Raw genomic sequence first — 61,097 nt, forward strand, 5'->3', positions numbered from 1 at the left:
GGGGTGATACTTCACAGATGGCTTAAAATAAATCCCCTGAAAATAATCTCTGGAAGAGATGACACGTGTGTGTGTGTGTGTGTGTGTGTGTGTGTTGGTGTAGTAGTAGGAGGAGGGTTGGCTTAATGATGAGAATCATTATTTCTTAAATTGGATGACACTTTCCATTCCTGCAAAGAGAGCCTGGGGTCCAGCCATGCTAATTCATAATCAAAGTAATTTGCTGAGAGTAGTGGAAGGAATGAGTTAGCAATAGATGGCAAATCGCATTAATGAGTACTAGGAGAAAAATAAGCAAAAAAAATTTTTTTTTTTGAGATGGAGTCCCACTGTGTCGCCCAGGCTGGAGTGCAGTGGCGCAGTCTCGGCTCACTGCAACCTCCGACTCCCAGGTTCAAGCAATTCTCTTGCCTCGGCCTCCCGAGTAGCTGGGATTACAGGCGATCGCCACCATGCCTGGCTAGTTTTTTGTTTGTTTGTTTGTTTTTAATTAATAGAGACAGTGTTTCACTACGTTGGCCAGGCTGGTCTGGAACTCCTGACCTCAGGTGATCTGCCTGCCTCGGCCTCCCAAAGTGCTGGGATTACAGGCGTGAGCCACCGTGCCCGGCCAGTAAGCAAATTTTAATATGGTTGGAACATGTTCTTGAGTTGTATGAAGGGAGACAGGTAAATTGAGAGTAATGTTACGATTGTTTCATTTGTTGGAAATAATGAAAAACTTGCACGGGTTGAATTGTGGGACAATGGGTGGTATATGTCAGGAATCAGAATTATCATTTACATGGAAGTTTCTGTTTTACTTCAGAGAGAGAATGTCGGCTACCTTTCCCATGTTAGCTTCTATACCTTTTCTTGAGATGACCATAAAAAGGTAATATTGTCTTTTACTGAGATTGTTTTAAGTAGCGAAGTGTGCTGATTAAATGTCTGTTCTTGCTAAATTATTAGAATCAATAAAGGACTATATTTCTAGATAGCTTTGGTTAGTCAGTGATTTGTTTAAATTTAGTGTGGATAAGAATCACCTGAGGGGTTTTTAAACCCAGTTTTCTGGGTCCTGACCTTAGTGTTTCTGGCTTATTAGGTGTAAATATGAAAAGTTGATTTTTATCAAGTTCCTAGATGCTGGAGATCTAGGAACCACACTTATAGTGCTCTTATATGTCTTTTAATGTACACTGATATGGGAAAAAAATGATATATCTTGTTACCACATATTTTTAAATGTGATCATGACCAGGGAATCTTGAGAGAAAGTTGTCTTATGTAATAATGTAAATCAATGTAGAATGCTATATTTTTTTTCTTGCAAGGTTGTTACTAGTAGGCATGACTGTTAGTAGCCAGTGTGTTCAAATGCATGAGAGGACATAAACACTTAATTTCCTGGGAATATAGAGATATATCACTTACAGTAATACATTTCTAACATAAATTTAAATTACCTACCTCATAGGAGGAGACAAGCTTATTTGATAATTTTCCTAGCAGTGTATCAACTATACCCATTCAAATCTAAATTAAATTTGAGTAAATTCAGTTCATATAAATTCCCTTTGGATAAAAGAAAACAAGAATTCCAGAAAACAGTAGTTTTAAAAAAATAACATTTTAAGAGCAGTTATAATCTCAGTGAATATAGTATGGTAATTTCTGTCTAATAGCTACCCTTTTGGAGGAAGGAAAGGTAATCCTGTTTGCGCTTAATGTTAATTACTGAACTCTTCATAACTTGTTTTATTAATTGTTTATTTGATTTTAAGCATCTACTTCTGGTGGATTTACGTGTGTTGGGTTTGGGAAATTTCAACATACAGGTTGGCATTCCAGTGGCTATAGCTGTTTTTTGAAATTTAGTACTGTTTTCCAGTGATGATTCTCTTTGGGAATAGACTGTTCTCTTTTACTTTAAAACAGTAAAATTAGCCACTTTAGTTGAGACTCCTTCAGGTTTGGAAGTGGTGAAGAATATGGACATATTCAGGTCAAATCAGAGTCATTTTCTGTGATACAGCAACTGAGCAAGAAACCCAGACTTCAAACAAGCAGATTTCTTTGGGTTGGACTGAACAAAATAAGAAGAAATTACAGAGGATTTAAAAATATATATGGCCTAGGAATTATTGAAATTATTTTGGAGGGTGGCAACAAATTTGGGACATTGTACTTTCTGTTGTAATGTCAGTTGTACAACGTGTAACTCCAGTGAGCGTGGCTGGACACCGTGGCTTCACATTTTAGGTAGACTGGGTGTTTTATCTACTGAGTGGATTACAGCCATAGGCAATGATGTCAGGTAGCAACAAAAACAAAAAAAAACATCTCTTAGAAATTGTTAAAGTCACAATGATGATACCTTCTTTAAAAGCTTTGACCTACTGAAATAATGCTTTTCATTTGTCTAAGATGAGTACGTAGCAGAATTTGAAAATATGGTTCCAAAAGGCTAAATAGACTGACTTTTTGGATATTTTTCCCCTTTAAGGAGAAAGAAACATTAATGGTTTATCAGATGCCTTGACTATACTTTTTACTGCTTTGTCTTCAAGGCCTAGCATAATAATTAGCATCTAGTATGTGTTTGATGGATAGTCAATTTTTATTTCATTGGTATGTTGTTACCACAGTCATTGGTGGAGTTAGGACATGAATGAAGAAAGTATAACAAACTTGCCCTTTAGTAGAGTACAGGCAAAGTATGGCTGTCAGTTTCCCCTTGATTTTTTTTCTCCATTCTTTGTTAGGGTTTAGATCAAGAACAAGGGCATTTCATTGTACCACATAGCTGAGAGTAGGGAACTGGGACATACTGTCTTGCTTTAAATTAAAGTTGTCTCTTTCATCAAGTAGAGAGGTTGCTACGACATTGCCAGATGTCTGGTTGGGGGGTTATTAAAAATAGAAAAGGTGATTCCTTAAGATTGTATTTTATTGGATGCCTCCACCTGCTTCAGGCTAGCTCACTGGAGAATAAATATTCCGGGTTAAAAAAAGAAGCATGTGTTCACATGAACTTGTCCTTTGAGCAAACCTGTTGGAAATCAAGAGGAGATTGCTGTTGGAGAGGATAAGAGGGTGTACTTGTTAGTGTGTTAAGATTAGTTGACAACATAAAAATAAATGAAAATGCATCTATTGTATTTGGGTTGGCAACATATATTGGTTATTTACTCTGTTGAATCCTGTAGTGTGCATAAACACGATCTATGGCTCAAAGTAAACAAAAAGTCTTGGAAAATTGTTTTGAAAATGTACAAATCATGAACAGATCATTGAACAAGAAAATAAGCAGAAAGTAAATTTGTGAAATATTTCAAACTCATTTACATTCAGAAACATCTTTTTAAGATCACTGTGATACATTTGACTGTCAATTCTGAAGAGTCGAATAAAGGAGATGCCAGCTAAGGGGCAAGGAAACAGCTTTCATTCATGGGCTAAATTGCAACTTAAAAAAGATGGACCAGGATTATTTCCTTTAGAAACTTAACTGTACAAAAGATACTGTTCACTCCATTAGATAACTGACCTGGAGTTACTCTTCCGACTGAGTGCTTTGTCATCTTAACTGTATTCACATACTTTCAACTGCTCCCCTTGCTTCTAACCTCAGATTGTTTAATTCATCTATCTGGCAGAGCTGATGTGGGGAAAAAAGACAAATCTCATCAGATTTTCTTGATAAATAAGCAGTTGTCATGTTTCAAGACTTTTGGAAATGAGCAATAATCAAGGAAGAGGACAAAGATTGCATACGTTTATAATATTTAGAACATCTTTTGCCACAGTAAACACTGGAAACCGCCCACTTGTGGGCACCAAACATTTGGATTAGTATATTTTGTGGCATTCCCTCACTAATCCTCTCATCCTTAAAAATTTTCAGAAATTTTTTGCAGCAAGAAACGCTGATTACAATGTATGATTTGGGGTAGATTTGTGAACCATTTTTTGGTTGAAATGTATAAGCAGGAGTGAGTAGTCTGAGTGACTACCCCAGCATTGAGAAAATTGTAGTTTACAGATCTTTTTGGGACTTCTGGAGAACTTTTATTTCTAGACTGCAGTGGAAGTCTAAACCCCCTTGGAGATGTCTGCTTTGAAGGGTCTTTGACCAGAGTCCGCTGTAGAGCCGTGGTCCAGATCTACTCTGTCTGCCTGCTCCTTACAGCATCAGAACAACTCGAACTCCAGATTCTTGGCTTGGCAGGTACATAAAGAATTATCTTTTGAATTGAAAAACATTTCAGATATATAAAACTTGAAATATATTGGCTAGTCTGTACAAACTCAAGTTGACAAGCCAACCCTGCAGGAATATATGGATAGAAGGGGAAGGATAACATTTGTTGAATTCAGCTAGGTGCCTCATCAGCTGGAAAACCCTGGAAGAAAGAAATATCTTGCCTGAACTTCATCAGCCGAGAATATTTTTTTTCTTGCTGTGGAGAGTCTGCTTGCCTTTGGAAGGTTTACCAGTAAAAGCCCTGCACATGATATACTTGCGTGCACATGCAGTAAGGACGTCATTCCCCAACTCCTGCTAGCATTGTGAAAGAGCTCCAAATACTCAAATTATATAAACTTTTTTTCCTGGACATATTTACCTTATGAGTTTGTTTAAATATGTGGGAAAATTCTGTTTGGATAATAGTATTGAAATGAAAATATAAGACACACATTGAATGATAAATGTGTATGAATTGTTCATTGTGCCTTAGGTAAGCCAGACAATGAAATTAAATGCGTAATAGTTGTATTTTTTTGCATAATCTTGGAATGTAACTAGTTAAAAGCAAACACTTAGATTTTGAACATGAATCTATTAAGCTTGTTAATGTAGTTGCTGTGGCTAAATAGCTCGTTTCCTAGGGAGGCTTCTAAAAATGTATTTGGTAGAATTTTATTCTAGAACAGTTGTTAGAAAGGAATTCTCAGGTCACATTTTAAAGATAAATACAATTCTGTATTCACTTTTTGAGTGCATAAGGGTAATAGAAAATGACATGGGAAGTGTTAATTAGAAAAGCATTTTGTTTATGTGCATTTGAGGATACAGTGTATGAAGTTTCTAAATAATTGTTTAATGACATTTTCTCGGTGTATAGATACTGCTAACAGTTAGTTTGCTCAAGTATATAGAAACATTTTAAGAAATGATTGTAGAGATACAATTGTTAGAGTACCTCTGAGTGATGTACATTAAAATTCCTTTTATTTTGGTTTATTGCTATGGATGTTTTTCTGGGTGAACTTAATGTATACAACTTCTAACTAAGAAGTTTTATTGATGCTGCTCTATGTATGAAAGCCATGGATGTAGATGTTATTTTGTCAGTGGTCTTTCTGTTAAAATTTGCATGGTATAAGATTTTCTTTTGTGATGGAATTGAAGAAAAGGCCAGCCTTTAGAACACTTATATTTTAAGGGTTGGGTGGGTTTTGTATTACTTTGTTTATATAACCAACAGGATTGTATTACTGAAACTTAACCAGCATAGAGATGGCTGACATTTTGCATTTTGGGGAACATTAAATTGTTATACAGTGATGTCATTGGTTACTGATAGGAGTGTCTAGACTCTTAGATGGCTTTGTTAGTATTAGGCAAATATTAGATGTGGATTTAGGAGATAAGAGGGTGGAATGTTGGAGCCCTGTGTGCATATGAGCATATGTTGCGGGGCCTCCAGACTTAAATCCACGTGAAGGTGGTGGTGGTCTTATATATATGTTAACATTACATTGTAGACAGGTAGACTACTTTCCTTTTGCTAGTGGGAGTGTTAAATCACCTCTTGGAACATTAATTCGTTGCTGGTGGATATGCTAAATATTTTTAACATCTAATTTTCTAAGTGTATAGACGTCATTTTTAATTCATATGGGATAGAACCAGTTTTGCTTGCAAAAAGCAAAGTGTTCATTGGATCATTGGGCTTAAGTTTTAGGTTGTGGTAGATGTAATAGGAATTATATCTTATAATTTCTAGTATAATATTATATATCTCAATATACATGTATATGTGACAGTGTTTTTCTGACAGATGCAACATGGTGGAAATGTCATAAGTGTTGGTCTGCCTCTGTTTATAGTTTTCAGATGTGTATGTGCAGTTTCTTATATAACAGAAAAATTGCCACGAGTCAAATAGCATAGGTTGGAAAAGTTCTCATTTGCCAAAAAAATGTGACTTTCATCAGTAGTGAGTTGTTTTTGATTTAAAATGTTTCTATCTGTAGAGACATTTTATAAGTTTTTGTGGGGATACCAGCAATGGGATGTGAAACCTGAGTTCATTAGATCATGAGGTGATCAATGGAACACTTATGTGTGTACAATATACATGGTTACATGTTTTTTAAAGCATAGAGGCTATTATATCTGCATGTTTCTAAATACGTATGCACACAGGTAAACACACATGAATCTCTATATGTATACATACACATACACATACACATATAGTGAAAGCTTTTGTTCCCTCCCTCACATAGGCAGATCACTTAATGTGTGTAAATAATTGAGCAGCTGAAGGGGAATTTTGTTACATGTGTATAAAACGGTCAAAATATATAATTGTTTTGCTTTAATTGTTTAGTCTTTGATTTGTAGGAATTACTGACACATGTATTTGTGTGTATGTGGGTCTATATATACACATACATATCACTGTATAAACAACATTTTTTGTCATGGGGTAGAAATATTCTTAAGTTGCCAGAGCTATTGTGTGGCTGCTAAATATGTAGTAGACAAATGTTACCTTTTGCTTTTTAGCATCTGCATACAGATTACTAATAGGCATATATTGTGACCAGTAAACCACTAGACAAGGGCAAAACACTTCAGTTTGATCAGTAGAATTGCTATGCCATGTTTGTGTGGGATTTATTTGATTGATGCAGAATATATAATTATATTGTATATAGAAGATAAAACAACATTTTTGGATATTCAAGTTCTGCCATATTTTTGGAAATATATTTTTATTCAAAAGTAGAATCATTGTTTGCCAATAGAGTTAGCATCTTTGTGTGCTTGTGAGGTTTGATTTTGAGGGTTTTCTTGGTTTTGTTTTGGGTTCTGCAGTTTTAAAAAATGAGATTGTCTAAAAAAATTTTGATATACATTTTTATATTATTTTTTCTTATTCCAACCTAATTGGTGGCTTGTCCCTTCCTGTGTTTATTGGACTATTAGGTGCCTGGATAGAGCTGGAGACCATTTGACTGCTGTGTCAATAATAGATAAGCGTCTTGAGTAACATCTGAATTTCCTAGTTATATAGAAACACCCACCATGCACATATATGAACATACAGAATACATGAATGTTAAAATATGGTGAAAACAATCTTTTGCCAATAGAAGTGTTAACCTTTATGTTTTTTTTAAATTGGTGTGTATGTGGAGGTTTATTCGATTGTTAGTTGTGTCCATGTTTAATATGTGCAGAATTTATAGATGTACAGAAATTTGTTATATTTGGTGGATATATTTTACTTAAAACTATAGGGCAGAAGTTGTTTATGTTTGTTGAAGTGAAATGGCATACCAAGCCTGTATGGTAGAGTGGGATGTTTAGATTGCTGTGTGTACAGTCAGGTTATATCTTTAAAATACCTATTCTTTCCATGTTAATATATAGACATTGCTGATATATATTAAAAAATCAGAGGTCTTTTTATGAAAATAGGCATTAGCTTCCTGATTCGCGTGGAGAGGTGTGCTGGGTACTTTGTCATTTCATTTCATCTCTGTGATGAGCATTTGTCACGTCAGCCCTCCCGTCTGCGGGTTTTGCCTCCGCAAGCACATGCAGCTGGAAAGTACAGCATTGGCAGAATCTGAACCCCGAGGAAACAGAGCACCTCCTTGTCATAACCATGGGTTCTGAAGAGCTGAGGGAGTTGAGTATGCGCTGATTTTGGTATGGGGGCACGGTACAGGTACAAATCCTCAATGGATATTGCTAGACAACTGTAAAATCCTCTTTAGTTTTTTTTGTTTTATAGACAGTGTGGATGAGCATATATTGCAGGCATTGCTTTTTTAAACTATGCTTAACCCTGCAAATGATTTTAAGAGCTCTGTGTGGGTGGCTCTTTTGGGTTTACTATTAAATAGCTGTGTTTATCATATTGTTCTATAACATTTCAACTTTGTAAATATATAGTTGGTTGATAAAGAGGATAGAGACGTTTTTCTTTTGATGACAGATTGTTCTTTCCCCTTTGTGTAGTCTTCATTGTGTTGCTGGGATTGTTACTTGCACATATTTAAGCTTATATATTAAATGTATATATGCTGTCATGTTAGAGAGGGAGACTGGTTCCCTCCACCACATTTTTATTTAAAAGTAAAAATTAATTTTTATTAAATTGTTTGGGTCAGTTTCATGTAAAAATAACCGCTGTATTGAAAGGTATCTCTTGACGGGGTGCGGAGGCTCATGCCTGTAATCCCAGCACTTTGGGAGGCCGAGGAGGGTGGAACACCAGGTCAGGAGTTCGAAACCAGCCTGGCCAATATGGTGAAGCCCCATGTCTACTAAAAATACAAAAATTAGCTGGGCGTGGTGGTACACACCTGTAATCCCAGCTACTCGGGAGGCTGAGGCAGAGGAATAGCTTGAACCCAGGAGGCAGATGTTGCAGTGAGCCAAGATCGTGCCACTGCAAACTCCAGCCTGGGCGACAGAGCGAGACTCCATCTCAAAAAAAAAAAAAAAAAACAGGGAAAGGTATATCTTACTATCCTTGATGTACTGAGGTTCATGATGCAATTCATTTTTCTTAAGCACATACTATAGAATCTTTAAATTATATGATTCTGTGTTCATTAGTGGCATGGCAATAACCAATACAATTTAATAAATAATCAGTAAATGAAATATTTAATTTTAAACATCTGGTATTTCTAGATGTATAGAGAGTCTCACGAAGTATGATTTTTTAAAGTAGCTTGTTGTAAATTTGTTAGTACTGTTGTCTTTTGCAGTTAACTTGGCAATGAAATTGATTATTGATACACAGGGTCTTGGAGCTAAACAAAATTTATCATGTTTTAATTTGGATATTAGAAGGAGGAAATGACACGAGACTCTGCATTTTACCTGTTAATATATAGCTTACCATTATATCAGATATGAATTGCATATTTTAAAAAACTTAGATTAAATGTCATGTAAATGCATTTGGTCTTTCTAGATATACTTCCTGATACCATAATTTTTATTTCCTGTTAATATTCAAGATATAAATGACTTCATTAAACAGATTTTCTACTACCTCTAGGAACTATACAAAATTCTGTATGTGTTCCCTTGGTTGCATGACAATATTCAAGACAACTTTGTAAATAATAGATAAAATTTTTTAATTTTTAACATCTAGTCTTTCTAGATGTATAGAGTCTCATAAAGTATAATTTTGTAAATAAGTCATTGTAAAATTTCATGGTTTCATTGTGTTTTGCAAATGTCTTGGCAATGAACTTGATGAAATTTTTGGCTTCTTGACCTATACATATTTTGGTATCTAACCTTTATTGGGTTGTTAGTGTAAGGAATAAGTTAAAAGATGTGTATTTTCAACTTTAAATTATAATCAGAAAGAAAATATATTTAACCATTGTTTTGTGCCTCTATTACGTATTAAAAACTTCAGTCTTAATTTTGTAGTTACATTGTTGATAGGGCATTATATAAATATACTTTTATAGTCATTGTAGGAAATGTCTTTTATAAGGAAAAATTTATTCTGCCTCTTTGAATTACACAGTTTTGTATTTACTTGGACTGCATGACAACATTCAAAAAACACTTTAACAGATAAAAATGACATTTTCTAAAGATCTAGGTTTGCTAGATGCATGGAGTCTCAACAAAGTATAAATGTGTAAATATTTCATTCTAAAATATCATACATTGACTCCTTTAAGTGTTCAGTAGTACAATAGGTAATCAATAATTGGCCTCTTGGGACTGTGTAACATTTTGGTGTTTGTGTGTTTTGAGACAGAGCAATAGATTGCCTCCGTATCTTTTAAACATTAAGGTCTCTTGTATAAGAAAAATAACCATTGTGGGTTTTTTGTGCATGGTATACTGATACGAAACAAAGAAACAAAACCCCCTGGATATTTTATCTTTAGAAGGATAGAGGAAGACATGAGAAGGGAATGGTCATTGTAAATTAGATAGATATATTGAGTGTTAGAAGATCATTTAAGTAATTGTTCTTTTGTTATTTGTACTCTTTGCAAATTTATGTAAATGCATATCCATGTATATCATAAGTATTCACGTGCATGTCTAAATTTAATTTAGTGGCATAGATCTATTTCAAGGGTATTAATCTTTCACTCATGTACTGCTTTGTGTTTTATTTTCATTTAAAAATTTGTGGAACTAGTGGCTGGGCGTGGTGGCTCATGCCTGTAATTCTAGCACTTTGGGAGGCAGAGGCAGTCAATCACCTGAGGTCAGGAGTTTGAGACCAGCCTGGCCAACATGGTGAACCCCCCGTCTCTACTAAAACTACAAATATTAGGTGGGCATGGTGGCGGGTCCCTGTAATCCCAGCTACTTGGGAGGCTGACACAGGAGAATTGCTTGAACCCTGGAGGTTGCAGTGAGCCGAGATTGCGCCATTGCACTCCAGCCTAGGCAACAAGAGCAAAACTCTATCAAAAAAAAAAATTTTTTTTTTTAATTGTGGAACTAGTGTTTTATTTCTAAGCTTGCAGATATTTCTAGAATTCCACTTACCGTTATATCTAAATGTATGGTGATTATTCATTAAATAATCAGGTCTGTAAACATTTTATTCTCTAACCTCTTTCCACATTTGTATGACTATAGAAGAACTGTGGTTGTGAATATTTTTTACTTTTTGATAGCTTTTAAAAACTCAGATATGTGATAATCAGAGATTTCAAGTTTACTTTACAATGTAAATTAGGAAAATTTTTATAAAGATTCTATCCAGTATTGATCCAAAGTATAAATTGTATGTCTTTTTAAGCAGCAGTTTGGCAATGACAATCAAATTGATACTATGTAAAAGTTTTGAAATGTTATAGCTGGCTACTGGGATTTTATCTATTCCAATTCTTGAAAATTTACCAAATATAGGTTGGCTACAAAATCATAACTGTCTGAGGTATCTGTCAATAAATCAAAGATTGCAGTGATTATAGCTTCTTGAACATGAATGTAATTCTAACACTAAAAAATTTCTATATGGAATATGTTTTGTAGTCCTAAATTGATATTTTATATCATTTTTCAATGAGCAACTAGCTGTTTACAGAGGTCTGTGCATATGTCTCTAGTTTTTCTAACTGAAATATTAATGGTTAATTATAAAAATATGAATTATATGTGGGGCTTGTCATTCTGACATTTAATACTTCAGTGTTGTGATGGTGATTATTTAAATATACTGTTTGAAATTGTAACACATGAGTTAAACTCAAAAGATTGTATATGTACATATTTGTATATTACTACATGACAAAAATTTAGAAAGAATATGATTCACATGAAAATTGTTTGGAGGGACATGACAAAGTTTTAACAGTCCTGTGTAGTGAATGGAGAATAGAAGGACGACTTCTACTTTCTGTATCTGAAAGTTTCAAAAGCTATTTCAAAATGAACATTTAAACAACAGGAAATTTTAGAGACAACCACTTTGTGCCTGTCTTCATCCTTGACATTCAGCATCCTAGGAACAGTGGGCTGTTGTATTCAGCTTCTTGTTCTCAACAGCATTATGAATGATTTTTGATTGATCTCACAAAGAGCATGTGATTTAGACATTAATGCAGCAACTACCATGAAACGGAGTATTGGATTACCTGAGGAAAGAAGCAGAAGATGGAATTTGAGGTAGGTGTCAAACAGTGAAATTTCTGTTGAGAAACAGATGAGTGAAAGGAAATAGTAACTGAAACATTCTATAAGGAGAGTACATTTTAATAGTGGTGGCAATGCTATATTTGTGGGTACTGACTAGGTCAAGATGTTGGAGGAGGTGTCTTGGGATATGTTGGAAGTTATCCTTCATTAATTTGGTATAAACTGAAAACAGATTGCTTCCTTCCTTTTAAAGTGGTTGAGTCTTTGATGGATTTAAAGTAGGCCTTTGGGGATTTATAGATCATTCAGAATTAGCGGGGGAAATTTTTAAATATTCTCTGCATCTTTCTAAAAGATGTGGTTTAAAGTTGGTGAGAAAGTGAAATGGTTGCTGGTTGAACTTGATTTTCTCTATTCTCTCTGCCAGGCTAGCCTAAAATTATCCTAATGGGTATGTTCTGGTTCCTGATTTGTATCTAAATGTTTCTGTATTGGTTACTGTTTTTCTTAGACAATCAGGATGAGTGCAAAACTTATTTGCAGCTAACCTGCAAATGGAATCATCAGGAACATCCCTTTCTTACGGAGTCCCTTAATTTACAACTTAACTGCAAACATAGGTAAGAAGGTTCTGGTGCTATTTGAGGGTGAGGTTTTGGTGAGGTTTTGCCTAAGCTCAGGAAAATCATACTGGTACAGGTGTATTTCCTGACCACCTTGGAATTATCAAATGAGTTACTCGTTAAATTATATTTTATTGAAGTGAAGGTGTAGTTTGGTTCCCAGACCAAACTGAGGGTCGGGCTGCTATTTCTCATGGTCTAATAATGAGATGCAGATGAACAGGGGAGGAAGAGTTAGAGCTCGTTACAGGAAGAAGGCCTGGAAATTGTCACCACACCAATTCAAAATTACAAAGTTTTTCAGAGCTTAAATACCTTCTAAGCTATATGTGCATGTGTAAGTGTGTATCTAAAGACATAAGCGATCTATAACTAAGGTCTGAGTCTTAGAGACCTTCCTCTGTAGCCTCAGTAAATTTATGTAATCTAAATGGGTCCAGGTGCTGAGGTGATTACCCTTATCTTGTCTCCTACTAAATTATGAAGGTTTGGGGAGTTCCTTCATACCCCCAGTAAACTTATTCGTGGAGGCCTAGAGAGTTTCTTCAGACCCCCAGTAAAACTTGTTTAATCATGCTTTAAGGTTTAAGAGAGGCCTAGGCAAAATTTGGTGGGCTTTTGTGACGTTCCAGCCTTTGGATAACGAAATGGCTCTTTGAGCTTCTAATATTTAACTTAATCATTCTGTCAGTACGGAAACAGCTGTTAATGGAGGCCTGTGGTAGCGGAACCTGGTCTGCCACAGGAGCACATGCACACACAGTACCTTTAATTAATTTGCTTATTTATGGTCAAACATGAAAATATAACTAATAAATGACCAGGCACCTAATTATTACAAATTATAAAATCGGCGATATGTGTATTTTCATAAATGTACAGTTTTCACAAAATGTTTTCACATACAGTTCTTTGATATGATAAAGGGTGAAGTTCATGGAAACCACAAAAAGGTGCTGATACTGAAAACTGTTAAAGTCATTACTGAGGTTGTAAGTTGACTTTGCTATAGGATTGATAATGGGAAGTGTTTCTAAATGTTAATATAACCTGTAATAAAGTTCAGCATGAGCGTTCACTTAACCTGCCACCTTAGCTGTTTCATTAGAGTGGTATATATCTCACTTTACAGTGTTTCTTCTTTTTCCTTGTCAGGAGATGGTAGTTCCAAGAAGGAACATTTTACCATCTTTGTTTTTAATCTCAAGAATGGTACCTACCATCAGTGAATGACCTGTTGCAGTGCTTTCATTGAAGTGTTCTTCATTCCCTCGGCAATATGATTGTAAGGGCAGTTGAGTACTAACTTGATTGGGAGAGGGGCGGTTTGGTTAGGTAGGACTTGATATATTCTGTTTTTCGTAAGTTTGATATTTTTTTTTCTGGCAGCTAGTTGACATTCAGATCTGGTTGGTTACATACTGCTATGTAATAAATTATCCTGAAACAAGGGCATAAAACAATATTGTTACGTCCATGGATTCCGTTGGTCTGACCATGCCCAGGACAGTTTAGGAATTGTATCCTCTCCAAAGTTTCATTGTAGCTTCTGTGTTTTTAGTGTAGTTACTATTTCTTTCTCATCAGATAGGCTGAGCTCTTTTTGTTATAATCATTTAAATATTTAGGCATTGTTGTCATGTATATTGTGCAGAAACGCATGTATACTGCAGGTAATAATTCTGTATGTGAACAAGTGACCTAGAGGTAAAGGAATCCGAATACAAAGACATTGTGTGGATAATGTTGGAGAGGTCCGTTTTTCACAAGACATAGGAAGGAAGGAGGCTGGGCGCTGTGGCTCCTGCCTGTAATCCCAGTGCGAGGTTGAGGTGGATGGGTTGGTCACTTGAGGTCAGGAGTTCAAGAACAGCCTGACCAACATGGTGAAACCCCGTCTCTACTAAAAATACAAAATTAGCTGGGCGTGGTAGCGTAATCCCAGCTACTTGGGGTGCTGAGGCAGGAGAATCGCTTGAACCCAGGAGGCAAAGGTTGCAGTGAGCCAAGATCACGCCATTTGCACCCCAGCCTGGGCAACAAGAGCGAAACTCCATCTCAAGAAAAACAAACGACAACAATAACAACAACAAATAAAAAAAAAAGAATGCAAGAGAGCTAACATCTGACCTCCTTTATTATTAGAATACTCCAAAAGGAATTTTGATCCACATGCTCTTTCTCCATAATAGAATGAATGTTGCATATCATTTTACAGACAAATTTTATTAGTTCTTGCCGACGATATAAACTTTGCTTCTAACCTTTTCACATTTTTCCAACTGTGTTCTCTCAGGTGATGACTGAAAAAGGGAACCTGTGCTACTATTTGTACCATCATCTTCACCAAAATCAAAAAATGCTTTTTATGACGTATGGAGACACTCTTCATGTGTGTTTCAGTGGACATTCCTTGCAGATACAAAAAACTGAGAAAGCTCACTTTTGGAAAGTGACCTAAAGAGTGTCATTGAAGTGAATTTTAAGTAGGCACGACGATTGTTTTCATGGTTGCTGTTGGATCATATCTCAGGAGCTGGAATTACAGACATTACTGGACAAAGAAATCAGGATAGTGGAACTTAAAGAGCTTCATCTCAGTGCTTTCATAAGTATGAAGTGCATATATTTATAATTTTCGCTAATCACAGGGTAAATATAAAATTGATTCATTAAAAATGTTTCATAAGAATTCAAAGGACATAGAATTTTGTGAAATGTAGAAGTTTTACTTAAGTGCCTTTTCTTTATTTCTAGCCCCGAGCCAATTTTTTAGAAACCAGTTGATACATAAGTAGTTTTGGGGGGATGATATATTACACATTTTTGTGTAGTAAACATGTACATGTATGTGTGTGGATGTGTATCTGATTAGTTTGTTGGAGTGATTCCTATGGTTTGGAACTGCTGGGGCCATGTTTAGGCAAAAATCTACATTTTTGAGTAAACTCCCCGTGACTAGAGCAAATTTCCCCCGTATTTGAGAATTCTTCATTTACTAAAGCTGTACAAACATCAGATAATATTTGTAAGGATCGATAATGTAATTTATAATGAAATTGCTTTCTGAGCTATTAATGTTAACTGTATCATCTTAATATTGCCTTAAAACTCATTTGTGCTATTCCATTTTCCTCTGTTCCTTTTATTTTCACTTCCTTTCTAATGTTAGTCTCCTCGTACTGATTTCTGAAGAGTTCATTTGTGATTATAGATGTTAACATTTTGTCTAGAATAGCAAATATGTTGTTGCTCATTCATTTTACTATGGTGTTTTATTTTTTGGTTATATAGAAGTTGTATATTGAAATATAATCTTGTTCTGTTTTATGACTGGAGTTTTGTGTTTTTTTTAAACATTTACATTAATATCATTTATTTGTATTGCCTTCTATTTCAGCAGTTATTTTGTCATTTCTTTTTCCATTAACCATCATTCTGGTGTTAATGAATGCATTACATATTTAGTTATCTCTTAAATTCTACCAGAAAGAAAATTTCCAGGTAAAATTGACTACATTTCTGTTAACTTGCCTTACCATCTTATTGACACTTTAATAATCACTAATGATTTATACTGTCTTATCTATTCCATTGAGTTCTATCTCATTTCTCTTCTTTTTCAGAATATTCCCTGTCTATACTTGCATTTTTTTCTACTAATTGACACAATTATTTTTGCAAGTTGGAAAAAAATGCAGTATTAATTTCATTTGCAACAAACTTAATAGATTAATTAGAGAATACATATCTTTAAAATTGAGTCTTCTATCCAACTGCAAGGTAGGTCTTTGTATTTTTAATGGAATAATAATTTGGGGATATTGCTAGTGCAGTTTTTAAAAGTATTTTTTAATACTAGGCATTTTTTAGTTATTTGTTAATTTAGTGATTTGAATTAGTCATTCAACTTATCTAATTGATAGGTGAAAACTTTTTGTATGCCTTTTCTAGTAGTCTTTACTGAATTTCTAAAATTATGACTTTCTTGAACAATTTGTCATTTTAATTATCTTGATAAAGTACATTCGTAAGTACTTCTAGGATATATGGAAGTAGGAAGTATACTTGGCAATTGGACTGTTAATTGCAGTCCCCTTAGGTCATGGTTGTTTTTTTTCTTACTGGCATTTCAGTAGTCTTTTAGAAGATGTTTTACCAAATTTGGTGACAGGTTTAATAAAATTTCTTTTTGTATAGTTGAAAAACCTGTCCTTATAATTATTAAGGTTAAAATTAACGTATTCCAAAATTGAACATTATTCCATCCCATGAATGAAGTAAATTATATTTTAGTATGTGCTCCTTGATTGTAGTTCTTATCATTTCATTTGGAATTTCTGAAATGATTCCTCAACAGCTTTTTACTTGTTCTGTTGTCAGAGGTTTTCAATGTTATACTGAGTCTTTGAAACCATTTTGAGTATTTCTGGCACAGGCTAGAAACAAGTAATGTTTTTCTTTAATTACGTAGAAATGTTGGCTTAAAAAGGTGTTGAAATAATAGTGTGTTTTTTTTTTTTTTTTTTAAAAAGGTTATTTACCTTTTGTCCAAAATCAACTCAGCATTTATGCGAACTTGTGTTTTTTGGGGCCCTTTATTCTATTTCCTTGTTCTTTGTGTTTGTCTTCATGCCAGTATCACGCTGTTTTGATTATTGTAGCTTTGCCGTTAACATTTTGAAACTGGGAACTGTGACTCTTAACAGCTTTGTTCTTTTTCAGGTTTGTTTTGCTCATTTCAGTCCTTTGAAACGCTGTATGAGTTTTAGGATTTTGTTTTTAATTTTTGCCAAAAATATCATGGGAAGTTTACTGGGGATTAAATCTGTACATTACTATGAGTAATATTGACATGAACAATACTAACTCTTCCAGTCCATGAACATGGGATGTCTTTTTATTTATGTTGTTTCTTTCTTTCAGAAATGATTTGTAAATTTCGTTGTACAGAAAATTTTCTTTGATCTTACTGGTTAAGTTGCTAAGTATTGTATTTTTAAAATGCTATTGCAAGTGGAATTGTTCTTTGAATTTCCTTTGTGAATTATTCATTACTAGTTTTGCTTGCTGAATTTGTTGCCTGGTATTTTGTGGAATTTATTAGTTCTAAGATTTTTTTCATACTCCTAAGGGAAATTTTCAGCCTGTAAATTTTTTTTTTTTGAGACATAGTCTCACTGTTGCCCAGACTGGAGTGCAATGGCGCTATCTCCCAGGTTCGAACAATTCTTCTGCCTCAGCCTTCCGAGTAGCTGGGATTACAGGTGACTGCCACCATGCCTGGCTAATTTTTGTATTTTTAGAAGAGATGGGGTTTCACTGTGTTGGCCAGGCTGGTCTTGAACTCCTGAGCTCAAGTGATTCTCCTCCCTTGGCCTCCGAAAGTGCTGCTATTACAGGCGTGAGTCCCCATGCCCGACCAGCCTATGAAGTTTTAGTGGATGCCAAAAGAGTTACTTTTACTTCTTTTCCGACTTGGGTGTCATTTCTTTCTTTTTGTTACTTGATTGCTTTGGCAAGGATTTGTAATACCGTGTTGAAAAGAAGTGGCGAAAGCAGGCATCCTTGCTTTGTAACTGATACCAGAGGAAATCCTTTTAGTATTTAACCATTGAGATTAATGTTGTTTTGAGTTTCATTTATAGCTTTTACTGTGGTTATGTGATTTCATTCTATTCCTAATTTGTTGAATGTTGAATTTTTTATTCCTTCTTTGTCTTGCTTTGGTAAGATGGTAATGCTGGCCCCATAAAATGTGTTGGGGAGTGTTTCCTCCTTGAATTTCTTAGAAAAGTTTGAAAGCACTTGTTATTTAAGTATTTCTTTGATGGAAGATTTTTCATTAATAATTCAGTACTGTTAATAGTTTCATATGTGTAGTTTTGATTTGGTAGCCTTTAGTTTCCTAGGTTTCTAGGAATTTGTACATTTCATCTAGGTTATCTAATTTGTTAACATTCACTTGCTTGTAGTACTCTTACAAAATCTCTTAGTTCTGTAGACTTTGCATTATGTTTCTGATGGTAGCAACTTGAGTCTTCCCTCTTTTTTCTGGTCCACTTAGCTAAAGGTTTGTCAGTTTTCTTGATTTTTGCTTATGAAGAACCAAGTGGTTATTTTGTGTTCATTTTCTGTTTTATTCATCTCTGTATCATTCTTTATGTCCTTCCTTTTCCTCTTTGTGTTTAGTTTGCTTTTATAGTTCTTTAATTTGTACAGTTTGTTGATTTGAAATTTTTTATGTTACGTTAATAGGTGTAAGATTCATAAAACGTTTTATTTTCATTTTCATTCATTCCCACATATTTTCTAATGTTCCTTTTAACCTCTTTGTTGTACTAGTTGTTTGTGTTTTTTTATGGCCACAAATTTGTGACTTTTCCAAGGCTTTCCTTCTGTTAATTGATTTCTAAATTCATTGTCTTGCTGTGGTCAGAGAAGAGGCTTTTTCTGTCTGCCTTTTCAAAATTTATTGAGACTGAATTTGTGACTTAACTACATTTGTTGTGAAAAATGTCTCATGCACTTAAAGGGGAATGTGCATTTTGTTGTTCAGAGATTGTTGTGTGCATATCTGTTAAATATAATTGATTTATTGTGATTCTTCAGTTTTCTTTTTTGCGGGGGGAGGTGTTGGGGGGTGAGACAAAGTCTGGCTCTATTCCCTAGGCTGGAGTGCAGTCGTGTGATCTTGGCTCAGTGCAACCTCTGCCTCCCAGGTTCAAAGGATTCTCCTGCCTCAGCTTCAAGAGTAGCTAGGATTACAGGCACGTGCCACGACCACCGGTTAATTTTTGTGTTTTTAGTAGAGATAGGGTTTTGCCATGTTGGCCAGGCTGGTCTCAAACTCCTGACCTTGTGATCCACCTTCCGTGGCCTCCCAAAGTGCTGAGATTACAGGCGTGAGCCACCTCACCTGGCTCACACCTCTGTTTTCTTACTTGTTTCTGGTTATTCTACCCATCATTGAGAGTAGGTTCTTGGAAGTCTACATCTCTTAGTGAGGAAATGTCTATTTCTCCCTTCTTTTATGTCAATTTTTGTTTCATATATTTTGGTGGTTTATTAGGATCATAAATGTTGATCATCTTTATCTTGTAATTTTGATTAATGTATGATGTACATTTTTGTTTGTTGTAATATATTGGATTAACAGTCTGTTTTGTCTGACTTTAGCAGTCTACAAAATATCTGCTTCTCTAACACCTTCACTCCTACCCCTTTCAGTTGATGTTATAAAAATATATCTTTAACATATTGTGGATCAAAAAATATTTTTTGAAATTCATTTTTTTGTTAAATTGTTTAGAAGATAAATTGTAAAGTTATAATCAAAGTTACAATAATATTTACTGGCTTTTAGCCTAATGTGTGGTTTTATAATTTATCAAGTTTAAGTCATGTAGAATCTAAAAAAGGCAAGAGGCTGGACATTGTAGCTCACGCCTGTAATACCTGGCACTTTGGGAGGCTAAGGGAGGAGGATTGCTAGAGACCAGGAATTTGAGACCAGCCTGTGCAACATAGCAAGAGGCTGTCTCTACAAAACAAATTTTAACAACAACAAATAGCTGGGTGTGGTGGCATATGCCTGTAGTCCCAGATACTCAGGAAGCTGAGGTGCAAGGGTCTCTTGATCCCTGGAGGTTGAGTCTACAATGAACCATGGTGATGCCACTGCATTTCAGCCTGTGCAACAGAATCAGAGCCTGTTTCTTAATGAAAAGCAAGTGGAGGGACAACACACCATTGTTAACCTCTCATAATTGCTCAAATACTTACCTTTAACCACGTCTTTATTTCTTCATAGGGCTTCCATTTACTGTTTATTTCAACCTTCAGAAGTCTTTTCAGTGTTTTTGTTTGGTGGGGGAGCAGACCTAATGTTAACAAACTCCTGTTGTTTGTACATCTGGGAATGTATCAATTTCTCCCTTTTTAAAAAAAATTAACAGTTTTGTTGGATATTAGATTCTTAGTTGAATGGTTTTTTTTGTTTGTTTTTTTTGTTTTTTTTTTTTTTAGCACATTGAATGTGTCCACTACCTTCTGGCCTCGTGAGAAATTAACTGATAATCCTTGTTATATGATGCCAGTTTTCTATTGTTGCTTTTCAGAATTATTTCTCTTTTGCTCTTCATAGTTGAAAGATAATATGTCTCATTGTGGGTCTCTGAGTTAATCTTGCTTGGAGTTTGTTGAGGTTCTTACATGTTAATATCCATGTCTTTCATCAGATTTGAGAAGGTTGCGTCTAGAATTGTTTCAGATATTCTTTCTATTGCATGCTTTCTTTTTTCTGGAAATCCTGCAGTGTGTGTATTGGTTAGTTTGAGTGGTAGACCGGAAGTTGTTTAGACTCTGTGTACCTTTCTTCAATATTTTTTCTTTTTGTTCCTCAGAACTGATAAAATTCTGAAGTTTGCTGATCCTTTTTGTTGCCTGCTGAGATAATGCATTTGAATCTCTCTAGAAAATTTTTCATTTCAGTTAATTGAACGTTTCATGTTCCAGAATTTCATTTTGGGTTCCTTTGTGAAATTTTTTTTGTCTCATGATTCCATTTTGCTCGTGCATCATTTTCTTAACCTTCTCCATCAGTTTCTTTAGTTCTTTGAGCAACTTTAAGATAGTTGTTTTAAAAGCTGCTTACCTGTCTGAACATCTTTGAGATTAGAAGTGGTAAACTGATGAGAGCACAGCCTCTCGGTGTTTGTGTATCAGAGTGGTGTGTTTTGTTTTTTGTTTATTCCTACCCTCATTCCTTCTGCAAGCTGTATGTAAGTTGTTCCAGAAATGTGCACAGCTACCTTGCGTGGGGCTGTAGGAGTTAGGGGTACTTTGTACTTTGCTAAGAGTTGATGTTGAGTGAAATTAACCTGAATAAACCTGAATTTAGAGGTTAATAGAATCCTCCAGAGTTCCATACCAGTTATATCATACCGATTATTCTGGTGTATTTGTCATCTCAGGGGGAGAAAGAGTTCCGGTGCATCTTGCTCTACCATGCTCCCAGAACCCTCAGCTCACCAGTTTTTTTTGTTTGGATACAATTTCTCATTCTGTCCCCAGGCTCTAGTGCAGTGGCCCTGTCATAGCTCACTGCAGCCTCGACTTTTTGGGCCCAAGGGACCCTCCTGCCTCAGCCTTCTGAGTAGCTGGGACTACAGATATGCCTGGATAATTTTTCTTTTTGAAGAGATGGGGTCTCACTATAGCCTAGGCTCATCTTGGACTCCTGGACTCAAGCAGTCCCCCAGTCTCAGCCTCACAAAGTCCTGGGATTCTAGGCGTGAGCCACTCTGCCCAGCTTATTTTACAGTAGTCAAATGAATCTGCCCACTTTCTGATTATCAATAAAAGTTGTGTTCTATAATTTTGTTACTTTTCAATTGTGATGGATTATACATGACATAAATTTTGCCGTATTAACCAGATTTAATTGTACTACTCGTTAGCATTAAATGCACTCACAGTGTTGTGTAACTATCATCATTTTCAAAACTTTTGTCATCTTAATTGGAAACTGTATACCTGTTACTCGAATCCCTAGTCCCTTGTCTCCCCAATCATGTTTTCTGCATTTGATTTTGCCTCTTGTAGGTATTTCATATAAGTTGAATCACATAGTATGTGTTTTTTGATTCCTGGCATATTTCATCTAATGCTTTCAAGTTTCATGTTAATACATGAGAACTTCATTTCTTATTATGACTGAGTAAATCCATTTTGTGTATGTATATGTGTGTGTATATATGTGTATGTATGAGTATATGTGTGTGTATACACATATATAACACCACATTTTTTATCCATCTGCTAATGGACACAATTTTAAATCTATTCCTCTGCTAATGGCCATTTTATATGCCCGTGCTCACCAAAACATTCACAGTGTCCATTGAGAGATGAATACATGTAAAAATATGTCCATTAATATTTGAGCATTCCCATACAAATATCTGGGTGCATGTCTTCATATCTGAATATATATATAGCGGAATGAAATTGCTGAGTTATTTGGTAATTTCAGGAACTTGCTTTTTGAGGAAATATTTGTTACTTATTATGAGAAATTGAAGTTACCAAAAATGAGAACTGAGTAATGGACCTTCTGTTATCTAGCAACTAGAATTAATAACTATCAGCATTTTTCCCTATTTTGAAAATTACAGTTACCATGGTGATTTAATCCTGAATAGGTTTATATTTTTATGTATCAATTTTCAAAATAATTGTAATATCTTATCTCTACCTAGTAAAATTTACTAAAATCCCTATGTGCCTTCTAAAAACACAAAGAAAACAATCTTCATTTAAATTTCTCAAGGTTGTGCATGGTGTCTCAAGCCTGCAATCATAGCATTTTTGGAGGCCAAGGCATTTTGCTTGAGCCCAGGAGTTCCAGATGAGCATAGGCAACTAGTGAAACCTGTCTTCACAGAGAAAAGAAAAAAAATTAGGTGTGGTGGCATGCACTTGTGAACCCAATTATTTCAGAAGCTGAAGCAGGAGGATCACTTAAGCATTGAGCTACAATCACAACACTGAACTTGAACTCCAGGCTGGGTATTCTAGTGGATTTCTTATTTCTTATTTGTTGGTTTTTTTGGGGGGCGGGGGGATTGATTCTACGCTTTATTTTTAGTATTCTGAATGAATTGGTGAGCTACTGTGGTCCAAAATATATATTTTGTATACACCATATGTAGTCTGAATTCTTGTATGACAGAGTACAGTCCGTATTTGTAAGGGGTGCTTGGAAAGGTATGTTAGGTATATTACCTTACATATGTAGATCTTCACGAGTAATAGTTGGCAAGATCTATAAACTTGTTACATATTTCTGTATTTGTCGTATCAGAGACCTTTTTAGTCTTTGATGTTATTTTTCCCATTAATTTGATGTCCTGGCCTGGTCATGCTTTCAGTTTTTCATGAGATCATGCTAACGAGATTTCTTAAAAGTTCTGCAAATATAATCTGATAACATACTTTGATTTTTTGAAAAAAAGCCATCTCTTACCCAGTAAATATAAAGTAATTACCCAGTAAATATAAAGTTTTCTTTTGTAATTTCTTCTCAATGTATTTTATATTAAGGTGTGGAGATACCAATCCTTTTAAGCATGATCATCATGCTCTCTGGTAAAAATTACATTGCACACATGGTAGGGTGCCACCCCTGTGGTCATGTTTAATATTTTCTTCTCAATGTTCCAGTGTTTTTTCCAAAAAATATTAAACATTGAGATGAAAGGGAAGGTTATCAGAGTATCCCACTTTAGTGATTATAGTGCTCAGATACTCGCTCCATACCTGTTAGAACACATTGCCAATGTCGGCTTAAACTATATTTTTATGTATTGTTTGTCTGCTTTGTATTAAAGACAAAAGCTCATTATCAATTAGTTGTATGTTTTAAAGAGTTGACCACAACTTTCATCATGAGACTTATCTAAAGAGGAATGCATGATGTGTTAGTACCAAGGAGTAGAGATACAATGAATGTATTTATTTTCATGTTTCTTAGGGAATGCACTAGCAATTGAAGGTAAAATAGATACAAATCAAGTAAACCAGTATGTTTTTAGTCATTATGTCACTTTGAACAACAATTTGTTTAATCATTTTGCGATAGCTGGTTGCTTCAAACTGCCTTATTTTTAGTGTTCACTATATTTATTTATGGGAGTGTATACATATTCCAGGGTGTTCTAGTTCCTCAGGGAAAATCTGGATGGTATAGAAGAATTTTGTTCTTTATTATGAGTCAATTTATAATTTCACCTTTTTTAAAAAAAAGGCATTTTTCCTACGGTCAGACATTTTGATTGTCACTTTTGTTGTGAGAAAAAAAATTGTGAAGACGTTGTAAAGATTGGTAATGAGGAAGGTGACTTGACTTGGTATCACAGACTTACAGAATCTTGTAAGTGTTGAGAGTTATGTTAATGGCACATTTGTAAGCAAAGTAATGTCATGGAATAGAAGGACCTGTAAGTTGACATGAGAAACAGAAAGTGTATTAAAGTTATCTGCAATCATGGGGGTAGATTGTTAGCCAAATGAATAAGAAATTAGATTCATCTCTCATGGTATGTAGCATGAAGAATTTAAAATGAATCAGAGGTTTAAATTAAAAACTGCAGAAATTATACAGTTTCAGAAAACAAATGAATGTCTCTCCAATTTTGAGGAAATTATTGATGATACACATTGTAGAAGCAACAAGAAACACAAAGATTGATAGTAAAAATGAAATGACAAAGTTGAAAAAGTTAGTTGTGACATCACATAAGAAGAGTGAAACTTTTGGTGCATGTAAAATACAATATAATTGGGGAAAAATACCAGCTCGAAGGAAAAGTGACTTGAGCACATAGTTCACTAAAAAAATACAAAGTGCTATTAACCATATAAAAGGCTTCTTGGATTTGCTCATAATAAGGATAATGACAATTGAAAATACAGCTAAGATACAATTAGTTTCTCTACTATCAGATTAGCAAAAGTCCAAAGTTTGACAACTTTTTTTTTTGGCAACATGTTGGGAATTACGGAAAATCATACGTTGCTGCTAGTGATGTAAAATGTAAAGCATATGGGTAGGAATTTAATATTTTGTAAATTTATATCATCTGTGGCAAAAAAGTGGTTCATCTTCTGGTAATACGTAGCAGTAAGAATGATTGATGGATGTTTGTATACCACTATGTGATAATGTCTTGGATATAATGTAGAAATAGGGGAGATGTAGGCTACAGAAAGTAAAAATGGTAATATGGTGCTTAGGGTGCTTTCATCATCATAATAGATAACCATGTTTGTTAATGGTGTCCTGGGTAGTAACTGAAATTGTACTGGGCTTTCAACAGAATTTTGTCAAAATGGGATGCTGCATGAGCTAATGAGTTGTGGAATAAATAGGTTTTTATTGTGGAATAATAAGTAAAACAAAGAAGGGGGATTTGCAGTATCTTAGGAAGAAGAACAGACATTCCGGATAAAGTTCCTTTAATACAAAGATAGCATTTTTAAATACTTGGAGTAGTGAGTGAAGAAGCTTTCTCTATGAGAGCAGGGTCAGTTCCCAAATAAATCCCAGCCTCCTCGAAGGTTGCAAATTTGTCGAAGGTTGCAAACTCCTCAGGAGGAGGCCAGGCATGGTGCCTCATACCTGTAATCCCAGCACTTTGGGAGGCAGAGGCGGGAGGATCACCTGAGGTCAGCAGGTCAAGATGAGCCTGGCCAACATGGTGAAACCCCATCTCTATCAAAAATATAAAATTTAGCTGGGTGTGGTGATGCGAACCTGTAATCTTAGCTACTTGGGAGGCTTGAAGGAGGAGAATCACTTGAACCCAGGAGGCAGAGGTTGGAGCGAGACAAGATCGTGCCGCTGCACTCCAGCCTGGGTGATAAAACGAGACTCCTTCTGAAAAAAAAACAAAGGAAACCTGAGATTCTGCTTAACAGTTATAAAGTCAGAAGGTATGAAGATTATTTGAGGTTAGGCCTGTGGACGGGCTGATTGGATCTTCAGTAGTATGAGAAAGTTTAGTTAAGCCAAGGCACTATGTAAAACTCCAAGCTGTATGGAGCTCTGCCTGGCCAGCTGGTTGGCACTTGGGTAATGGGGAATGATAAATGGTTAATTGCTTCACTGAATGACTGGATTAATAGTAGGATGAATGGATAAATTAACAGATGGGAATGGGTATATAAATGGGTATAGGATCAGGAATAATAATGGAATCACAAGTAGATGATGTGCAAATGGGACTGTATGTGTGGATTGATGGATGGATGGATCCTGAATGCATTTTTGATGAAATTAAGAAACAAGAATAAATATATGAAGTATGGTATACATGTAAGTATGTTTGTGTGTGTGTGTGTATATAGATTGATGCAAGAGTGGAAGGGGAGTAAGGATAAAAACTTTGGACAGCTATATTGACAACGCAAAATAAACTGAAGGTGGATGTATGAATGTATGAATTTGATGGGATATGTGCCTGAAAGAATGTATGGATAGGTCAGTTTAGGAAAGGATAATGACTACTAAATCTCAGTAATGATTGTAATCATGTAATTCTCACAGTAACTGTTCAACAGTGACTGTTAAGGATGCTGCATGCTCATGGCAGTAACTCATGGGCCGACGTCACTAAGACTAATGCTTCTTACTGCTTTTATGACAGCGTAAGGTTTTATTTTTCACTGTGGCTTTGGTAGAGTTATGGAAAATCATCTGTTGTCTCTTAAATACGTAATGATAAGTTGGGTAAAGGAATTGGGTATGGCTAAAAAGGAATTGGGTATGGTTCATGGCTTTCCAAAACTTCAGGAGATTTAGGAGCTGTATTTTATGCTTTCTCAAGGAAAGGATGAAAAGGACACATTAGGCCGGGCGCGGTGGCTCAAGCCTGTAATCCCAGCACTTTGGGAGGCCGAGACGGGCGGATCACGAGGTCAGGAGATCGAGACCATCCTGGCTAACACGGTGAAACCCCGTCTCTACTAAAAAATACAAAAAACTAGCCGGGCGAGGTGGCGGGCGCCTGTAGTCCCAGCTACTCCCGAGGCTGAGGCAGGAGAATGGCGGGAACCCGGGAGGCGGAGCTTGCAGTGAGCTGAGATCCAGCCACTGTACTCCAGCCCGGGCAACAGAGCTAGACTCCGTCTCAAAAAAAAAAAAAAAAAAAAAAAAAAAAAAAAAAAAGGACACATTAAACACTGATAATGCTTACTGTAGGATACTTTTCTGGTCTCACAAACTAGGTGTACTTTCTACTTAAATGAAAACTTTATCCCCTTCACAGGGGGAACCAACAAAAACCTCATCCGGGTAAAAATGCAGCGTCTCCGTGATGCTGTCTCCCTATCATGAGGTAATTCGCAGTAATCTGTACCTCATGTCTCAGTGTACCTACTATTGGCCCAGAGGTAGGTGAAACTTAAAAGATAATTGTATCTTGGCTAGGCGCAATGGCTCATGCCTGTAATCCCAGCACTTTGGGAGGCCGAGGCTGGTAGATCACGAGGTCAGGAGTTCAAGACCAGCGTGGCCAACATGGTGAAACCCGTCTCTACTAAAAATACAAAAAACAGCCGGATGTGGTGGTGTGTGACTGTAATCCCAGCTACCCAGGAAGCTGAGGCAGGAGAATCGTTTGAACCCAGGAGCCAGAGGTTGCAGTAAGCTGAGATTGTGTGCCATTACACTTCAGCCTGGGCAATATAGTGAGACTCCATCTCAAAAAAAAAAAAAAAGATAATTGAATCTCATTTCCCTTCGTACAATGTACAATGAGCAGGGTCAGGGAAACCATAATACAACTCCAAACTCTAAGATGTCAAATGTGAGAGTAATCACTTTTCCATAGAAATGTTGAAATCCCTCTGGAAATACATTGTGAAGGCTCCCTATACTGGGCTAGAGAGTGTTTTATTAGGTCCTGGAAGATGCTCACGTTTTCCTTGTTTTCCCTGGCTATAGCTTTTACCTCTGGCACACTTTCCCAATCCCCTTATCCTACTTAATTATTTTTAAGATAGGCATTGTGGAAGATGTTCGACTGTTCATAGAGATGATTATTTTAAGTCTTAAAACAATCAGGGGCTTTTCGTTTCTTTGGAAGTAAAAGTGACCCATTAAAAATGTAAAATGTGTTATGTGCTTCCTGGGCACAGGAGTTTCATGGCCTATATGTGATTCTACCTTATATCTTACCCATGGTGATTGTAGAACCATGTGTTGATGTGTAATTTCCAGAAGAGGTGAATGCCCTTAGAACAGTGATCTATCATATGGAGCAAAGCTTCCTGGAGAGCCATCATAACAGACCCACAGGAATATTTTCATTAGTGAGAAGTAAATGTGTTAAACCAGTAAGATTTTGAAGTGGCCACAACTTCAATCTGAGTACAGAGGGAAAATCACACACAATAATTCAGTGATTGGTGGATAGGTGCGTTCAAGGAGGCAGGGTTGGATTGGTGGTTTCAAGCCTGGTTGTAGTAGTAGATAGGCAGACATGTGAATTGATGGAAGGATGCAAGACTGGTTAGTGAAATTTTCTTTGTATTATATGGTTATGTGGATTTAATAACTAGTCATTGAAATTATGTGTGATTGGATATTTAAAGCCCTGAAAGATGAATACAATAATCTTCTAATATAATTTGAGATATAATAGCAGATGGATGCATGCAAAATTGGGTATATTGAATAATGTAAGAAATGGATGGAAAGTAGAATATGAGCAGATGACTGGATGCAAGGATGGAGAGTGCAAGTTTTAAAAACCTGTTGGGGCTGGGCGCGGTGGCTCACGCCTGTTATCCCAGCACTCTGGGAGGCTGAGGCGGGCAGATCACGAGGTCAGGAGATCGAGACCATCCTGGCAAACATGGTGAAACCCTGTCTCTACTAAAAATACAAAATTAGCTGGGCATGGTGGCGGGCGCCTGTAGTCCCAGCTTCTAGGGAGGCTGAGGCAGGAGAATGGCGTGAACCCGGGAGGCAGTGGAGCTTGCAGTGAGCAGAGATTGCGCCACTGTACTCCGGCCTGGGCGACAGAGCAAGACTCTGTCTCAAAAACAAAAAACAATAACCTGTTGGGTGTATGTATGGTTCTATGCACAGTGGAATTATTTAGTGAAGGAGCAGATGGTTATATGCCTAGGTGTTAGCATTGGAATGGATCAAAAATGGAATGCTATATGCATGGATCTTTAGATTGATGAATACAAGTACGGCTATCTAAAATCTTGAATAAATAATAGGGATCTGGGTACGGATACATTGGTTGCATGGGTGATAGTTGCATGTTTGATGGCTTTAGAGTGGCTTAATGGACAGTGGGTTGATTCACAAGGTGATGGTACAGGAATTTGATGACTATGAGAATGGGCTGATGGAATACTAAAGTCATGTAAAGTTGATGGGAAAGATGGACGTTTGAAAGACTGGTATATTTTCATGGACAAATTCATTATGAAATTATGGAAGTTTTGTTTTTGCATTCTCAACATGTGTTAGTAAATAAGCAAAAACAAACTAACCACAGTGGGTTCACAAATTAGTTTAATCAAAATGATCTTTCAATGTTTTAATAATTTGCGGACTTTAGGAGGTTGAGGAATGAGAGAACTTCACCTTCTGTATATTAACCGCTCATGTGTCACAATTTTCCCATATTTTTCACAGTTATAGCTGAGGTGGTACCAGTTTAAGAAGTGAGAACTTCTTCATTGACTGATACTTGCATATCAATCCAAATCATTGTGCTTGTTTACTATTTTTGTAGACGTCATTCTTCAAAAGTGCTGGTAAGAATCAGAAACCCGGGTGTACTGTTTATATTTGACCAATTTGATACTGAATCTCATTTGTGATATTTTACAATCCAAAACCATACGTGAATTCTATAAAAGACAAGATTGTGAATTTGTGGAGTGATTATCAGTTAGGTGAAATGAAAGAGATAAAAGGGCTCCCTAAATTGTGACACAGTCTTGACAAGTAGTCTAGGCAGGTTTTGATTTACCACTCTTACCTACTCTCACCATAGTATGTGATGTTATCTGGACTGAGACTATAACTTTTTTTCTGTATACTCAGTAAATTTTATATTATTTCAGTAAATTTTAATGAATGCTTTGGAATAAATTCATCAGCTAGAGGGAGGTAAGAAGGAAGTCTGGCAGCCTGTGAAAATAAAGAAAATGGATAGGATATTAAAAGTCATCAGAGAGCAAAGTCATTAGGAATTAGAATTTACTGTAAATAGTATGGGTTATAATGAGAGCAGCAGGTTCAATTTTAGTTCCAATTGCATGATTTAGGATATCATCAGTAAGTAGGTAAGGTGAGCAGATAGGAGATGAGGAATATTTCAACACTGAAGTCGTAAAAGTAGGGTCTTAACACCCTTTCATTTGATGAGTGAATGAAAAAAATCTTCAAATATTTTCCAACATTCCTGTTGTTTTTTTTTCCCCACAAGCATCTTTCATAGTCAAGGAGGACAAAGACATCTTTCCTGCAGGTAAAATCATTAAGGACTATATTGTGATTTTGAAGCTGTTCTATTTGTTATGTTGATGATACATTAGATTCTTATTGGAGTTATTTGAAATTTCTTTTCTCATCCTATTTTGTGGTTATGTGATTATTTTGAGTTGATATTTTAATCAAGGACTTTATAGTTAATGCTTGTTAATAACCAACATTTAAGCAAATCAGGCATTTTATTGATTTTAGTACCACTAGAAGTTGCACAAGAAGCATACAGGGTAGCAAGGAGAATTGATGGGTGGATACTGGGTTTTAGTTTGTGGAAAGATCTTAATGGAATACTATGGAATACACAGACTATCTTATTAATAGCTCCTTATATTGTGTCTTTTAAGAAAATTCTTAACCCCTGAACTGGTGTATAAGTTAGAATGAAGAAACTATGCAGGAAATGCTGGTTCAAAGAATAAATAGGTGGTTGGTTGGCATGAAATAATTTGGAATAGGAGATAGGTATTCAGATCACAGAAAAAAAATGTGTAGAGAAAGGAAGGAAAATGGCAGCTTTATCATTTGCATACAGTACGTACACCTGGTTTTTGTAGGTTTTGGGTTATTCCACATCAGATTGTAGGAGTTTGGTTTTACGGAGTGTTACTTGACTTGAAGATGATATATTTCTGTCACCAGGCATGGCTGTGTCAACCTGTTGTTTATTTCCATTTGCAGTCTCTGCTTCTGTACTCTCAGGTGGTGACCATGTGGACAATGGGATTATAGCCAAATGGTGGTTTCATCTACAGCATCACCAAAATGCTGCTGTTACTGCTTCTTTCTGGGATCTTCTTGCATCTTTGCTTCTCAAGGGGCACAGCTTTTATAGAAGTATGTCCAGGAATAGAAGTGACCTGCTTTTTGGCAAGTAATTGCCTGGAATGTTTTTATGTACTTCTCTGCACGCTCAATACATTTCATGCTTCCCTCTATTTTTGTGTATTAACTCATTGTATTTCTTAAATTTATATTTTACTTTTTGAATGGAAGTGAGATTTGTGTATGGTAAATATAATTAATTCAACCCCATGGACACGCTAGTCACTCTCCAGATTATGGCAAATCTTTCTCAGAAGCAGAGGGCCTTGGTGTGCCAGTGATTTTTTTTTCCCCCATGTGTAAGATACTTTTTTTCCTCATTTGAATCAGGAGCCCACAGTTTTTGGACAAGTCTCAAATGAAATCTTAAGCATTTGTGTTGTCTGGACTAGACCTTCTGTAGTATCCTTTTTGTTAGACCTAGTATATTTCATTCCAGATCAGGATCTGAGAGTGACTATAATTCACCTCTTTCCAAGTACACAGACTTGGATGACATGACAACTGAGTGTGTAAGGGAGAGCGAGACCCTTGCACTGCCATTTTGAGCCGTTGTGATTTCATCTTGTAGAACATGTTGTATAATCATTTTCTTGGCATCACTAGTGTTCTTTGGGGCTGGAATAAAAATCTTACGTGTACCAGAGAGATTTCCCCTTTATCCACATTACCTTGTTTTTCCTTTGTTTTCTGTTTAACTTAAGTGGGCTTAATATAAAATAGTGTTTACTTGGTGTTTTAATTGTCTGCTTCTATAACATAAGCTGCACTGTCCACTGGGGAACTGCTTACCATATTGCCCAACCTGTCTAGATAGGTTTATACAGGGAAGGCATTCGGTAATATTAACTCTCTAGACCAGGGTTAGCAATAACAAACAATTGCTGGAATTTTAAGACTATATTTATCAATCCCTTTGATGGCAGTTAATCCTATGAACACAAGATTTAATGGTTTGAAAATCTTATGAATGTGTACAGCCATTAGTGTCTCCTTTCATACTATATTATTTTATTCATTGGCAGCTAGATTTTGAGGTAGAACTTGTGTTCTCTTTTGCAATACTCATTTATTTTACCTGGACAGAAGATGCTCTTGTACTTCCAAAGTTAAATTTATCTCATACTATTTCTTGTGTTAATATTTTCCAAGTTCAGGATGCGTTCTGGATATAAGAAGATGAGTGTCCTAATCACACACCTTTACCTTATATGAAACATGATACAGAGTTTTGTAGTCTGTATAACAATATACAGAGGTCAGCAAAATTTGTAAAAGAGCAGACTGTATAGGCCATACTGTTGTAACTACTCAGCATTGCCATTATATGTGAAATCAGCTATAACCGATTCATAAACAAACAAATATGGCCGTGTTCTAGTAAAACTTACTAACAAAAACGTGTTGGGCCAGATTTGGACCACAGGCTGTAGTTTTCTGACCTCTGGCTTACAGCAGAAGTTTATTTTGATACATAGAAAGCAGAAGTGAGAAAATGTATTCCATCCCATGTCATTTTTCTGAATCCTCAACATAGGAAGTTAAAGTAAAACATGGGGCAGAATCTGCTTTAAGCCTTTGAATTCTTGGCTCTTAAAACCAGTTGAGGGTTGTGTGTTTTTATTCTTTTGTATCTCCTTTTCACTTAGGCTTGGCACCTAGTTCATTGAAACAGAGCCAACAAGAAGGAGTGAGTCAGTCAGTGATAAGAAGCAACCTGTGGCCATTTATCTACTATCTTCCATTCCTACTTCCTAGGCTTGATAAGTAGTATTTGTAGTATAGTTGTCAGTAACTTTTTGAGCTTATATAAGTTTATGTGGAATTCATTTACAAATGTGTGATTATTATGATAGATGTTATTTTGTAAATTTCAAGGTTCTTTAATGTGGCATGGACATGTTTCCAAATCAATAAATATAGCTTACCCACAGACTTTCTGTGGGATGTAAAGTATGTATTACAATGGGTGAATCCATTTCTCTGTTTTGGGAAAGCAGGTTAATTTTTTTTTGTTTTGTTGCTACATATAATGTTGACTCTATGTATATTCTAATGCAGTTGGTCTCCTAATTCTACAGGATAGATGTCTAGCTGTTGCGTTGTTGGATCATCAGTTTCGTTTTAGGTAGATGCTGTAAAATTGCTCTTGAAAATGGTGTCCTCTGCCACCACAGAACGGTGTTGTTATGGAAGTGCCAATTTTCATAAAAACTTGTGCACATTGGGTATTAAGAATATTTTAGGTCAGGCGCAGTAGCTCATGCCTGTAATCTCAGCACTTTGGGAGGCCTAGGCAGGTGGATCACCTGAGAACAGGAGTTCCAGACCAGCCTGACCGACATGGTGAAATCCCATCTCTACTAAATACAAAAACTTAGCTGGGTGTGGTGGCATACACCTGTAATCCCAGCTACTTGGGAGGCTGAGACGGGAATTGCTTGAACCTAGGAGGCGGAGGTTGCAGTGAGCCGAGATTGCACTACTACACTCCAGCCTGGGTGACAAGAGTGAAACTCCATCTCAAAAAAAAAACAAAAGGCCGGGCTCGGTGGCTCAAGCCTGTAATCCCAGCACTTTGGGAGGCCGAGACGGGTGGATCACGAGGTCAGGAGATCAAGACCATCCTGGCTAACACAGTGAAACCCCGTCTCTACTAAAAAGTACAAAAAACTAGCTGGGCGAGGTGGCGGGCGCCTGTAGTCCCAGCTACTCGGGAGGCTGAGGCAGGAGAATGGCATAAGCCCGGGAGGCGGAGCTTGCAGTGAGCTGAGATCCGGCCACTGCACTCCAGCCCGGGAGACAGAGCAAGACTCCGTCTCAAAAAAAAAAAGGTCTTTAAATTTTTAATCAATCTAATAGGTGAAAATGGCATTTTTAACATAAGTCTAACTTAAACAATTAATGGCCATGGGTAAAAGAAGAATCAAATAATGATGTGTGATTTATGAGATAAGGCAGTACTCAATTTTTCCTCTACTCCCCCCAAAAATCCTGTTTATCTGAGTTAGAAATGATTAATATTTTCTAAATTTAGTGCCGCCTGGAAGTTTATAAACTCCTAAGTATACCTTATACCAGCGTTTTTCTGACTTTGTATTTTTGGAATAATTTTAGAATCAGAATCACAAGAATCACACAGCAACCTGATTTACGCTTCACCCAGATTGACTTCTTATTCTGCATTGTTGTGTTCTCCCCTCACTTCTCTTCGTGCTCTCTCCTCCCTTCGTGTGTTTATACATAGTGTTATCATTTTATGTATTGGTGAATGATTTGCCGACATTATCTTCCTGTAAACCAAAACACTTCAACATCTACTTTCTAAGAGCCTGAGCATGTTATATTGACTTTCATACAAATTTCAAAATAATGAAATGTGTCAGTAGTATAAAAGTATAACTGTATACAGTCCATATTCACATTTTACCCATTTTTCCAGAGGTGTTCTTTATAGCAGTTTCTTCACTTCTACAACATCCAGAAAAGGATCTTCTCTTGCATTCAGTTGTCATGTCTCTTTAGTCTTTTTTAATCTGAAACAGTTTCCTGGACTTTGATCACATCAGTGTTTTTAAAAAGTAATAGCTAACAGTTTTTAAGGAGATAACCTCAGATTTTGAATTTTGTGTTTCCTCATGAAAAGGCTTAAGATACTCATTTTAAGCAGAAATACTTCAGTATTCTCAGTCTTCCTCAGTGAATCATATCAGGTGACAAACAATGTCACTTTCTCTGACTTTGAACTACTTTGGTCTGTTGGTTCAGTTGGTGTCCACTGAACTTTTCCACTTTAGTTAACATTCCTTTGTAATTAATTTGGAATTACATTTTTTCATCAAACTTTCACCTAGTAGGTTTAATATGCATAGGTGACTTTTACCTGAGTCAGTGATGATTAGAAAAAAATCTGTGTTGGCCGGGCCTGGTGGCTCATGCCTGTAATCCCAGCACTTTGGGAGGCCGAGGCGGGCGGATCATGAGGTCAGGAGATCGAGACCATCCTGGCTAACACGGTAAAACCCCGTCTCTACTGAAAATACAAAATTTAGCCGGGTGTGATGGCGGGCGCCTGTAGTCCCAGCTACTCAGAAGGCTGAGGCAGGAGAATGGCGTGGGAGCTTGCAGTGAGCCGAGATAGCGCCACTGCACTCCAGCCTGGGCGACAGAGCGAGACTCCGTCTCAAAAGAAAAAAAAAAAAGAAAAATCTGTGTTATTGCTTATATGCATTACTTAGCGTCTTGTACTGAAAGGAAGAGTTCGTATATCATGGCCTGTCAGAACAGTCCAGCAATGTCTTTTATCAACTGAAAATTCTGAAAGAATAAGATGGTGATTTATATGAGAATACAGGGAAAGGGTTACCCAAGGAGTTGAATGAATTTATGTCTAAACCATGGAGTGGAATGTGAGAGGCACATAGAACCCCAGAGTTGTGATGCAAATACATTGCATGGTGGAAGGAGAAGAGGAAGTTTTTGGTAATAGTGTTTCATGTAACATATCTGTGTAATGTATGTGTACCTTGATTATTGGGAGAATGTTCAGCAGTTCACAGTTGAATAGACTGTGAAGTATTATGCTGGAATCTGGGTTCAGATTCTAGATCTGTATCCTACATATCACCAGTGTTTGTTTATCAATTTTTGCTTGTCATTACTTTAAGTTTATTTAACCCATTAGAGTATCCAAGGTTGACAGTGAAGGGACTGCATTTGGGAGCCATCTGAAGACAAAAACTCAGCTTTTTGAAGTTTCTTTCATGTGTCACCTTACATGGCCCCTCCCATTCTCTGTGGAGAAGTTTGTGTACATTATTCAGACTACTGTGCAGTGACTGTGTTGTTTAAAACCTATACATATCCGAACTCTGTTCTGTGTTCTCTGTAACTAGGGCATTAGTCTCCCAGTAGTAATCCTGCATCTTATGCTAGTTAAAGAAGGTTCCCAGAATAAAGACATTCTTACTTTTGAACAATGACTTGGATAGATTGAGGAAGTGGTTTTAATAATCACTTTGATATATTTCAAAATCTGGTTCATTATTGGTGAGATGCAGGCCACCTGGTATTAATGGAAATGTATAATTTGAAACCAGTGCAGTGGAATCAGAGGCTTGAACATGACCTAAGTCTTGGTCAAAAGTGGTCATCTGAGTGTTCCCTGCTCTCTGTATGTAACTTTGTACTTAGTCTTCAGTGGCAGGGTTGCAGCAGAGGCCCAGTAAATATTGTTCATTCAATGTATGGAGAAAATGGAAGCAAGGCCAAAAATTACTGATTGTAAACAAATGAAGCACCAAGTGAATAAATGTACAAATAGACAAATAGCCAGCAGGAAAAAAAAAAATAACACAACTTGTTACCTAAAGAATGGAAACTAAGTGGAAAAGCCGCCAGGGACCTAAGATACTGTTACCGTTTTATTATGCATATTGTTGCTTTCACATATAATACAGTAAGGGAGTATCAGAAAACCTGAATCTGCCCGACTAAAACGTGTATATGAAAATATTTAAGGTGGTTTAATACTGAATTCATACATTCAGCCTCAGTGTAGCAAACTTTTAAAGCTTCCATGATGTGAGGGAAGTTTTAACAATGGAAATCACAGCACTAAAGTACATTACTATTATGTGATTCTCTGATGGTAATAGAAACTGTGCTGCAGGACACGCTTTGATTCAGGGAGAAATGTAGAGTAATTCCACAGAGGAATTCATCCTCTCTAATTTTAAATCTGAATGGAACCCATATGCCCATACCCTGGAGATGCATGTGAGGGAACAACATGGCTTGTTCTGTTAAAAATAGAAAAGAACGTTGAATTAATCATCCTGTGAACTTGGTATGATTCACAGGATGCAGAGGAACATAAATGCATGTCTGTATATCTGTGATTGACCTTGGAACACAGTGAGTGCCCTCTAAAGAGTAGCCCAGTAAGTACTGTATCATTCCACTAATCAAATTAGATCCTTTTGTTTCCAGCGGGAGCAGAGTGACACAGACCAAGGAAAGCCGAGGAGAAGATTGTAGCCTTTTATTTCTCCTTGTATTTGTTGAGGTTCACTGCTCACTGATAAACGATTTGCACAAAAAAATTCAGGCCTCTGACTCTTCTGGTGTTTGATTTATCTAGTGAAGTTAATTCGAAGACAAAAGTGTACAGTTGGTTAAAAATACCAGTCTCATGTTTATTTGATGATTTGAAATACTCTCTGCTACATTGTTGTACCTCGTTTGTCACCTTGGAATAAATGACAATCATGTTGATTTTTCCACAAGATAATTCGATTCTAAAATTGATTATCTTCAGGAATTAGAGAGTCTAAAAACGTCATCTCTCGTATCTCATTTAGTCATTTCCAAGATTTAGTGAGTGTTCTCCCTAAGTGCCTTGAACAAGAATGCCTTGTTCAATGGCTGTATTTTACTCATAATTAAGATGCCAACTGCTTTGGGTTTCTTAGATTTATAAATTTCATTTCTGGAGTACTTAACTTTCTATATTTTTATATATTAAAACAAGTTAGGTAGGATAAAGATCACTGTGGATGGTATAAATACTAATAGCAAAATGAAGTAAGAAGTTGTATTTATATAAGTTGTACATAGGTATTACATTAGATTGTCTTACATGAAAGTATTATGAAGTACTGGGATTTGGGGTGTATTTTGAAATCCTTGCCAGTTCTACTTGATAAAGCATTGAATGGTACCGTATGAGAGGAGAAGATGACTGAAACAGGACTCCTTATGATTGAGACCTCAACAACTACTAGGGAGGGTTGGTTTTTCTTTGAGTGCATGATTTTTAAAAAGACTATTTTGCCACTTTTAGTTCCATATTAAACCCACAGATTAAGATTTTGGTTTTGAAAGTGTAAATAGGAAGCTTGAGTTGGGGGGTATTTGGAGATAGATAATACGTAATGGCTGTGGGAAAGGATGAGATCTAGAGATAGAGTGTATATGGGAGTAGGAACATATGTGTCTGAGACCATGCTTTGGATGCTCTGGCATTTGGATATTGACAAAATGAGGAAGACCCATTAAAGGAGATTGTGGCTAGAGTTACTAGGTGAAAACCAAAGGGTTGTAGTGTTCCTGAAGATACATAAAGAGTGAGATTAAAAACTAATGAGGCGGCAGTGACTTTTGCATGGCAGTGAAAGACAGTTCCATTTGAAAATTGAGTATCATTGATCTTAGTGCTCTTATTGAAAAGGTCAAATCAAAGAATACCTTTGAGTTGATGGTCTGTACTGTAATTAGGTTACCATTGTTAGCCCAGCTAACACATGCTGATACCTGTGAGTTGCTCTCATCAATTACTATGTGAAGATGCATCCCAGTTGTACAATTTTAGATCCTCTTCTTCATTCCACGTTATATGTATACAAGATAAAACTTGATGTTTTCATTATATCCTTTCAGTCTTCTAACAGCAATCCGTAGCTTTATCATTGGAGTTCCCACTTGCAGTGTCTCTTTCTGTACCTGCATTCATCGGTCACAGTAGAGTGTTCATTAAGGCAGGATTGCATTTCATTGGTTTTGGCTTCTGTCAGACATTTAGCAAAGATCGTTGAAGGAAAGGAATGGATGAAGGGGCCAGCTGAAAAAAAAAGTATCAACCTAATGATGGATAAGTGAAAAAGGAATGAAGACAGGATGGTGCTAGGAATTGAGGGAGTAAAGCAAGATAGAATGTACAAAAGGTAGAATTTTTTAAAAAAAGTTGTAGGACAAGGGTAAGGTGTGTTGAACCTACATTTAAAATACAATAACATCACTAAAGTTGAGGCTGGGTGCAGTGGCTCACCCCTGTAATCCCAGCCCTTTGGGATCCGCCAAGGCAGGCGGATCACCTCAGGTCAGAAGTTTGAGATCATCCTGGCCAACATGGTGAAACCCCGTCTCTACTAAAAATACAAAAATTAGCCGGGCATGGTGGCGGGTGCCTGTAATCCCAGTTACTCAGGAGGCTGAGGCAGGAGAATGGTGTGAACCCGGGAGTGGGAGGTTGCTGTGAGCCGAGATCATGTCACTAAACTCCAGCCTGGGCGACAAGAATGAAACTGTGTCTCAAAAAAACAAAACAAAACCAACCAACCAAACAAAAAATCAGTAAAGTCAGGGAGAGAGTACCACTGTGGAAGATGTTCTTTTCCAGCTTAATCTGAAGAAGATACTGACCATATGGTCAATTGTACAGTCATTGTACATTGTCATTCCCTAACTAGATACGGGTTAGATATGAGTCTGTAGAAAATTGTTCAACATACTTTCTGCCTCTCAACATTTCACTTACCAAATTTCATTTCATTTCTTCATTTTGTGTCTAACAGACTAGAAATAATGAGCTCCTATTGACAGGGATATTTTCCTCTTCATACTTTCCTTTACCTTATAGAGCCTTTTATGTAGCAGATATTTAATGTAATAATAGGTCTAAAGTAGTTTAGACCATGGATGAGTGAAATTTTGATGAATGAGCCCCAATCACCTGAAGGGTGAGTAAAAAGAATTTCTAGAGACCCAATATGAGGTAGCTGCTTCACACGTTTTTGAGAATATTATGGCATGACTGAGGAAATCATAGATTCTGTAGACTATGTTGAGTTGGATTGTGTAAATATAGATTCTGGTATTAGGGAACTCAGCATCTGCTAGATTAGACTCTTTATGGTGAAAGTCTTTTTTAGGGATTAGGCATAAATCCCTTCTGATATTTGTGGAGTAATAGAGTATAGCTCCTGTTTTCTTTCCTGCTTGTATAGCCTGTGCCATTAGTGTCCTCTTTTTCACTGTTTTCTCAAAGGAAGACGGTCAAAGGGGAAGCCATATGCGTGGTAGACTTTGTAATCTGGGAAAAGTCAACATACTTCATCGTAGTGCTCTTTTTATGTGTTGTCAGTCCTTAGAAAGGATTCATGTTTTCCATATTGTATACTACTCTACTTTAAAAATTTCTTAGGGAGAGTGGCTGTAGACAGGCCAGTGATGGAATCGTAGATTATAGTCACTGTCTGATTACTTTCCATCACAAGAGGGAACGATACAGTACCGTCTATGTAGCTGACTTCAGTGTGACCGCTCGGTGTTTCTGTAACACAGTATTGATACTGCTGTACAATAGAGTTATATTTATTTCTGTGATCCAGTTCATTTGTTTAATATTGGGATTCAAGGAGTGTTGAAGAAATGTCTACTGATTAATAACAGATGGGAAGAGTATATACGTTTTAAATAAGAGACCAAGAGAAACAATAAGGAAAATAAGAAGGCAGTGTTTGTGAGCTTTTCACGTTACTCTTAGGTTTGGAAAGTCCACAAGATGTTGTAGTGGAGATTTCTGAGGGGGTGAAAACCTGTAGAAAAATGCTTTATCAGTAAAGAGCTGACCAAGTTGTTAGAAAGTGTTGATTTCTAGAAGGATATTGAGACATTGGGTATATAGGGGATGTGCCTCCTTGTCTTGCTTTCATTCTGGCCTCTTACCAGCTATTGTGAGTAAGTTGAAGATTTCTTCTGACATTATAAACTTTGGAAAAGGTATTGCTGTTTGTTCACTCTGAAGTAGTATCATATCTGTCAAGGCTTTGTTAAATTGTCTTGTTGATTCATGGTTCTCTTCAGTGATAACATTATCATTATATGGGATTCCTACCCTCAGCCACCGAATATCTCAGTGAAGAAGTGCAGGTTTGGAGAGAACATCTGAATAGATTCATGCTAAGATGGTACATTTGCACTGACACCATTGTTATGTGGCAGGCAGACATGAAGTATCCTAGGATTGATCAATATGCCTTAATGTAAATAGCTGCATATAGACCTGATTTCTTAGGCTCCCCACTTCAAGCTCTTGAATATTGTGTTGATATCCTTATCAATACACTTTGTCTTGTGTTCTGTGTTGTTTTCCCAGAATAAATATAACGAGCTCCTACTTGACAGGGATTTTTTCTTTCCATTGTCTTATGACAAAATGTCAAGATAAAAATGTAAGAGTTTCATTAAAGTTTGTTGAATAAAATTTGTGATGGAATGAGTGAGAGAGAGAGGTCATGAATGAGAGAGAATATAGAAATAATGGAGAATGTGATACTCTGATAGTCATGCAATATTCTTTTTGATTGATTATGTAACATATTACTATGTTATATCTAATGTATTATTTGTATCCGGTTGTATTTGGATAATTTGGCAATCTGCCATGTTCGATGGTGTTAAAAAGAGAACATAAAATGTAGTGATTTCTTAATAAGGTATAGAGGTGTAAGTATTAACTCTTTAAGAATATTAGTGATTTATTTTAAAATGAATGATAGGAAAGGACCATAAAAATGTCTGAATTTGGGAAATTTGAAAAGGTTTTCTCTCTGGGGCTTTTGTATGTCTGTTCTGTGTGAATGTTGTATAATTCTCGCTTTGCCACAGCTCCTTCTTTGCTAACCCTTGTTAACCCATGGAGAGAAGGAAGTGGACTGATGACATTTTGAGTCCATTCAGGTTTATTGGGAATGCAAGGGAAATGAGTTGTAACCAATGGGAGTAAAGGGCTAGTTGCTATGCCAGTTGCTTCGACTTTTGTTTGACACTGCTTGAGCAATCGGAATGGCTAGTTTTGAATCTGGCTTCTCAGTCAGAATTTTACCTTCACTCTAACACTACTTTTTTTCAAATCACTTATATTTCTGTGAATATGAACCAACTTCAGTGATCTTCATTTTTTCCTGAAACAAATTTCTTTCCATCTGCCTGAAGAACTTTCTTTAGCGCTTCTGGTATAGCAGGCCTATTGATGATAATTTTTCTTTTAGTATATGGTGATTATTTTATATTTAACTGTCTTTTTTTGAAGTCTTCATTGAAATATGTTGTTACGAAACATAGAATTAATGGGTTTTTTTAAAGCACTTTCAAAGATAATCCACTGTTTTCCGGACTCCATTAATATTTAAATCTTTATTTTTGTGTAATTCTTTCTCTTCATATAAATGTGCCATTTTTCTCTGACTCCTTCTAAGATATCTTTTACTTAAGTATTGAGTCAGTTTTGGTTATGATGTGACTCTGTGTTTTTCTTTATATTGTTTGGTTGTTTGAACTTCTTTAATCTGTTAATATTGTGTTTTATGTTAAATTTGGGGGGATTTCAGCCATTTAAAATATAACTTTTCAGTCATCCTCCTGGGACTCTTAATTTTTACATATATATTTGTATTACACCTATTAATATTGTTCTATGGATACCTGTCATTCTTTTTAAATCTTATTTTTGGTATTTTTCACTTTGAACAACCTAATAATTTGTTTCCATCCATGTTCACTGACTATTCTATTTTTTTCCAATCTGCTCTTAAGCCCATCCTGTAAATTTTCTTTTTAATTTATTTTATTTTTTAGTTGCAGATATTTACTGCTTTTGCTTTGTTTTTGAGACAGAATCTTTCTCTGTCACACAGGATGGAGTGCAGTGGCATGGTTCACTGCAGCCTTGACCTCCTGGTCTCAAGCGATCCTCTCACCTTAACCTACCCACTCCTTAGTAGCTAGAACTGCAGGTGCATGCCTCCACACTCAGCTAGTTCTTTGTTTTTGTAGAGATAGGGTCATTGTGCTGCCCAAGCTGGTCTTGAACTCCCAGGCTCAAGCATTCTTCCTGCCTCCTGGCCCCATCAACCAGTTCTTTATTTTTAATATTATGTTGTATTTGATGTGCTATCCTATTCATTTAATATAAACACATTTTTCTTTATGTCTTCAGCATAATTATATGCTTTTTCAGAATTTTAACATCAGGACTGCTTCCAGGTTAGCTTTAGTTTCCTTTGTCTTAAGTATGGATTATAGTTTTCTTTCTTTGTATGTCAAGTAATTTTGGATTGTAACTTGAACTTTGAGTATATTTTAGAAACTCTGAATTCTATTTTATTCTTACGAAAACAGTATTTCTCAGCTTCAGCACTATTGACATTTTGAACTGTGTTATTTTGTGTTGTTGTGTGTATTCTGGGAGGGTACTGTTCTGTATGCATTGTGGGGTACTGAGTGTTATCCTTTGTCTCCATTCAGTTCTTACCAGTAGCATAACTCTCTCTCCTCCCCATGTCCCCTGCCAAAAAATGCCTTCAGTCCTAAGCGCTCTTTTTTATGGTGTTGGGGCCAAAATCACACATTCTTACTCTTTTTCATTGAGAGCTATGGCTATAAATGTTGGTGATACTTTTACTTATTTATGTTTAAGAGAAGCAGTTAACTTGGCTGCATTCAAACTGCAGGCTTTCTTGTGTGCTGTAAGAAGCAGCCTACACTCTATTCAGTTCTTTTCTTTTCGTATTGGTTGGGTTACTTTGAGTATGGCCTACTTGATGGGCAATTTACAGGTCAACCAAAGATTTCAGCAGAACTTACAGAATTTCATTCAGGCTTTCCGTGTCTGATTCTCCACACTGGGAATTTCCTCCCACTTTCCATCCACTATTGAGGATGCCTGTCAGCAAAATTCCTTGAAATTGGAAACTTTTACAGGGAAATTCCTTTCCTCCAAAAGTGCTCTCTCCTCCAGTGTTGGCTTGCTTTTCGTTGTTCTCCATGGTTTTAGATAGCTGTCTTTATATTACTTCTGGAGTTTCCAGATGATATCTGTTGGGGGCTTAGCTTGATAACACGTATTCCTTTTATTACTAGCAGCCAGACCTGCATGTCTTCCTTGACCTGATGGGGAAAAGTTTCATCTTAGGAGACAATAATGTGCTAGCTAGTTTTACTGATTCATACTCTAAAGTACCCAAGCCTAAAACAGTGGAGCTGTCTATCTCACATGAAACTTCTCTGATTTTCACTGTTTTTTATAAAAAGTATACATGTTCAGATTTCTGTAGGACTTTTAAAGCATCACGGTTTTTATAAACTATACATATTTCCAAGGTCTACCTGCTTTGTATTTTGCCTGGCGAAAGTAGGAATAATCTCTTGGTATGAGTATCTGTTTTCCACTCATCCAAAACAGATAGAGCATTGATTTCACTGAGCGTTATGTTCTAGTTTGTCTTGGTATTATTATTATTAGAAATACCTGGTGATTAATTTGAGCTCACTATTCTTCTCTGCCCTCATTCCCAGCATTATCACCTGCTTTTACCACTTCCAAGGGGTGGAAACATTCTCCACAATGCATTTATTCATACCAGAGAAAAATCTAGAAAAAAATGAATAAAACGAACAAATTCTTTCCCCTTGGTATCTGTAGCCAACTTGCCTAAATGTTCTTTCCCACAGTTCAAGTCTTCAGTCTATGGTTCATAAGCAAAGGGGTGCCGCGAGCTCTGATCTTGCCAGAAGAGAGAATAAGTGAGCTACTGCATGGTAGACGTTTCTGGCCATCTGAAATGAGTGGATGAATGTGGCTTTTGTGTAAAGGCTAAAAATAAAATGTAACCACTTTCTTCTTTGAGTAGTTGATATAGCAAATAGTTGAAACAGAAGTTTTGGTTGGCATATCAGGATGTGATAGATACTTTAACAAAGAGTAGAACTATTACCAGTTTTGCGTGTTGCTATTTGTGTCTCTTTCCCAGTGTGATAATATCACATCCTGGAAAGTGAAACCGAGAATTATTATTCCTTTTTAAATGACTAAATTTGCTTTCATGGTATTTATAGTGAAAGTAAATTAGAAAGTGATTGGATGACTGTTAATGAGAAAAAGCAGGGTAAAAAGATTTTATTTAATTAATCGAAAATATTATTGGGGTCAGAACATAGGCTTATGTTATGTTTTGTGAATTGTGCTGTGTTGCAGACATTTGATGAGTTCTCCTAACATAGAATTGATCTAGCTCTTAAAATCCCATTTTTGATTGAATGTAAATGGGATATAGGTATCTTACAACTTCTGAATTCGAGGAAGATGATGTGAATCTTCCAATTTAATCTGTTTGATTCGAATGGTATATTTTTTCACATTTCTCATAATTTCCATGTCAACTTCCATGATGATCATGCAGGAAAGGGGCATGATTGCACTTCTTGTGGTGCATACCATCACTAAAACATAGTTACTGTCTTTCTGTGGTCTTAAGAAAAATTCAGAAACAGCATACCAATGTACACATAAGATAAATAAGCTTATGTAGAACAATAAGTGTTCCGTTCTGAAAAATACCTTGATTGGTATCCTAATGCTGATGTTATTGGTAGTTCTCAAACTCTTTCCCAATTCTGCTTCCATCTAAATTTGTCTATTGTTAAATAATCTATCAGTCCATTTTTATCTATCTATATATGTCTTTATCAATCATTCATCTGTATTCTGTCTGTGCCGTTTGTCATAAGAGACAGAAGGACATAGCAGTGGAAACTCAAAGGAGTTACTTCCATGTGAATGGACAGTGGTGATGGTGATCTGTGAGGTGGTGATGTATAGAAAGAAAAACCAGAAGAGAGCATGCCCTAAGTCAGGGACCTTGTCCAGCAGGCACTCTGGCCTTGTTATACTGTGCTTGAATATGAAAAAAATCAAAATAGTGATGACATTCTGTATCTTCTGGGTCTGAGAAAACTTAGAGTAGATAAGACGACTCTGCCATTTCAGTCTTTTGTATTTCCACATTTTAAAGCTCAATTTTAATTATGTAGAATTATTTTTCCAGCCCGTGTTAAACTAGACCATGGATTGGCAGACTTTTTCTGTAAATTGCCAGATACACGTTGTCAGTTCTGAAAGCCCTGTGGTCTTTGTTGCGGCCAATCTACTCTGCTGTTGTATTATGAAAGCAGCCGTAGATAATTTATAATGGAATGAGTGTGCCATGCCTTTCTTCCAATAAAACTTTAGAAAAGCAGCCTGTGGGCTAGAGTTTACCCTTCAGGAAACCAGAGCATTGGCTAAACTGGAACCTGAAAAAAAAATCACAACAACTCAGCCACGTGGTAATAACATTTGAAGTATTATTTCAACATTTTCATTTTCATAAAAATTTGTTTAGCTCTTTAGCCAAATTCCATTTGCAAGCGAGTGATATAAATGACTACCACATGCCATTAACATCACCTAAACAGTGTAAAACAAGCACAGTAGAAGGAATTGGAGTGATATAAACCCCTTGCTATAATAGTTATAGTTGATAAATTATATTTCAGAATTGAACCTATTCCTTCCAAATTTCATCTATAGAGTTCCAGGGAATTCCAAAATCTTGCCTGCCTTCTTATCCCCGTTAGCAGGATTGTCTCTGAGGAGCCATGGTGGTATCCATCCTCCGTGGACCATACATTGAGCCTATTTTGACATCATTTGAGCAGTTGTAATTGTTTCACCACATCAGAGTGAGATTACTACATGCCAGAGCTATTCTTTAACTCAGCTTGTAAAAGCGTGATAGCATCAACAATATATATAGCAAATGAATGCCATCTTTAATCCAGTTAAATGGTTTTGACCAATTTGCTCTTGTTTGTTGATGCTATCTGCATTGCAGTAAAGGTGAGGCAAAAAGAATGAGTAAACTGCCAAGTTAAAATTAAATTTGGGCAATTTCTCTTTTGCAGTAATGTATGTATATTTACTGAAAACATATACGCCATATTTAGTGTTGAAAGCCTCATTCAAATCAATTGGGAAAGCACGTAAATGAATAATTCATAAAAGAAAAGCATTGCAAATGGCCAAGAGCATAGAAAATGTGCTCAATCTTATCAGTCATTATAATGAAATAATGAAATTTGTGTACATATGAAATACATACTTAAAATATATATAAAATAAAACAATTATTTGCCTTTTTTCACCTATCAGATTAACAGATAGATGTGTTAACAAGGTGGGGAGAATTTACAACTCCTGATGTGTTAAAATCTTTAAGGAAGGTAGTAGAAAATATATATAATATGGAAATTAGCACTTTTGACCAATAATTTTAGTTTTAGATATTTACCTATAAGGATATAATAGGAGGTGTTCAAAGATGCATGTAAACTTAAGGGTACTCTGTAGTGTTAATTATAATTGTAAAATAGTAAATAACATTTTTGTCAAATAATGGTAGGAAAATTAGTGATGGCACATTTAACCAATTGGATTATATTCAGTTATGAATACGGTGATGCATGTTCAAATTAATTGATATAAAAATCCAACAACTTCAGCAGTTTATTTGCCAGTTATTGAGTACCAACTGTGTTCAACATTGTTATTTCTATTCATTTGAAATGATAAATGTATGTGCTTGTTATGATATGGTCAATAAAACCAGTTTTATAGGAAGAATACTCTCAAAATACAGCGAGTTCTGGTCATTATTGTTGCATTTGTGTGTGTGTGTGTGTTGAATACATATATGTATTTCAATTAAACATAGCATTTATTGAATTTTTACCACATATGCCACATACTCAGATCAACACTTTACATGAATTATCGTAATGCTTATAATAACAGATGGAATAACGAATTTGTCTTTTTAAAAGGTAAGTAAATTGAGGTTGAGTTTGAATTTGTGTAATTCATCCTATTACATAGAAGTTAAATAAACCTATCCTAGGATGTCACAACCTTTGGAAGATAATAATTAAAAATGCTTATGATTTGTTAAACCCGTTGAGCAAAATCATGTTTTGTGAAAGAACCCACATTTCAGAAGTCATATTCATTCTCCTTTTGTCTTAAGGTCAGAGACATGATAATTATGAAGTGCAGCTTGTCAGAACAGAAAGTGTAACTGTTGGTGTGTTGTAGGAACAGGAGAAAAACACGAAGAGGAAGTTGTCTTTTGGAAATTCTTATAGTATAAACCTTTAAGGAATTACTTCTGGAAATACGGGGTGCCTTTGCTCAGAATGTGGAACAACATGTTTCCCGGCAGAAACCATATTATACACAAAGCTCTGAGACATCATGGAGGCACAGATGAAAGTCCAAAGAGAAATGGCCAGTAGAAAGAGGATCACTAAATGGAAGAAGCTAACTTTGGAATAGAGCTGGTGACAGGCAGTATGATGACTTAAATATTGCCAATAGCAGGAAAAAGGTCCATGGTAATATCTGAGTGAAGAGAAAACTGCCAACTGATGTAGATATGAAGGTCATAACCTCTTGTTGGGATAGTTTTCCAGTGTAATTTATGATCGTATGGTCTAGATTCTACAAAATCTCCCCCATTCAACAAAATCTATAATTAGTTCTCTTTTTCCATTTTCTTCATTCATTTTAACCCTTTTCTAAAGATGGCACTTTGTGTCTTGTGAATGCAATCCCTTAGCAGTTCTCAGCTAGTAGCTGAAACTTCAGTTAAAATGGTATAAGCATGAGGGATTGTGACATAAATTTTGCTTTGCTATGGCAGTTATTGAAATGTTTAGAATTTTGACTATTTGTCATGTAAGGAATGCACAGTGCCATTCTAGCTTTGTATTTTTATATTCTGGTATTTGGGGGGTTGGAAATTGACCATGAGATTCTTGCAGCTGGGTCTCAGACATGTTGAGAATGCTGAAGAAGGAAAAGTACAGAAGGAGAAAGCAGAGATGGGGGAAGCTGCATCCCTCAAATAGGATACCACTGGATACTGAGCAGTGAACAGCCTCGGGTTTTGTCGGACACCATTTGGGAATATTTGGACACGGTTTCTTGAAGGAGGAGAGACTTAATCAATGGTAATAAGATGTTTGAAATATTATTAATATGAATGAACGCTTAGGCAGGGCTGACAGTACAGCTCTTCTGTGCAGTAGGTAGCATTAACAAAGAAATGACAGGATTTGGAAAATCAGGATTTGGAAATAATCATCATTGTTTCAGCCAGGAATCATCAAATGATGCTCAAACTTGGAGAACATTTTAAGAGAAATAGGACACGTAGATAGTGAGCAATTTGAGTCCTTATCGTTACAAAGGGAAAGCAGCAGCTCCCTGCAGGACAACATGGTTGATGCACCTGGATTAGAGAGGTGACAGTTAATACCACCGGTAGTGGGAACATCAGGCAGCACTGATAGGATGCACTGAGAAGAACAGTCATTTCTGTGACAGTTAATACCCATGGTTGATGCACCTGGATTAGAGAGGTGACAGTTAATACCACCGGTAGTGGGAACATCAGAACATGGTTGATGCACCTGGGTTAGAGAGGTGACAGTTAATACCACCGGTAGTGGGAGCATCAGGCAGCACTGATAGGATGCACTGAGAAGAACAGTCTCATTTCTGTGGTATTACTGACTAAAGTATATAAACCTGAGTCTACCCGTGAGGAGACATCAGTCTCAAATTGACTGACATTCTGCTTTTAGTATTCAAACATACTAATTTCACTGAGGAAACAGTCCAGATTCTTTCCGACGAAATAGACACGAGAATGGAATATAACATTGATTCAGGATGTCTGTAAAAGGACATGGAACGGTGGCAGAGTTTGAAGCCTGTCCCTCAAGTAGATTGTCATGTGACGTGAGTATTAATTGCCAATGTCATATAATTGCCTGAGGTTATGTAACAGAACATTCTTAAAACCATTTAAAGGATAAAAGGATAATGTCATAGCTGTAATTTTCAAAGCATTTAGATAATATACATGTTTCAAAAAATGAGAAAAAAAATGAAACAGGTGCTATAAGATGTTAGCTAATAGGGAATCCAGGTAAAGATTATCCAGGAATTATGGATATATAATTCCATATTGTATCTGTTCAGTAGGTCTGGAATTAGTTGATGAAAATAATGCAAAAGAACATGTCAAAAGGAATGGTTTGAGCATATGGCTTTGAGCATACATGAATGCTCAGGAAACATGAAAATGTGGAATAAATGCATGAGTACTATAATACCAGCAGACCTTGTAAATACCCCCATTTGAAGCATTTATACTAGAAGGAAGCCTTTTTACCCAGAATTTTTTCACTTAGCCTAATGTTTTCAAGGTTTGGCCATGTTGTAGCATGTATCAGATCTCCATTTTCTTTGATGGAGGAGTGATATTCTATTGTATAAATATCACACTTTGCTTATCTACTCCTCAGTTTTTGGCTATTATGACTAATCCCGCTAGGAATATTTATGTGGAGGTTTTTCTGTGTTTATGTATTCAATTCTCTTATACATGAGGATATAGTAACTATGTTTATTTGACATTTTGAGGACCTGTCTGTAAGTGATGTTTAAGATAATTTTCGCTAGGTTTGAAGGCAGATAGTAGTCTATGCAAAATGAATATTCTGTTGAATATTGATGTGAACTATTCTTATTTTTTAAAAAAATACATTGAAATAATAAGTATAGAGGTTACATCTTGGTTTTTGTACTCAACAAGCAGTTTTATGTTTTATTTTTCAGGAACTCTCCCATACTGAATTAAGGCTGGGATATTAGAGAAAAGGAAAAACATGAAACTCACTGGTGTTTTATGGCACTTTGAGTTCCCCAGTTCACCTTCAAACATTTCGCCTTCCACGTTCTCCTCTACCATATCAGTGCATCCCTCTGAGATTCTTAATTCTTTGGTTGTGTAAAGATGGACTATGCTTACTCCATCTTACTTCTCTTACGTCTTACAGTGGCAGTGCCCTATTACATTTTGTTCTTTTCTATGATTTCCATTTATTTTATGAAATTTTTCATCTGTGTTTTCTATTCTTGCCATCTTAATTTCTATGTAACGTTTTGAAATAGATTCCAAAGTTTATATATATAGAGAGAGAGAGAGTGAGAGAGACAGACAGATTTCTACTTCACTATTGAAGTAGATTCCTCAAGTTTTTTATCTCTTCTAGAATACTGGTTTCACAACACCCCATCATGTTTATTTAATTTTACCCATCACAGGGCATTTTCAGAGAGTCTTTATTTGGCAGAATACAACTTTAAAATCTCTGATTCAAAGAGAAAATTGCTCACAGGCATGAGCCACTGCGCCTGGCCGATTTTTACTATTTAAAGAATGAAGAATTTTAGCAGTGTGGGGTGGCTCACGCCTGTAATCCCAGCACTTTGGGAGGCTGAGGTGGGCAGATCACTTGAGGCCAGGAGTTCAAGACCAGCCTGGCCAACATGACGAAACCCCATCTCTACTAAAAATACAAAAATTAGCCAGGCGTGATGGCACATGCCTGTAGTCCTAGCTACTTGGAAGGCTTAGGCAGGAGAATCGCTTGAACCAGAGACACGGAGGCTACAATGAGCCTAGATTGCACCACTGCACTCTAGCCTGGGCAACAGAGCGAGACTCCGTCTCAAAAATAAAGAAGAATTGGAGGAGGAAATAAATGAATAAATGGCAAAGGTGACAAGGACCAAAGATCTGTGACTTGTGCAAAGATGGCTCTGTGGTAATTATTACAGAAACAATGTTTGTATCTTACATTTTAGTGAATTTTGTATATTCTCTAATCTGATTTACTTTTGTTTTTAATAGTTTGCTGCAGGTCTAGAAGATGTTACAGAATTTCAAGCAAGAGAGGTGAGCAGCTGCCGTGGTGATTTCGAAATTGTTTATGTGTGTTGTGGCCAGTGATGTCAGAATTTCAGGATCTGAGAATTCATGATTTCAGAGGCTCAAAGGAGAATATTTTTATAATAGATTTTGTTTTTGCTATGTGAATATCCCTACTTTGTTCAGGGAATCTCATTATTTTTTCCCCTTTTTTGAAAAAAAGGGATTTTTTTTTTGGTAGTAACCTGAATAAATTGGGGGAAGTATTGATGTATTTCCTTTTCTCACCATTTTTTTTTTTTGTTGGATGAAAATAATCTTCCAGTGAAATTCAGTGTGTTCAATATTTATTTTTTAAAGAATAGAGGTGGGATCATGCCGTGTTGCCCAGGCTGTCCTTGAACTCCTGGGCTCAAGCAATCATCTTGCCTCAACCTCCTGAGTAACTGCGACTGTAGGCATGTGCTGCCATGCCTGGCTTAAATATTGATTTAAAAATTTTTATCTGGCATGTTCTGATCACAGATGTTTCTACTTACATTTGTCATGTAATCACAGTATATATTGATTTTGCTACCTCACTTACTCCTAAAAATTTTAGTTCATTGAATTGGTCTTAATTGGACTTAAAATTTTTTTCCCTGGCCGGGCACCTTGGCTCACGCCTGTAATCCCAGCACTTTGGGAGACCAAGACGGGTGAATCACTTGAGGTCAGGAGTTTGAGACTAGCCTGACCAACATGGAGAAACCCCGTCTCTGCTGATAATACAAAATTAGCCAGGCGTGGTGGCACATGCCTGTAATTCCAGCTACTCAGGAGACTGAGGCAGGAGGATCGCTTGAACCCAGGAGGCAGAGGTTGTGGTGAGCCGAGATCATGCCATTGCACTCCAGCCTGGGCAACAAGTGCAAAACTCTGTCTCAAAAAAAAAAAAAATTTCCCAATAGATTTTAATCTAATTTTATTGGAACAATTCAGTCATATGTTTTTTCATGCTATGTATGTGAGAGTTCCGTTATTCACATACTAAACAAATGTCTACTGTACATTTACTGTTCTCACTGATGATGCATTAGATAACCATGCACAAAATAAGCCTGGCTGTGGAAATGCTTATTTGTTGGAAGGGTGCTTGTTTGGATCAATGATGAGAATAATTGTCTGAGGATGCTGAGGGACTCATTCCAGATGTCAATCTGAGGTCCAGATGTGTGGCCCTCCAATAGGACAAATAAGACTCTCAGAGCCTGGCTCTATTTGGGGATCCCTCAGTGACAACAGAGGACCCCTGTGAGCATGCCTTTTCTGTCTCTCCTGAGAGAGCATTAGCATCCTGTCTTATGAGTCAGTATGCTCTTTAGTATGCTTACTGACCCAAGACTCACTTCATTTTGTTCATTTGGAGCAGAGTATTGTAGATAGATACATATATGGGAAATATGTTCTTGATTAACAAATGAAAAAGTTTCAGTCAAGAAAGGTCAAGCACCTGTGATGTATAGTGAAGGAAGGGAACACTGCGTGCCTATATTAAATATTGACAAAGGAACCAATTTTAGTGCTTTGTTATTTTTACTGTTGAGTATTTTCTGAGACCATGTCTTTTTCTTCTATTTTGTTTTGCTGAGGTAGAGGAGGGCTGGCATGAGGTCCTCCACTTCAGAAAATAGGGGTGAGTAGTTAAACCAACATCCTTTGGAATTCATATACATCATGTGTTCCATGTCACATCCTGAGGTCTTTTTGTTGATTTTTTAGTGGCTTACTGGATAATATCTAAATAATGTATCTTTTACTTTGGTGAGTCTCTCCACCTTCATTTCTGAATCATTGTCCTTTACATTTTTATTCCATTTGAATTTTGCATGAAATGACAAATGTAGAATTTTGCCCAATTGATTTTATTTATTCAGTTATTTGGGAAGACAGGGTCTCTCTCTGTTACCCAGGTTGGAGTACAGTGGCCCAGTCATAGCGTACTTCAGCTCTTCACTCTGTAGCCCTGAACTCCTGGGCTCAAATGATCTTCCACACTCAGCCTCCCAAGTAGGTAGGAATAGAGGTATGTGTCACCACACATAGCTAATTTTTAAATTTTTTGTTTCGTGGAGATAGGATCTTACTATGTTGCGAAGGCTGGTCTTGAACTACTGGACTCAAGCAACCCTCTTTCTTTGGCTTCCCAAAGTGCTAGGATTACAGGCAGGAGCCACCATGCCTGGCATCATTAGGGATGTTAGTCTGATTCACCTTTTTGATGATGTCTTTGGTTTCGATTAAAAATTAGGGTAATAGTAGACTCATGGAATAAGTTGGGAAATGTTTTCTGCTCTCCTGTTTTTTTAGAAGACTTGGTAAATGATCGATGTTATTTCTTTAATGATTTGGTAGGGTTCATCAGAGAAATGATTTGTGTAGGATTTTATTTGTGGGAACTTTTTGAGTAGCTCATTCAATCTCTTGTGACTTAGATTTTCTGTTTTTCCTTCTTGTGACAGTTCCTGTAATTAATGTATTTCTAGGTATTTGCGCCTTTAATCTAGGTTATCTAATTTGTTGACATACCTTCTTTCTATAAGGGTGTTAGTAATAGTCTGCTTTTCATTCCAGATTTTATGAAAATTGGGTCTTCTGTTTTCAGTATTATAGATACTGTTATGTCAATTTTTTAAGAGACAGAGTCTTGCTATGCTGTTTATGCCGGCCTTGAACTTCTGAGCCTAAGCAATCCTGCTGCCTCTGCATCTTGAGTAGCTGGGAGTATAGGAACACACCACCACACCTGGCCTGTCACTAGACAAACAAACAAAAAATTTCAGTGAACCAGCTTTTGATATTTTTATTTTTTCTTCTCCATTCTTTGTTTTATTTATTGGCATTTTATTCTTATTTATTTTATTCTACTTGATTTAACTTTGCTTTGTTCCTCTGTTTTCTTAAGGTAAAAGTTTAGATTGATTTGAGATTTTCCTTTATTTAATATGGACATTTACAGCTATAAATTTCTCAAAGAACTCCTTTAGCTACACAGACATTTTCTTTTGTTGTGTTTTGTTTCCGTTCATTTCAAACTATTTTATAAATTTTCTTATTTCCATGACCCAAGGATTCTTAGTAATGTGTTGATTTCCATGTATTGTGAATTCCCCCCAATTTTTTTCATTTATTTCTGATTTGATTCTTTTGTGGTTGGAACAACATACTTTTCTGATTTCTTTACTTTCAGATTTGTTGAGACCAGTGTGTGGTCTAATATCTACCCTGGACACTGTTCCATGTGCACTTGAAAATAATATATTTTCTACTGGTTAGATTGTTCCATAGATGGATGTTAGATGTAACTGCTTTACAGTGTTTTTTGCTTCTGTTTCCTTCATCTTCCGTCTCATTGTTACGTTCATCGTTGAAAGTGAGGTATTGAAATTTTCAGTTATTATAAAGTTGACTTTGCCTTCCATTCTGTCATGTCATTTTTAATTTAATTTTGAGGCTGTGTTGTTAGATGCACGTATCTTTATTATTGTTACATCTTCCTGATGGATTGGCAGTTTTATCATCATGAAATGTCCTTCTTTGTCTTTTCCAACAATTTTTACCTCGAAATTTATTTAGCTTGATAATTGTAGTTTTTGTCTGACTTATAGCCCCTAAACTCTCTTTGGTTACTGTATGCAGTTTATCTTTTCGTTTCATTCTTTTCCTGTCTACCTATTTTTAATTCAAAACAAAATCTTTGAGACAGGATCTCACTCTCACCCATACTGAAGTGCAATGGCATGATCATAGCTCACTGCAACCTGAAACTCTTGTATTTAAGCAATTCTTCCACCTCAGCCTCCTGAGTAGCTGGGACTACAGGTCCACACCACGACACCTGGCTAAGTTTTTTGTACTTTTTTTTTCTTGTAGAGATGAAATCTTGCTATGTTGCCCAAGGTGGTTATTTTCTAATTGAGTTAGATTTGTAAAGACTCACCTTCCAAATAAACTCACATTTATAGTTTCCATGTGGACATATCTCTTATTTTTATTTATTTTTTAAGACAGAATCTTGCTCTTTCACCCAAGCTAGAGTGCAGTGGAGTGATCTTGACTCACTGCAATCTCCAACTCCTAGGTTCAAGTGATTCTCCTGCCTTAGCTTCCTGAGTAGCTGGTATTACAGGCTCACACCACCACGCCCAGCTAATTTTTTGTATTTTTGGTAGAGATAGGGTTTCGCCATGTCGGCCAGGCTGATCTCGAACTCTTAACCTCAAGTGATCTGCCCGTCTCCACCTCCCAGAATGCTGGAATTACAGGTGTGAACCACCGTGCCCCGTTTGATGTATTTTTTTTTTTTTCGGTGGGGGTGGGGTTACTGTTGAACTCACTACAGTGATTTTCAAGAAACTAGTCTATTTCGTTACAGTTACCAAATTTGTGACTGTAGAGTTTTTCATATTATTTCTCTATTGTCTTTTTAGTATCCAGGTGATCAGTAGCAGTGAGCCCTCTTCCATTTGTGTTATTGTAAATCTGTGTCTTCTCTCTTTTATTATTTATTTATTTTGAGATAGGGTCTTGCGCCGTCACCTAGGCTGGAGTGCAGTGGCATGATCTCGGCTCGGCTCAGTGCAGCCTCTGCCTCCCGAGTTCAAGTGATTATCCTGCCTCAGCTTCCCGAGTAGCTGGGAATACAGGCGTGCACCACTATGCCCAGCTAAATTTTTGTGTGTGTGTGTAGTTTTAGTAGAGATGGGGTTTCCCTATGTTGGCTAGGCTAGTCTTGAACTCCTGGCCTCAAGTGATCTGCCTACCTTGGCCTCCCAAAGTACTCGGATTAGAGGTGTAAGGCACTGCACCCGGCCTCCTCCTTCTTCTTGATTTACCTGCCTACACTTACTAGTTTCATTAATCTTTTTAAATAATCTGCTTTTGGCTTCATTGAGTTTCATTTTCTGGCTGTTCATTTCATTTAATTGTGCTTTAATTTTATGATTTATTTTCTCTTCCTTGCTTATGTTTTTTTCTTTTTCTGGTTTTCTGATGTGGAAGCTTATATTATTGACTTAGATCTTATTTTTTTTTTAATTTGTTTTTTTGATATGGTTTCTCACTCTGTTGCCCAAACTGGAGTGCAGTGGCACAGTCTTGGCTCACTGCAGTCTCCAGCTGCCAGGTTCAGGCGAGTCTTCTGCCTCAGCCCCCAAGTAGCTGGGACTACACGTGCGTGCCAGCACACCCACCTAATTTTTGTATAGAGATGGGGTTTCACCATATTGTCCGGGCTGATCTTGAACTCCTGACCTCGTGATCTGCCTGCCTTGGCCTCCCAAAGTGCTGGGATTACAGGTGTGAGCCACCACGTCTGCCTGACTTAGATCTTATTTTCTAATGTATACCTTTAATGCTACAAATTTTCATTTAAGCACTACTTTTGCTGCATCCCAATTTCGGTAAGTTTTTTTTCACTCTCATTTATTTAAATGTATTTCTACATTTGTCTTGAGATAACCTCTTTAAACTGTGTATTAGCTGTGAGTTGTGAAATCTCCAATTATGTGGTGTTTTCCAGCTGTTTTTCAATTACAGATTTCTAGTGTAGTTTTATTCCATTGTGAACTGAGAGCATATTTTATATTTTTTCTGTTCTTTCAAATTTGTCAGTGTGTGTCTTACGGCCCAGAGGTGATCTTTCTTGGTAATATTTCATGGTGAGCTTGAGGGTGACACGTATTCTGTTGTCGATGGATGGACTGTTCTGAAAGTGTCAAATGAAGTTAACTGATAATGCTATTCAAGTTGACTATCCCCTGACTGATTTTCTGACTGCTTCATCTATTGGCACTCGTCTATTTTGGGGATTCAAAAAAGGCTATGGAGCTCTCAAATTATAATGGTGGACTTACCTATTTTTCCTTCTAGTTCTGTCAGTTTTCCGCTCAGAGTTGTTGATGCTGTTTTGTTAAAGATAATTATTTCTTCTTCAAGAATTGGGGCCGGGCACGGTCGCTTATGTCTGTAATCCCAGCACTTTGGGAAGCTGAGGTGGGTGGATCTCTGAGGCCAACAGTTCAAGACCAGCCTGTCCAACATGGTGAAAGCCTGTCTCTACTAAAAATACAGAAATTAGCCAGGCATTGTGGTGCACACCTGTAATCCCAGCTACTTGGGTGGCTGATACATAAGAATCACTTGAACCCAGGAGGTGGAGTTGCAGTGAGCCAAGATCGTGCCACTGCTCTCTAGCCTGGGTGAGAGTGAGATTCTGTCTCAAAAAAAAAAAAAAAAAAAAAGGAATTGGCTTTTTTATCATTTTATAATTCCCTGCTTTACTCCTATTTTATAGGGTAATTTCCATTTTATTTATGTTGTCTTGTTGGAAAGGACAAAGCAACAATTTTATATCTAGTAGCAAAGGAAAATTTAAATTCAGTTTCTTTTTTTTTTTAATTTCAACTTTTATTTTAGATTCAGGGGGTACATGCACAAATTTGTTATGGGATTAATGTGTGAACATACAACTTGACAGGTAGTGTTTTTTCTTTATTTTGTTTGAGTCTCACTGTGTTGCCCAGGCTGGAGTGCGGTGGCATAATCTCTACTCGCTGCCACCTCTGTCTCCCAGATTCAAACGATTCTCATGCCTCAGCCTCGCAAGTAGCTAGGATAACAGGTGTGCATTACCACACCTGGTTGATTTTTGTTTTTGCTTTTTTGTCGAGATGGGGGTATCACCATGTTGGCCAGGCTGGTCTCAAACTCCTGACCTCAAGTCATTCACCCGCCTTGGCCTCCCGAAGTGCTGGGATTACAGGTGTGAGCCACCACACCTACCCTATAGGTAGTTTTTAAATCCACCACCCAAACGGAACCTTCTAGTATTCCACAGTGTCTCTTGTTCCCATATTTATGTCTATGTGTGCTCAGTGTTCAGCTCCCACTTGTAAGTGAGAATGTGTGGTATTTAGTTTACTGTTCCTGCATCACTGTGCTTAGGATTATGGCCTCCAGCTCTATTCATGTTGCTGCAAAGAACACAATTTCATTCTTTTTTATGGTTACATAGTATTCCGTGGTGAATATGCTCCATGTTTTCTATGTCCAATCTACCCGTGTGATGGTTCATATTGAGTGTCAACTTAATTGGATTGAAGGGATGCAAAAAAGTATGTTACTGGATGTGTCTGTGAAGGTGTTGCCAAAGGAGATTAACATTTGAGTCAGTGAATTGGGAGAGATAGGTTCACCCTCAATCTGGGTGGGCACAGTCTAACCAGCTGCTAGTGCTGGTAGAATAAAGCAAGCAGAAAAATGTGGCAGGACCAGACTGTCTTGAGTCTTCTGGCCTTCCTCGTTCACCTGTGCTGGATGCTTGCTGCCCTCAAACACTGGACTTCAAGCTCTTGTACTCTTGGACTTACACCAGTTATTTGCAAGGGGCTCTCAGCGCACACTGTTGGCTTCCTGACTTTTGAGGTTTTGGGACTCAGACGGGCTTCCTTGCCCCTCAGCATGCAGAGGGACTATTATGGGACTTCACCTTCTGATGGTGTGAGTCAGTTCTCCTTAATAAACTCCCTTTTAGATACACATCTATCCTATTAGTCCTGTCCCTCTAGGGAGCCCTGACTAATACAACCAGTCCTGGGTACCTGGGTTGATTGTATGTCTTTGCTATTGTGAATACCACAGTGATGAACATAGAAGTGCCTGTGTCTTTTTGGTAGAATGATTTAATTTCTTTTGGGTATATACCAGAAATGGGATTGCTGGGTGAAACTGTAGCTCTGGTTAAATTATTTGAGAAATCCTCAGACTGTTTTCCTCAGTGACTGGACTAATTTACATTCCCACCAATAGTGTTTAAATGTTCCCCTTTTCCTTCAGGCTTGGTAGGATCTTTTTCTTTTTTACTTTTAATAATAGCCATTCTGACATTGTGAGATATGATCTTATTGTGGATTTTGTTGTAGTTTGTTTTTTTGTTTTGAGGCAGAGTCTCCCAGGATGGAATGCAGTGGTGTGATCTTGGCTGACTGCAGCCTATGCCTCCCTGGTTCAAGCGATTCTCCTGCCTTAGAATCCCAAGTAGCTAGGACTGCAGCCGTGTGCCACCACACCTGGCTAATTTTTGTATTTTTGGTACAGATGGGGTTTCACCATGTTGGCCAGGCTGGTCTTGAACCCCTCACCTCAAGTGATCCACCACCCTAGGCCCCCACTGCTGGGATTACAGGTGTAAGACACCGCATCTGGCCCTTATTGTGGTTTTGATTAGAATTTCTCTGACGATTAGTGATACCAACAGCATTTTTTTCATGTTTGTTGACCATTCTATATCTTCTTTTGAAAAGCACCTCTTAATGGGGTTGATTTTTGCTTGTTGATTTAAGTGCCCTATAGATTCAGCATATTAGGCCTCTATCGAATGCATAGTTTATCAATGATCTGTCTTCACCAGTGATATGGTTCTATACCTAGAAAATGCCTTCTTTAAGAAAATAAAATGCTATTTTGTGGCGATGTCAGGTTTTCCTTATATATCTGCTTTGGGCATTTGGGGTGCTTCTGTCTCTTGGGCATTAAGAATAATGCTACAGTTAATATGGATATGCAGGTGTATCTTTTGAGATCTTGCTTTGAATTACTTTGGATGTATTCCCAAAAGGGAGATTTCCGGATCATATGGTAATTCTATTTTAAATTTTTCAGGAACATCCATACATTTTCCAGAGTGGCTGTACCATTTTAGGTTCCTGTCAACAGCATGCAAAGCTTCCAATTTCTCCACAAAGTCACCAGCACTTATTGTTTTTTATTTCACTCCCGTTGTCCAGGCTGGAGTACAATGACACTGTCTTGGTTCACTGCAACCTCTGTCTCCTGGGTTCAAGCAATTCTCCTGCCTCAGCCTCCCCGAGTAGCTGCCCACCATGCCCAGCTAATTTTTGTACTTTTAATAGAGACAAGGTTTCACCATATTGGCCAGGCTGGCCTTGAACTCCTGAACTCAGGTGATCCACCTGCCTCGGCCTCCCAAAATGCTGGGATTACAGGCCTGAGCCACCACACCCTGCCTGTTGTTTTTCAGTTGTATCTTCTAATGGGTGTGAGGTGATACGTTGTTATGGATTTGATTTGCATTTGTTTAGTAATTAGTGATACTGAGCATGTTTTCATATAGCTGTTGGCCATTTGTTTATCTTCTTTGGAAAAAAGCCTATTCAATTACTTTGTCCCTTTTTAAAAATCAGGGTTTTTTGTTGTTGAGT

At 36.8% G+C, this 61,097-nt stretch overlaps 1 long non-coding RNA gene across 1 annotated transcript; it reads left to right on the forward strand.

Moving 5' to 3' along the window:
* The first annotated feature begins 14,125 nt into the window (after positions 1–14,125).
* On the forward strand, positions 14,126–32,364 carry LOC105512407. Its single transcript, XR_001001842.1, has 5 exons — positions 14,126–15,147; positions 16,122–16,278; positions 29,717–29,838; positions 30,516–30,557; positions 31,277–32,364. It is a non-coding gene; the product is annotated as an uncharacterized LOC105512407 (long non-coding RNA).
* Positions 32,365–61,097: the final 28,733 nt, after the last annotated feature.

This window comes from Colobus angolensis, unplaced genomic scaffold (assembly GCF_000951035.1).
Source record: "Colobus angolensis palliatus isolate OR3802 unplaced genomic scaffold, Cang.pa_1.0 Scaffold211, whole genome shotgun sequence".
NCBI lineage: Eukaryota > Metazoa > Chordata > Mammalia > Primates > Cercopithecidae > Colobus > Colobus angolensis.